The sequence below is a fragment of the Sinohyriopsis cumingii genome, chromosome 12 (genome assembly GCF_028554795.1).
Source record: "Sinohyriopsis cumingii isolate HCF-2022 chromosome 12, ASM2855479v2, whole genome shotgun sequence".
Lineage (NCBI taxonomy): Eukaryota > Metazoa > Mollusca > Bivalvia > Unionida > Unionidae > Sinohyriopsis > Sinohyriopsis cumingii.
Window position 1 is genome coordinate 112,475,209 of NC_142972.1, and position 70,718 is coordinate 112,545,926.

Below are 70,718 nucleotides of genomic sequence, written 5' to 3' on the forward strand. Positions count from 1 at the left end.
CAATGACTTGTCAGCAAACATACAATTTTGCATAGTAATAAATCGCATGGATATTATTCAAATGAAACTGACACACAGGTTTTCCTCTAGTTCTTGGTGTCACCACGAGACCAATTGCATATACGATTAATCGCGGCACCGATATGTCACGATATAAATTTAACTATGATGTTCATTTTTCTCATGATATAGCATGTTTCAAGTGTTTAGTTTTATTACTCTGTCTGACGATGGACACTAATTAATTGAGTCGTAAATATGACAAAGTATCAGCTTGCACCATCAAGGAGTGCTAATATAATATACAGTTTTAAACGATATATGTTTCATTTAGATAGAGTTATTGATATTATTGTAGTGATATTGAGAGCAAGCAACTGAGAACCGAACTTGTTGTTTGAGTCAGCTGACTCACAACAACTCACAGTGTTGCAGAGGAGACAGGACTGGTTAGTACGGAACAAGTGGTGATTACCTGTACTTGGCGTTTTAATCATTGTTCAGCGTATTAAAAACTGGAAAATATATATGAAATTGAGAAATTACAACGTTTTAATTTACATTTAGAGATAAATTAATGTTTCTAATTTGGTATGGTTATTCCATATTTGATAACAATATCCACTGGAACATATGCATGCATAAAATGAATAATCATTGTGAGGTTAACCGTTAAACGTTTCACCACGCATACTTTTGATCTATCAACAGCTTCATTTGTTCCAAATTGCCTCATATTTGCGTTTCTTAGAATACCTGCCATTTGCGTCACAATATAATTTAAACCTAATTAAAAGTAACATAAACTGTCCTTTCCAGCTTTTTAAAACTTGACAGAGGTTTCAATATCGATTAAATTTGAATAAGCGCTAGTATTTGTATTCTCGTTTTGTTTTCTTTACATTTGAAGTCATTCTGTAATGCAAATCTTAATCGGACTATTCAGATGAGATCAGCCAAATAAAGAACTGTCGCAATGAGGAATGATCTTTACAGCCATAAAATGCACCCAATAATGTTAGTTTGGGCTTAATGTTATTTTAGAAAGGAATGATGGTGAAAAAATAAATAAATGGAATCATGAATAAAGTCTTATGTTCAGCATACAATTATAATTGATTGGGTCTAATATAATGCTGTATATGCATGCTTTTAAGGGAATATTGCACTAGTTAGGAAAATCTGACTCCCCCATACCAGTGTGTGCGCGCCAGACAATGGGTCGAATAATTTCAACAACAAGACGCTCAGATTTATACAATCGATATATCAATGACTGATGTTATGACTATACAGCAGACAACAACATTGTTGCAAAAGCGCAAGTATTTTGAGCTTCTCAAGTTTAATTTTGATGATCAACACATGTTTAAATAATTGATACGCCGGATATAAAACACTTATTTTCCCCATGCATTTCATCGTTTCACTCCTTCAAAAGTCCAAAGAAAATGGGAAATATTTTAATTATGCAGACATATTGCCAGCAATACCAAAATCCAACAGTTATTGACGATATCAGATAACTTACTATGATTGAAATATATGAGCATGTCCTCTCTTTTCCTGATAGTTCTTTCAACCATCAAACATTGGCAAATCAAGACATTCTATTCTTGAATGTTATCACGCCAAATATATTGAATAGGGGTCTCTTACCGGAAGAGATGAGTTATAATTCCTGTCGATATCGGCGCGTCTTGTAAAGTGACAGTGGGGTATCTCGTTTTACTCCTGATATGAGTAAACTTAAATATCTAACTTTGATCCCAACAACTTCTCTGCATACAATTCTTCAAAGATGAAAACTTACGTTTCTGGACATAACTGATAACAGCGTTATTTTGTTTGTAGAACTTGGCCAAGTGGAATATATACTAGCAAATGTAAAATTGTTCAAAACGTGTGGTGTTTGTGCTTGACCAGTAGTTTATATCATTCACGACTAGCATTTATAAATGGTTTAGACTACACTATATGACATTATTTATATATAAATGCAACGAAAATGTAAACTTCAAAGGGAACCCGACATTTATAGAACAAACTTGATACTTAAACTTTTGAAGAATCCCATTTTTTATCACGGCGCCATGGCTGTTTTTCTACAATGAGATTTATGTACATATATCAGCATTGTCACCAAGCCAGCAAAGGAATGAATATATGGTAATGGTAAAGCATTGTTGAACAAGGACAATTTTGCAAATGTCGAAGAAAACAGTCAGCTTGCAAATATTATTGTTAATATTATACCTTCATGCGTTGCTATCACATTGCTCACGTTTACATTCGCTATCATAAATAACCTAAGGCGCAGAAGAGCCTGACAAATTAGGGACATTAAATGTATAAAAGAAAATTTTCATTATGACACAAATTTTATATTCGTATTTCAGCCAATAATATCATGTCATAGAGATAAAACCCTTATATACGTCAAAAGAATGTATCGTTTCGTTTTGATGTTATCAAAGGGACAATCTCCAAACAACGGTGCAACAAGTGTGAAGTATATGAAAGGTGAGATGTCACAGAACATAATATTAGAGATAAATCTCTATGAAAAGTGCTTACGTCTAAACAATTGACAGGTTCACGCTCTACTATTACGTAAGGGATGTTTTTATATAATACAAATCCCTACCATTGACCAGCAGGAAAGAATTATTAATTGGTCAGCAAGCCAGTAAATCTGAATGTAGGAGGTAAGCATACATTCATCTTATTTAATTTGACAAACAATTAATATCATTGAAAGTGTTTGGTATTCTGCATGTACTGACTCATCCAGGAAAGTAATATAAACCACGGTTTAACAAAACTAAGAATATCAACAAAAAAAAAAAAATTCGTCCAGTCTTTAACAACGTAACATAAAAGCTTGACAACCCAAAACTATTTAGTTCCCTAAAATATAAAATAAAGTATTAAAAGTAATTTACATTATGCTGAATGTATTTCTAACAGAAGTAAACGTTCTATCGTGCCGAAAAGTTACGAAAAATTTAAATGTTTTGCAGTGGCAATTCGAATAGTGATACTAATGTCATTATGTATTATTAGCACTGAATGGATCACAATCGCATTTTCCACATTGGCTATCATTTTAAACTGTCATTTCATGAATTTGCAGTTATTCCAATACAGGATAATTCCAAGTGTCTTAAAAAGAATTCACGTTAGTTCCAATGCATCTGTTATTAAGTAATCTGAGCATGATATAGGGTCATTGAATGCATGAATTAAACTAAAGAATCCACTCAATCAAATAGTGTCTAAGTTTGTTGTTAACGATAATAATGTATAATTCTCCGTAATTCATATGTTATATAGAAAGCTAGTACGGTACAAGGAAATCGTCACACATAAATTATCACCAAAATCAGCTGGATTAAACTAACAACTCATAAATTAAGTCATTTGGACCTTTCAGACCTCATGTCCTGAAGTTATATCACGTGATTTTAACTGTACCAATGGTGCAAAATCAGACATAGAAATCAGACTTATTACGGGCATGACTGACCTCTCTTTTAAAGTTTATATCTACCGCAATTATAGAAGATTATCATTTATAATTTTGTTAACTGGATAAACCTTCAAAGGTAGTGTTATGAACAACATTGACATCATATATATATATTTCTACCGCTCCGGTGGCCTAGTGGTAAGAGCGTCAGCCTCGGATGCGGGAGATCGTGGGTTCGATCCCCGGCCGAGTCATACAAAAGACTTACAAAAACGGTACTAACAGCTGCCTCGCTTGGCGCTCAGCATTAAGAGGTTAGTGTTAGGACTGGTCGGCCCGGTGTCAGGATAATGTGACTGGGTGGGACATCATGCTACATGTCTGCGGCATGATGCCTCAGTGCTAGACATCACTATAAACTGCCACATTGCAGACATCGTAGCGATATGACTGAAAAATTGTTAAAGCTACGTTAAAAATCCAAATCACATCACAACACACACACACACACACACACACACACACACACACACATATATATATATATATATATATATATATATATATATATATATATATATATATATATATATACAAAACGCATACACATTATAACTGAAACGATACATTTGAAACGTATTTCTTATCATGAGAGGAACGACTCTACACGAAATTTCTATATGCAATAGAAAATTCTAAACTCTAATTAAACGCTTGTGAAAGGTAATCAATATTCATTCTTAAAACAGGTTTCTAGTAAAACTTGAAACTGTATTGAATCAAGTTTTCATTGAAAACATAAGGCGACATTCAATAAATTAGGTACTATAAACATATATTGTTTGTACATATGCGAATATCCGACGCTTGGTGTTGGACAAAACGCTAGGCCGCCAGTTCATATCTGAAGACAGAAGAATATTATTTGCTTATGAATAAACACTGAAGATAGAATAGACAGTCTTAAATGACTTTGGTATAGTTCAAAATATGTGTAGATACCTAACCTTGGTATGCAATTACGTTTCACTTTATGAACCGTTTTTGGTATGTGATAATGGTTTTCTTCTACTGTGTGTACGTTTTTGTGTGTGTCTGTGGTAGTCACGTCTGGATCTCGAATATTCCTAGCTGCACATCATGGTTTTCGATCGTGAATTTAGGTACACGCGTTATATTGTTATCCAATTCGAACGTTTCTCAAACTGAATTTAAACACGGTCAGACTTGTATTAAAACAAGAACGATAACAGGAAATGGGATTTAGTATATTCCCTTCATCGACATTTGGTTTACATCACCACGACTTTATTACAACTATATATCACAATAACACTCCCATGATTTATGTCGTAAACCATCAAGTAGGAAAATGCTCGAAACAGTTTCATTTTTAGAACACAGAACCAGCTCATAAGTTTATTTATAGTTCAATATATAAACAAAGAATAGTACGTCAAAGATCGAAGGTAAGTGGAAACAATATAGATAGGCATTACCATATTTCAGTGGTGACAGAAAATATGACATTTAGCAATGATATTAAGGTTTCATAAGTCTTTCATGACAACATTATACGTATTACGTTAATGTTTAGTAAGTGTTCTGACATAGCCTTGAACAACCCTCAAATTTCAAGCTTTTACAATGTATTATTTAAGTTTAGCAATTTTTAGTGTTTATATACTGGGGAAATTATTGACCATACAATGAGCAAACAATAAAACAATGATATGTCTTAATAGCGATATTGATACAATTATCCGTCTTGCCATGTTAATGTCACATGAAAGTTTTAACATATGCTATCAGATAGATCATATGAAAGGAGGATGTTGAAATCCGTTCAGAGCAAAACTAATTCAGGGTCAGTTACTAACAGAATTATACCAAGAAATCCCAAATCACCACATTGCATGGAATTACTAAAGCGTATCTTCCAACGTGTCACTCACTGGGAGGGCTTAACATGATTATATTGGACGATAAATCAAGCATGCTGATTATATACATAATTCCTATCATAATTCAGTTAGGGTTTTCACTAAACGCGGGAAGTCTAAACTTGCAAACTGTGAACCTCTTCAACAACATAACAAGTATAATTTCATTCAGCCTGTTACCGCATATGTATACAATAAACTGACACTCATCTAGGTCTCCACCTCCAAGAACACGTAATATAGTAGCTATGTCATAAATGTCAAACTGGTCGATAGCGGCGTCAATGTGAATCGTACAAGGAACATGTAAATAGGAGGTACTTTTGAACTCATTTAACTTTCAGAATTGGTTTTGAAGGAAGACGATGCACCGCGTATCTTTGTTAAGATTGTTGATGTTGCCGACTTTTAAAATTATTATTATTAGTTTTATTATTATTATTATTATTATTATTATTATTATCATCATCATCATTTTTATCAACATCGTCATTCCTATGGATATTCTAGTTTGAATCACAATTTATAGTCAGTAATCTTTATCATTTTTGTACACTATTCAACGCAATCATAAAAAAATGCGAAAATATTGTTACCTTCCAATAAATAGGATACAGCCGTGATTAGTTTATATTGCATATTTTCATCCGTTATATAAATTAAGTGATCGCTGACACTTGATATATTCTTTGATCTTAGTTTCTAGTGCAGCAAGACCAAACACTACAGTAGCTTCAAGCTAAATAATTGATGTAAACGTTATCTCTAAAGGTGAGTTCGAAATCAAATACTGAAGGAATCTACAATGACCCATTTGCCTCAGGTCTACCCTAATGATTAAAACTGCCGAGCTTATTAAAATTTACTCATTGCTTAAATATGAAACCACAGGTAGCAGAAAATTGCTGTGAACTATTTTTTCCCTTGCATTCGTCCTATCCTAATATAAGCGTCTGCAATCTCGTATTCCATAAAAGAACGTAAATTCGCGATCACGGTCAAAGTCATCGACTGTAATAATCTTTCTGCTTTTACAAGCGTGCAAGTTAACACTATATGATTTGTTTAGGAAAGGCACTTTATGTACTTGCTTATGTGATTTGTGTGGTACTTTACAATCAGCACTGAACGAAGCATTGATGCAAATGCATTTGTTAATTGTGTTTTCTTCAGCAAGCAACATCGAGCATTGATTTTACTGCATTGCTTAGGAAACTATATTCATCTCAATACAACTAACCTTTCCTTTCATAGTTCAAATGCTCTTGCAATGGATCGTCAATGCATCGACCCACACTAATCGGTTTAAACAAAGTAGACAATTCATGACTGATGGAATTAACAGTAAGATCAGCATCTTAAGATTAAAACTTCGTTTACCTACTTTAGTGTAAAGATATTAGGCACTTAAATGGCATTCCATGGGAGACGGTAAGCATACATTAACATTGTGTCCGTACTATATATGCAGGGGGTGTTTCTATATAAATTACATTCTATGAAAATGAAAATGATGATCGATACGCAATGATATTTATTGGATGATTCAAGTATATACGCACATTTTCATTTTGGTGTATTTACATTGGCGAGGAACATCAGCCATTTCGAAAATGTCAACCAAGTTGTTTACTTACAAGCATGGAAAAGCTATGCAATTTATCGGTGAAAATTCTTTTGCAATAATTTTAAATCAATCACAGAAAAGGTTTAGTCTATTTTCCACAAAATCAAGATAATGCACGATCTTCAAGGAATGACAATTAATGCATGTATCTGCTATTTTGAGCTGTTAGGATCTCTCAATCAGATCGTTTTCTATAAATAGAATTAGCCTTATAAATGTAATGTGACACACTAAACGTGTTTATAAAATTACATTTGAATATATATATATATATATATATATATATATATATATATATATATATATATATATATATATATATACTTCTTTATTATTCAGGAAACGGTGAGTCGTCATCAGCAGTCAAAAATTATTTCAATAAAAGAAAATCAAACTTTTAAGCTTTTATCACCATGAGAAGTGTTGACTCTGCTTACGACCATAGTTCATGTCTCCAAATGTGAACATTAAAATTTGATCCCCAATGATATTTAAACGGTTTATATGATGGCTATGAAACGTAAACTCATGTCCTACTCAAGTGATTTTGTGTCAGTCATTATACCTATTTCTGAAGCAAGTGTAACATGTAATAGGAATGGAATTTATTATATCTGCAAAACTATTGGAAACAAGACAGATTTTCATCTTGCATTACCAACAGAAATAAGGAAAGGTACGATGGTTGGTACAAATGAACTTTACTATTCCTTCCCGGATGAACGTTTTAGCCATCAAACATGGGCTAATGTATCAGAACTTTATATTATTGAATTTAATAACGCAAATCATATCAAAGGACGGTTTCTAAATGGGTTAAAAGAGTTAAAATATCTGTCCGTATCGTCTTGTCCCACTCTCGGGATCACTGATGCCGATGCATTCCATTCTACACTTGATCTTGAAGCCCTTCATTTGGATTGGAATCCTACACTAACAATAGCTACCGTAGAAGCAGCATTGTAAAATACACTGAGTAAACTTAAATATCTTTCTCTAATTGGAATCCAGACAACCAGGCACCATGTTGTCCTCGGAGACAACTTTTCAAAGGCTCTTGATAGAAAGAATCTTACATATTTTAATATAAGTGGTGTCAATATTATATATGTAGATCACGTCATCGTACTAGATATATTAACAAATCTAAAATATTTAAACCTTTCCTATTCTACAATTGTTTCGCCTTCTGGATGACCGATCACGCCTTGTCAATCATAAACAACTTTGAAGTTTTAAATCTTACTGGCTGCCAGTATATGGTGCCGAAATATTTTGTCATAGATGGGGAAAGAAAGATATATTGGGATTTCCCGCCAACTGCAACGTATATGTTTGCCCAGAGCATGTTGTCTCCAGGTGCACAACTGACGATAAATGTAAGATACATTTTCGATAATTGTAACTTAAAATTTCTTCACATGTTGGATTTAAGCAAACGTAGCCTAGTACATTTAAATATAACATATTCTGAATCATGTCGTATAGAAGCACGAGAGGCATTGAACTTAGCGGGAAACAATATTGAATATATTTCGCCACAGATTTTAAGCAATTTTCCTTCACTGAAGATTATAGACCTGTACAGTAACGAGTTGCATAACATGCAGGATATGAAATAATTTCCTTATATGTTCTCCAAAACCAAAAACTTGATATACTTTTCCTACATAATAACCATCTTAGTGTCGTACCATCAAAATTATTCGCATCAAATAAACAGCTACACCTAATTGATCTGAGTCAGAATGAACTTACATACTTTAATATCGATCTCCGCAATACAGCTAATTTAAAGTCAATTAATTTAAGAAATAATAGGTTGAAAAGTTTGCCTGCAACCTTATTGGAACAATTCGAGCAACTATTTCGGAAACAAGACACTGTAAGCAATGAGAGCACCTCTATGACGAATGTTTTACTCAAAACCGTTCCAAGATAGAAATCTTATAGGAAAGATGTACCGATATTGATACAACGCAAGCGAAGATACACTATTCGAAGAACTGCATTAAATTATTCCAAAATATTTAATGATTAATATATTGGAGAATCAGTTCGTATGCGATTGTGACACGCTTGTGTCTATGGAATGGATTTTATTTACAAATATTGACATTGTCAATAGGACAGCTCTGACATGTAAATATAGAAATAACGAAAATTCGTTAAACAATGAACGTTTTGAAATGATCAAAGAAAACTGCCGGCTTGCAATTATTATCGGCACTGGAGTTGCATTATCAGTTGCACTAATAATATGTATGATTACTTTCGCTATTACGATTCATTGTAGGCGTAAATCGGCACGCCGAAACCAGGACCTAGAAAACCTGAAGAGAGAAATTCTGGAAGAGAACACAGATTTCAAATTTCTTGTATTTCTTTCATACTGCAGCCGAGACTCTCAAATCGTAGACAAAAACATCCTGCTTTCTTAAATAGGTATAGCCATGAAACGTTCAACACAAAGAAGGACCTTGTATGCACTGGAACTGACAGTTTTGTTCCTGGAATGCACATCATAGAAGAAATACATCGATGTATTAATGAAAGTCTCGTCGTGGTCCCTGTAATAACACCGGCATTTCTTCAGTCTCACTGGAGCCAGGAAGAATATGTTGCTGCGGTAGATAGACGCAGGCACGTTGTGATTCTAATGAAGCAGCATACAGACACATCTAGGGCAATTCCTACAATACAAAATCTGATAGGTAAGTACACCAGAGGAACCTGGTCAGATATTGAAGGTCACTTTGTCATTCGACCCTCCTGGAATACAGTTTGTGAAGGAATAATTCGTGTAGCAAGTGAGTCTTTTCGAAACAATAGGAAATAAAACTTTTTCTCCCCTACTGAAGAACATCCTTTGGACAAAAAAATGGTATAGTACACTTACCAATGTCTTCCCTGCATAAATCGTCATTCATTAAAATTACGAAAATATTAGTATATTGCTGAATTGAAATGTCCCTGTCGAAAACTGAATTTTAGCATTCCTAAATGACCTGTACCTTAAGGTTGACGTACAGCTCAAAGGAGTGGACTCAGTGGTACAAGTGTATTAGTTATCCATATTAGATAAATTAAGACTGATATTTGGAACCTGTTGAAATGTAATTTAAGACAATTGTCCTAAATGACACGGACCGCAAAGAAGTGTTCTATGACTTTGATGAATAACCTGTGAAATGGAAAACATAAAATATATTAAAATTCATATGTGGATATCAATGGACATTATCTCTCTCACTTTGAGCGTAACTGCGAGGCCCTTATGGCATCATCAAAATCAATTTCGCCTTGGAAGTAAATATGATCTGCTCCAGTTTATGTATGAGAATGAATACTGCATAACATGATGAATACAGTCAGATTAGATATTATCAATTTATTGGACTCCTTTCGGTAAAGCAGTTCCCATGTAATTTAGAATTTTAGTATCTATGCATATTCTTCTTTACTTCTGCTATTATAGTTCTTTCCTAAATGAAACTAATCCATTTGCTTATTTCTTTGAAGACAATTGCTAAATAATTATGATGTACTACGCATTTTTCTGACATTTTTTCATGTTACTAGTGAACTCAAAAGGCGACCAGTTGACTCTCCGATTAGCTACACATTTAACCGCAAGTCACAGAAACTTGAAAATAAGAGTATACCGAAAGACATAGAGTAATAATCATTCGAAAGTCTACGTCATTACTCTCTAGAAATTATCTACGGTCGAGAATTAGCCCCCTAAATATGTCTTAAAACTAGCAACATTCATGACAGAGAAAGATACAGATGGGAGTAATAAGCTACGTGTTCATGGGAGAAAACAGAGATATTAATATTCATTTAGCATGTTATATATCAATAATTCCCGGTAATGATTTTTTTATGCTAATTTGATTTTCTTATGTATATTTAATTTGCTTTGTTTGTTAGTTAGGTTTTTTTCTTCTTCATTGCATGGTAATATAAAGTAAATTGTATAATGGAGTTGACCTTCCCCAACATTGAGTTCATTTCTGATTGACTCACATTTACTTTTCTATTTAATTAAGTGTGAACAACTATATATAGCTAATTTATTGTCTTATATGTTTTCATTGAAATTATTGTATTATTATTAATAGAAGAAGTAAATATGTCCAATTGGTTCTAAGTTTATAAATTTCCTGAGTGTAATCCAGGTTATGCGTTTTATTTTTTAAACATCAAAACCATTGCAAAACGTTATTTTCTTGATATAGAAAATGCTAATTATGACCTGGTCAAGTAGATAACTATACATACACACAGGTGTCAAGTGGGGACCAATGAAAAATACTAGTCAAATGGGGTTCTTATTAAATCCTGTTCATACTGCAACATTCTCTTAAAGGGAACACTGCTAGAAGAAAAAAATATCATCATTATAAGTTAACACTATGACATTTCCTTTCGTCACATTGAGTTATTGTCACAATCAAAAGTTGGACTTCTTACTCAGATAAGCAATGCAGGACTTCGTATACAGCATGACCACTGGGGACATTTCTTACACAATACAACCCAGGACTTTCTTATTAACACATGTTCTAACAAAAATGAAGATGTCCTACACTAGTGCATCTTAGTTGTTATTGTTTTATAAGGTTTAACGCCATTTGTCAGCACGAGAAAGGTTTTACCTGGGTTTTACCTGGCGGCCAGAATAAATGTTGCAGAACTTAGAACCAAGGAATACCCCAGAAAGAACCATTGACACACGAGAATCTACTGGCTAATTTTCTTACATAGCCACATTGTCCGAGCCCAAGAGCGCTTTATACCACTTGGCCACTCAGGTCCCCAATACATCTTGGACCTAAGACACATAATATTCCAGAAATCAAAAAGGATCTCATACAATTAAAGTGTACAGCAGCCGTTCAAGACTTGCCTTGTGCCATTTATTAATTTGGAAAACATGTGAAAAACTCGTTGACAATACCACATCATACACTAAAACAACTCGGGACCTGTCTGGTGCACATTTAAATTAGGCAAGCAAGTGAAGACCCCATGCATAACATGGCATTCTACACAACAGCAACTCAGGACCTGCCTAGTTTAGTTTCTTCATTATCCAAAAAAGTGAAGACCCCATGCAAAACATGGCATCTTACAAAACAGCAACTCAGTACGTGCCGGGTGTAATTTCTTATTTATGCAAACAAGCGAAGACCCATTGCATAACATGGCATCTTACACAAAATCTTCATTATGCAAACAAGTGAAGATCCCATGCATAACATGGCATCGTACACAACAGCAACTCAGGATACATACATACATACATACATACATACATACATACATACATACATATATATATATATATATATATATATATATATATATATATATATATATATATATATATATATATATTTGTGTTTTGAAATTCGCTGAAAGATTTTGGTCCAAAAAGAAGTTTACATTCCTAATGTATTATCACCGTTGTTTTCGTGATTGATTAAATTTTGATTTTCTTTGTACGGGAGCTCGTGTTATTGTATTCTATATAACTGATCAGATCTCTATTTGTTCTATCTGTAAGTTTACTCGATCCGGGCAATAAAACCGAGGGCGATCATCACCTAGATAACGAGAACCAAATAAAGCGGACTCCTTGAAAGAAGGTCAAACCGGCCAATCAACACTCACCCTATACATATTCATTACTTCTTTATTTATATATTGATCTATTTATATTATCTTGTTACCTTCCAGATTAATAGCAATACCACAGGACAAACCTAAATGGCGAATATGTACATCTTTTGTGAATTTGACTATGTTAGATCAAGATTACCATTGTGCAGTGCTCAAGAATTATCAGTAGTCTATAAACATAACTTACATGTACACACGACGATGTAAGAGAATGTCTCTTTTACCTATTTTGTCCCTTGTGGGGCATTCCCATATATTCTCATTTCTACCTCATCTTAATGTTGGCTTCAAGCGAACTATGCCTGTTGATCACCTTTAATTTTGCAAGCGGGGGTGCTTGCACAATTATGACTCGACCGATCCAGTCATACAGGTTAAAGTCTTGTTCCGATGGACGTGCCCACAGGGTTTTCAATAAAAAATGAAACTTTGCATTTCATGCTACTCTTGGAATTGCATAAACAAATTCTCATAAGAAAAATGTTCTTAATTAGGCATGGCTACGGAAGCAATAAATAAAGGTACTGGCATCATGTGTGGTTTGGATCGATAACTAGTTTTCTGCATGATGTTTGGTTATCTTTACTCGACCTTTATTTTAAAATCTGCACTGTTTCCTATTTGTGCTCGCAAACTGTCTGATTTACCATTTTTGCTAGAAATGTTTCACATTCAGTCGTACTGATTATTTTATTCTCTATTGAGGCCGGATACAGTTCACTGTTCGTATTTAAAATGGTCTGACCCGCTGAAATCACTCCAGAATAGACATGTACTCGATATTGTGTTCGCGACGAAATGAATTTTCTCGCATCACCGAAAGTACCAGTTACTCTCGTAGTAGCTCCGATAACAATTCCGATTGGTCACCTGCAGCGGTTGATGTTGTGTTTACTTCAGTCACACAAAGACCGGCAATATCATCTAAGACCAAACGTGCGCGTTTGTAGAGTCAGAGTCGTTCTCCCGGTAATTGCATTTCACAACTGTTGTTCTGCTTCGATTATTTTTTTCATACCTGTAAAATACTGTTACAAAGGTCATGGAGTTATGAAGCATTTGTGCCACATAAATGCTTCAATCTTGACCAGTTGGGACTTGTGCTGATTAGGAAACCCATATAATGCAAAAACATACCGATTATATCAGCATCTTTTACACATAATGATCTTCTATTACCCAATAATTCGTCGCTGAATAGGTGCGAATTATTTTAATAACAGTCGATATCGTTTTTATCTCAGGTGATGGAATGCTTGTGTAGAATATTCTATCGTGAGCATAATTTGGATGGAAACAGCGGTGAATGACATTAAGCAATTGACGACAGCATAACGGTGATATTTAAAAAAATGTTGATTAAGTTAATTTTGAATATTTTTCTGGGCTAGCCTCTAGCTCAGTGTGGCACACAAGGGAGGTTCAAATGATTGAGTTCTTTTGGGTTCATAACAAGATGATACCTCAGTATATACGAATGTCTCGTAACACCGTTTTGACGTAGAAATTAATCAACAAGCGGACGTTATTGATCAATGATGTTTAAATATTTTGTTAGGTTATCTAAAACCAGATTTACAGCTTCAGCAACCTGATCAGTTTCCATTACTTAATTACAACTTTTAAAAATCTAATCTTAAACACAAACTTCACAGATGTTGAAGCATCTGTCAAGATTCACGTTGGTCCTTCATGTCTGGCGATCTACGATGATTTCTTTGTTGTTTTAACATTAGTATCAATGCCGGCACGTGTTACTAAGGACCTAAAATGCTGGTCATTATTTTTATATATTGACATTACACTCCAGTTGCCACTATACTAACCATATGAGATAAACATACAAGATTCAGACTCTTCGTCCTTTCAGATGGCGTTATAGGTGTATCAAAATCATCCCCATGATCAGTGAAAACAAGTATGCTATTTGATTTAAGGTCAGCCTTTCACTCTATTTTACTGATCAATACGCTTCTGAAGGTACTCCAAAAGGTGACTACGCTTGGTGATGCTGGAACGTTAGGGAGTTTTTACATCCAGGTATTGTTTTGATGTACAATTGATATCAACATAATCCTTGATATAAGTAATCGACACGCCACTGTCTCTGATTCCTTTGTTGATAGTGATCTTAACCAACATTTTACCACTAAGTTACATTTCAACTGGAGAATAATATCGTGAATGTTTACGTTGACCATTTTCAGTTTAACAGTTTGATGCTCAAACCCCACAAACTCGACACCAAAATTAACATTACTAACAAGCTGATTCTGATAATCTTTGGTGGAAAGTGGGCTCTGACTTACATTAACACCATGTCGCTGAGCTGAATAATGTAAATGTTAAATGACATTGATGTATAATATCAAACATATTTTAATGAAAAATCAATAGGTGCATGCGGTATTGGTGCACTCAACGCTATAATGCATATAGGACCATCCAACTGTGCTTGTACTGGCATTGAACCAACGGTTGTCTTCCATATTTGGATACAAAATAAATACCTTTAACTGACAGTGCATGCTCGTGCATGTCGATACACTAAACTATATAGAGGTGTTACCAAGTATTTGACCCAGTGACTGCAAGGGTACGCCTATGAATCCGGACGATGCCAGTTCATCTTGCTTATAACCATGTCGAAATGTATTCATCGATTTTGCCATTGCCATTAAATAAACATTGGTCAACTGATGGTTGATTGACGGTCGAGAAGCTTCGATTACGTCAACGGCGCGATATTTTGCCAGAAGGTAATCAAACACCTCTGCCCTTGGTTATTCTCCGGCTTGTTTCATGGCAATCGAGGGCAATTTTCTTTATATATTATTCCGATAGACCTTAATGCCTATGAATCCGGACGATGCTAGTTCATCTTGCCTATAACCATGTCGAAAATGATTCATCGATTTTGCCATTGCCATTGAATAAACATTGGTGAACTGATGGTTGATTGACGGTCGAGAAGCTTCGCTTACGTCAACGGCGCGATATTTTGCGAGTAGGTAATAGAACACCTCTGCCCTTGGTTATTCTCCGGCTTGTGCCTGGCAATCGGGAGCAATTTTCTTTATATACGGCCACCATCCGCCTTTTTCAAAAGCCATTCCCTGTGCTGTTCCGATAGACCTTAATGTTGCATCTTTTACAACTTCTGGAGCAACTGATGCCAGCAATGCTGGAATCTTTGCAAGGAATGAAAATATTAAACCAGTCTTTTGCATTTGTGCCACCTCTGACTTTGATAATTGTAATATAGCTGTTCAGGTACTATGTTTGATCGAATTAATCTGAGCGAGTTGTTATTGGGTCAATCATATGAGTATATTTTCAAATAATTTTGCCAGAGTATGTTTTAATGTGACCCTACAATTGATTTGATTGCGTGTTTTATTTTCACAAATTGATTTCCAGTAAGGCCAACCTCACGACGTGATAAGAAATTGTTCATAAACTATGTACCAGGTATAATTATGCATTTTAAATAGATGCATTGATCACTCTTATTATACCACCAGCACCATCCAACAACATAGTCATGTCAACAAGCATTCCAGCATATCATAGATAGAACACCACCTGCATTGGTACGACATTACATTGTTGACAACCGACTGTGTGAACAAATGGTGTTCCAGTGAAAAGTAATAAATTGGATACATTGTCATGCAGTAGTGATGGAAAATCTGCAAACCAGTGTCAATATGTTGATGCCTGCCAATATACGACCACATAATTATATATGCACGTGTATGATTTGCTGAACAGTAAAGCCGAATTGCATAAGAAGGTTCTTGATTACTGTTGAACAGTTAAGTCAGCATCAGCTGTCACATCTATGTCGTCAAATATCATTTTGATGTTAGTATCAACATCACCTCGATTTGTAGGTTGACACGACACAATACCGTATTTTGGCTCAGTAAGACTATGTTGGTTACATATCAAAGTTGTATCTGGCAAGTCCGATAATCGTCCTGGACCCATCGATGTTCTCAAAATCGATTCGATTTCATTTCCATCGATTGGAGTAAAACGCACTGTTAAATAGCACCTTAATGCCATTGTTAACGAATTCCAATGTGGTATTGGTATAATAATCGTTAATTTCATTTTGTACGAGTTTTTCCTCAATTTTTAAAAATGCTTCACATGAAAGAAACAAACCCATACGTGTCTTATACTTGGAACTCTATTTTACGCTTACTAGGATCCCTGGTTGGCTGTGATTAATGATACAATTATAGCTTGCTTCAATCCACAAGAACTAGCGGCCCAATATCAAATGATGGATGCAAATAACTCATCGATCTGCGCCATTGCACAAACGTTTATCTCAAGTGTGCGCGATTCTACAGCAATTACCTGTGCAGAAAAAGTCACACTGTATGAGATGGTGATCAACTAGGTAACACTCTGGAATTTAGCTACATCCTCCTGCTGCACTCAGACATAGATTTCACGTAAGACGAAAACCATCTCAGTTGTTTCATTACTCACTGTCGATGTTGTATTTATCATGAATATATTCAACAAGCTGATGCATCAGTGCGCGGCATCTAGTTTTGTCCATAATATCATAAGTAAGCAGCAGCTGACCAATCGAGGCACATTGCTTGATAACTTCGGGTGTATATTTGCCCGCAACGAACATTTCAGATGGATTCGAAAGGTCGCTAGGATCACACAGTCCTCCACAAAGACCGCTTCCGTCCATCCACCTCTGCATTTATTTATCTTCTATATTTTTACATTATCTCATGAACATATGCATTAAACTCTGTCTACACGACTAATGCCACTATTTAATTTTTGTTAGCAAGTGTGTTAATTCTGATTTATTCTTTGTGCAGTTGTATCCGCATAGTCCAGAAATATTTTGTGTCTATAACTGTATTCGTCATTTGCCTTAATTTTATATTTCATATTATTTAAGTGAATGTGTACTGTTTCCGTTAGGTGTACACTTCTCTCCAGTCTCTATGTTTTGTTCGAACGGATGTGGTTTACGTTCTAATTAATTGGTGAGATTCCTTGTGTAAGTATGACCTGATTGCAAGGACTAAACCGTTGTTTGCATAATCTTGTATACATTACTTTGTGCGTTTTTCCTTTCGTTTGATACAACCGTGCCTAAATGTCAACATGTGCATTCAATAATCATGTATAATTTATCAAACAGAACATATATTCATATTTTGTGGATCAGGCTGATGTTGTAAATTCAAATGCACCGTAAATATAAATAAATATGTTTGATTTTAGTAGATTTGTATTCACTCTGTATGTGTAAACGTTTATAATCACCTGGCTCTCAAATTGGTGTGTACAGTTTCCATTAACAATTTCAGTATTACCTATAAAAAGTGTAATCATAATGAGATCATTATTTAATTCTGGCATAATCTGATGCGTGGAACAACGCAAACATTGTTTTCAAAAGCTTCACCCACAGGAAGGGCGTAACAAATTTCAAGTGAAACATGGGTCAGGCAAACTATGCTCATACTTTTTATTAAATTCAAAATTCGGTTTGTTTCCTTGCTGACTGAATTCCGACAAAATCGCATAGTCCTGAAATACATGATTTAATCGAATCATGTATTTAAAAGATTTCCCCACTTCTTCGTCTTAATAATAGTATGATACCAAGCATAAAAGGAGAAAGAAGGGTAGCGAAATTGAGTTTAAACAAATTTCTGCTAGGTTCCCATTTGAAGCATCTTGCCTCGGTTGCATACTTGACACAAAAGAAGGTTTGGAGTTTATAATGGAGAGTTCCATCACTGGATGAGCTAAACATATTTGTATCAGCAGATAGTACAAATGATGATAAATAAATTGGATACTTCTCTATTTTGCCCTTTCAGCCAACCGTACTGTCTGTATTATGTTTGCATTCCTGAACTTTGTGTACGTATGTGTATATGTGTGTGTATATGGGTTCAGGAAAATGAAAGGCGTGCCTCTTTTAGTTTCTTTTTTCACCTTATTATTATTGTTATTATTATTATTATATAAAGGTGATGTCTTCTTCAATATCATATAATTTGCTGAAATCAATTTCGACGTTGCCGTTTCAAAATCATACATAATAGTTTTACTTGCTGGATGTAACCACACTAATCATTCATCCGTTAAATGAAGTATTTCATTCGGTTTCAATATTCCATTTTTGTCGAGAAGGAAGTTTGAATGAGGTGTCATATGATTTGGTCGATGTATTATATCCATGTTAATGAGTTGTGACTTCGAATTTAATGTGCGCACATGTTCAACTAGGGAACTATCCTCTACCACATCCGTGATAATATCACATGCTTGCGAAAGGTAAGCAGATATTTAATTCGGTAAATTACAAGTTGATAGCAACATTCACAACTGTGTAGGTTTGTGTTTATTAAATATTAATATTTATGGAAAATGCGATATATTATGGTGTCGTATGAGTGAGCAAGGCACGGTCGTCTGTAAGAGTTTATGTTCACATATGTTGCATGTATTGTTGATGTTTAAGCATTACATGTACAACCGGTTTAGTCTGAGCGAAACGAATATCGTAAAATTAGTAGTTGTGTTAGTAATAAGTATTATCAGTAGTATTATTACAATGCAAGAAATTCATTTGTCATTCAATAACAACGTATCGTCTACGACGGCCGCGTTACTAGTACATGTTTGTGATTGGCAAATACACATTCAATTCGGTAAAGTAGAAGTTGATATAACATAAAATCGCACCAAGTGTAACAATAACTTGCATTCGATACATGTCTACCACCCCAATACATTACATATATAGGTAACTGAATAAAGACAGTGCTTTAAATGGTTTATATCATGTTTGTCCTAATTTCCGGAGTCTACAATTAAGAAGTACATGCATGCAATATATATATATATATATATATATATATATATATATATATATATATATATATATATATATATATATATATATATCCACTTACATTATGAACTAAGATAGATGATGTTAATATGTTCAAGGTTTCATAAACTTAGTAAGTAAATAATATATGCTGAATTAATTGTAGCTTTGTTCCTGAAGATTATATAAAAAAGGATTTATGGCAGGTACAATTAAAATTTTGTAGCTTGTCACAGTAAAAATGAATAGATCTTAGGGTCTTCAACCTAAGTTTCAAAGCGAGTCTTACCAGACAGTAAGTTGATATTCGCGTATCCTCATAGACAGGACTAAAATTAATAATGTACAACTTAAATCGCAGAGTGAAATAATGATACCGCCGTCATATGTTGAAACTTAATTCAAATACTACAGTCGTTTTACAATTTCAAAACGACCATTGGAAAAAGAGGAAATTACACTATCCTTTCAAAAATACGTGCGAGACCGTTACAAAGATATCTCAAAACAGACTATTTAAGTATTTCTTCTGTGGAAGATTTACACTTGTCAGAAGAGAAAATATGATCTTGCACGGTACCTAGAAGAGAACGTTTTCCAGCAATACAAATTACTTAGGTTGGCAAAGAGCAAACCATTAATTTTTTAGATGCATGACGTTGACTCCGAAAACAAAGGTATATGGAGATTTGTCATTATTCAAGTTTACCAAGCAGCAATATCATTCAAAGAATGCGATACTTTGCATGTACTCTTTCACGAAACATATTATTGTAAGCCACTCATTTTTTGAAGTAAATGACTTTTTTCATAAACATTATGGCGCGCAAGTTGGTTTATTATAGAACAATACATCACTCTGAAGGCATGCACTCAAACATACATACATACATACACATACATACATACATACATACATACATACATGCATACATACACACATACATAGTCCTATCGTATTTATATCAACCTTGAAAGTAGAATCAATAATTCTCTTCTAAAATCGACAGATAGCTTTTCTCTTCTGTTTTGGTTTACATCTGTGATCCGCTTTCTCATTCATTGTCTCTTGCTCTCTGTCTCTATAAATGTCTATCTATGTCTGTATGTCTGGTGGTCAGTCTGTCTGTCTTTCTTGGTATACATATTTATGTCTGCTGGATGTTTGGATAACGTTCAGTATACGTGTATCTACGTGATTAATTAAAGGACGTGTGCCAAGCAAGACCTATTATTATTTCATATGAGTGTGCCACACACCATCATAAACATGAGATTTCTTTACATACTAGATGCAATTATTCCTTTGATATAATATTTTTGACGAAACAATGTAACATAGATACAGTCAAAAACATGTGTGTATAGTCAGTCAAGTAAAATGTATTCATGCTTATATTCCTCTTCTCCTTATTTTTCATTATTATTACGATTATTATTATTATTATTATTATTATTATTATTATTTTATATAACATTTTTGTCTCTCTAATAATGTAATAATTTTATAAGTAGCCGTTTCAAACATATACCAGCTTTATATCTAAACTCCAAGATGTAAACTTATCAGTTATAACTCCATAGAGAACTACTGAATTTGGAGTGGATACCAAATTATTTGCTAGAAGTAAGTTTAGAAATTGTTATCATATTCTTGCTCTATGAATGATTCTCGCGTTACTTGTCTTATGATTTCGAACGCTGTGTCCCACCATTTTGAAACACGGTCTGATCGTATAAGTCTGGACATATACTACTGAATGATTTAAAGGTACGTAAACATTAAATTAGGTAAATTACATAGTTGGTAGCAACACGTACACATTTATATAATCAAGTGTTCATCGTAAACGAAAGTGCAAACATTAATGCGTGATAAGTGAAGAAATGATACGGATAAATACCTATCGTTGAGTTGTAATACGACGCTTGATAAGATTACTTTGATATTGTTGGTATATTTCTCTTCATGTGCTCACAATTTGAATAATACACATAAATACAGTATTAATTATCTATTTAAAAGTTGCATTTAAATATTTATAATTAGCATGGTAAGTGTCTCAAATGGTCAGTTACCCTGTGCCTTATGTTCCCATTTATAATTCATCAACAGTCTTCTTCCATGACAGTAATAAATCTCGGCATATGACTTCTAACAAACATCCTGTGTGCAGATAAATAATGAAAGGAATGACAATGTATTGAGCTCCCACCAAACATATGATACTTGTGTAACTAATGAACTTTACTGAAGGCATTAAACACCGATGCCATGACTGGATTAACCCAAAACCATGCCATCACATTTTCAAGAGGAAATAATGGTTATATAATTCATTTCAAGCAGAATTATCGTTGGGTCCGATGCGACTATATCTATATTAAAAGAGTTCCATCCCCTTTCAAATCCTCACAATTGATTCACTTATTAGACGGGAATTACCTATATTTACTTGACAATCTTTCACGAAATGCAGGGTGATATGCGTAATTCCTATCAGAACCGAGGTTGCGAAGTCTTTAGCTTGCTGAATTCTCAGCTCGAAGGATGACGTTTCAAATCTAGCATCGGGTTAGCCTGGGTTCGCTGCAGTGGTGTCTCCTTGGGACAAACACTTTATTCCGACTGTCTAGTCCCTAACTTGAAGCCTACGCTTATTTATGTGCCATACAGCACCAAACAAACTAAACAAACTATTTTCTACGACAGAGGTGTGAGTACGTGTGTGTCTTTCTATGTCTTTACCAAAATAAATCAATTTTTATTAGAGTTAACATAATTATAATCAAATTTCAACTGTTTGATATTAATCAATTGTTTACGAATGATATTTCTTTTACAGACTATTGAATTAGATTTGAATGCTTTCATTTTAACAAGAAGGAAGTTTAGATTCAGCTGTAATTAATACTGCCCAATATATGTTCTCCAAGCTAACTACACACATATTTCGAGTCGAATTTCGTTTCTAATCACGGAAGTATCACAAGCAAAGGAGCAGATACTAGTAAAATCCTGCCAAAGTTTAAGTCATTGAAGTATGAACTTGTAATAACAAGTGGAACTGAACTTAATGCAGTTTTCAATAAAAGGTAGGGTCAGGCTAGTTTTCTTGTGAGGCAATTAAGCACTTACGTACATGATATAAGGTCTGTAACGAAATGCTTGAAAAGTCTGCTCATATGACGTTTCGTACAAAAGTTACTAGTTTGTGCTATCTTTGAATATCAGTTCAAACAAAGTAATAATTACGTAGTCAGTTGATATTGACCACTGTCAGCAAATAACTTATGTCATTTTGGTTTGCTGTAACGTCTGCATTTATCGAGGTTATACCTTAGATGGCTACGTATCACTGCACACATATACATGTTCTCAACATTCTCCTTTTGTATGTGCAACGCAAACTTATAATAAGATTAGATACGCAGATCGACAGCTCTTGATGTAGGACTTCAACACGAGCTGGCCTCATAGTGCAGCCGTATATCTCGATGAAGCTCACCGGCTTTCAAAAAGGTATCCACCTTTGTAAAAAAAAAACATGTTTGTGAAAAACAGATTTATTATATTCCATGGAAATCAAAGATCTATGAATCCATCTATTCGTCAAAGGCAGGAAGTCAACCACATTTTTCAGTTTCCATGCGTAATAGAGACATGTAAAATAAGTAGTTTTCTAAACAGATTCTGGTTTAGAGAGAACCCTGATAGTGATTTAAACGTATCGTTTGCAACCATGAACTTTGATTCTGATAATGGTATGTGTAATTTAAATTGGTATTTGTAGCACGCATGGAAATTCGCCGTTTGTCTTTTCCAATCATTTCTTTTTCCTTCCCAAACGATTTTCTTAATGGTTATAAAAATAAAAACAAAATTAAAAAAAATAAAATAAAAAACAAACAAACAAAAAAAAAACAACAAAAAAAAAAAACAACTACAGTATAATCAAATCTGTATGAATTGACAACGCTGTCTGCTTCATTGCGTTGATTACAGTTTGTTATATTATTAAATGACACAATATAATTTGCAAAAGTGAACGTATAATCTGAAAACTTATGTCAATGTCGTCTTGCTATGATGTTGAAGTTTCTGTTGTTATTTGTATCATTGCCATTGATACTGTCTTCTTATCCTAACTGTACTTAAATAGGTTTGCACAGTTCCCAATTTCCATGCAGGTAAATGTTACCAAAGGACTTCTTTGGTGTTCATATAGCTAGGAAATGAATAACATTATTATGAGCTCACAAAAATGATCTCAAGAACAAGAATAAGTGTGATCTGATATGATTTGGATTTTTAACGTAGCTTTAACAATTGTTCATTCATATCGCTACGATGTCTGTACTGTAGCAGTTTATAGTGATGTCTAGCACTGGGTCAACGTCTAGTACCATTTTTGTAAGTCTTTGGCATGATTCGGCCGGGAATCGAACCCACGACCTTCCGCATCCGAGGCGGACGCTCTGACCACTAGGCCACTGGAGCCGTCACAAAATTAATTGGAGGTACATAATGTAGACGTCAATTATTAGGGAAAATATTCTATTTTTTAAAGCAGATAAAGACAACATACATAATGCATACCTCAGCTTATAATTCTTCTGTATTATTATTATTATTATTATTATTATTATTATTATTATTATTATTATTATAATTAGTAGTAGTAGTATTAGTAGTAATAGTAGTAGTGGTAGTCGTCGTATTGTCGTTATTATTATCGCAATTCGTAGTAGTAGTTGATCAATGCGGCTGTAAATCCCGCTGCCTCTCCATTATCATTTGTCTTATGTAGCTTTAGTTTCCATAGAGATGTTAGTTTGTGTGCATATATGTGTACTGTTAAGCGTATGCTTTTATATACCTGTCAAATGTATGCAAAGTCGGATCTATTCTAATTTTAAAAAAGTGTAGAGCAACTAAAATATGCCATTCTATACGTGCGTTTCAGTCACATATTTTTTCTGAGGACCACATGAAAGACACGTTTAGCATGAACGACATGTATATCATCTAACCATTCTAAGCATTAGTAGCTGTATTCGTTTTGGTATCAGTAACTGAAGAAAAAACGTGTATTTTATTTCAAAACGTACATTTCGCTGTACATATAAAAATCACCTGTTGATAGTCATTTTGAAACATCTAGTTCATTACAAGTGAACTTTAACATGAGTTAAATATTAATTATCGATACCTTTGAGAAAGCATTGAACTGAATTTTGAGTACTCCAGTTAGATAAAAAATTGTTTTGGAGTCAGGTGTCAGCATATCCTGATCTATGTTCGATATCCAGATTCCTGCCTTTGGGTTACGAACGTCTCTTGTTAACTTTGATAATTGTGGTATAGAAAGTGTTCATTATTTCGTGGAATGATTGTGATCGGTTTAGGAAAATGTCTTGTTGTATCAATTGTGTCAATTTGTTGTCTGTATGAACCGTGGGTTTTACTGGAGTGAACACTTACCTTGTAGTGAATGGACCACGTGTCAAATTGTAACATATTTATATTCATAGATGCACATACACCCAGAGTTTGTAAATTCATGACGGTCTCCCTAACGTGTAGTTGGTCTACAATACAAGCTATCCAGGAATATTTTGAAGCCATACTGTGTTTACCGGCTTATATGTAACTATTTTGGTTAGACTAAAATCTATTAATAAACTCCCGATGAAACGCATAAAACTTACACTGCACAATGATGTAATAAACTCAAAAATTTATATATTATAGGTATCAGAGCATGACGTAAACCATTACTGTGTTTCTTTGCGCGTACATTTGCTCTTGTAAATTAAACATAGTTGTAAAAGGATCTTATATATGGTAATGCATCTAGCAGTACGATATAGTTTTCAACCATTTATATAACTCTCATTGTAAGACATATCTATTCTGATCTTTAATTAAAATGAGATTTCGAGGATAATTCAAGTTCAACACACGGTTCCATCGAACAAAGCTGTTATTGCGATTCTAATTTCGACGTTAGTTTATATTTACAGGTGTTTCACTAACGAGAACTAAGTCGTTTTTCCTACATTTCTCATATACTTTACGTGACCATAATTAATGTAGCTGGCAGCCGTAAGTTACAACGTTTTTCAAACGTTGTTGTGGAGAGTGAGAGACTAGAGAGATAAGGTCATTTTGAGGTTGTCCCTGATACACCAATATATACAGCATAGTGGGTCTATCTCTTCAAAATATATTTAAAATATGTTTATTAAATGTTTTGATAAAACAAAGCGATAAACATGTGATACATTTTACTTTGTACATTAGCCCGAACAGCATAAACAATCGAGACATTAAATGATCAATTTTATGACACATCTGTCCAAAATAAATGCAATTAATTACCATTGAATATAGAGTACGTTAGGGTCAAGGAGGTATTCCATCAAATGTGATAGAGGATATGTTGATATTAGTAAGAGATATAACACCAAGATTTGGATAAATCTAAACTATTAGACGTAGTTGCTTTTCATGGCATGTTTTCATTAAGTATACAAGTGACTTTTTCCGTGTTTAACTGTGTGAATGTTCACATTTCCACTGTGTCAATGTCCCCATTGCGAAACATTGCAGGTTGTGAAATTAATATATCTGGCACTAAGAAATGATCAAAACTAAGTGATTTTAAATTTCAGTAAAAATATCACTGTTCTGATTGTAACTAATATACATTGCATATAATTATGTAGAAGGAAGCCAATACAAATTTAATATCAGAGTTGAGTGAACATGCAAACCTACCGCCAAAAAACAAAGTTTTCAAAACAGTTTAAGCCTGTCTGTTCAAAAGCGAATGAAACAATTTTGAGAAAAATTTGCCTTCACAGTGGAAATAGTAGGAATTATGATGCAATAGGGAGGTAATTAACATATTGTATTGGGAAGAGGATTAAAAGAGTGCAGGGAGGTAAGCTCACATTTCTTTGAGAGAACAATTACATAAATGATGAAGGAACATTATAGTTTGTATAAAGATATGTAACCATTGTACTCGGTTATATATATATATATATATATATATATATATATATATATATATATATATATATATATATATATATATATATATATATATATGCGTTATTTGACAACACTTATTTTATGAACTCAGACATTACACGAATTAAAGAGCGGTTTTGATAGAAGCTTGTCATGGATAGGATTTACCACCTTAAGTAGAGAGTTGCTAGACATCCATTATATACGAATTACATAATAACCGATCTAGCTGCAAGATCGAAAGATTTCATTTAGGAAACCTGACATAGCTTATTTATTACACGTGTTGAAGTTACCTGTAAGAGAGTTTTGTTGTAACGCGTCATAATGGCTTAATTTATTAAAACTCAAAACTGAGTTAATAGAATTAATCTTTTTAATGAAAAATATTATTTTTAAAGGGATTCAAACATCTATTTTCTGCTTCACGCATGTAGCTCACACATGGCTAGTGATGTTAATATCATACAGTCTTTCTTGAAACCTATTATAGAACATTCAGGGTAGTTACATGAACACTTATATATATATATATATATATATATATATATATATATATATATATATATATATACACATTCATCTAAGTATGAATATATGAAGTTTTAATATACATGCATATGTGTGTATATAAACTCTAAGAGTAATGCAAACTACATATATATATATATATATATATATATATATATATATATATATATATATATATATATATATAACATGCATATAATGAATTTATTTCAGACTTAAGTCCAAGAGAATAACAGTTCCAATTGCACTCAAAATAGGCCGTAAAAATAAAAAGCAATATTTATACAGCAATTTCCTCCAGCATGGATCATTGATTTGTTTCGACAGCAGGCAATATTCTGTCAAGACATTATTTATCCTAGCTACTCTACTTATATACAGGTCCTTTCAATTCTTAACAAAACACAATGGCTGTGGGAATACGTGTTCACATACATACCCTACGCACTTTGGTGCTGTTCTTATTGTTCTTGTTGATGTAAGGATCAAAGTAATTTTTAGCCCATTACGTCGGTATTGTTATAGCAAGTAAGTTGAATGTGCGCAATTAACCACATGGTTGAGCCTCTACATTTAAAGTCGCTTATTTAAATATGTTATAATGAATACATGTGAAAGAAAGTGTGACAGGTATACACCGCTTTGCTATGATATAACTACATACATTGTACAAATACCCGTAGCAACCGGCACCGAATATTATCTTTCCCTCCTTGAGTGGTAAAAGAAAGGCTTTAGTAACATTTTCGGCATAGTTTCATGTAAATTTAAGTCTAGTTTTTCTGCTGATTAAAAGCACTTTAGCTTGGAGGAGCCCAGGGTACAAAGAGTCCAAAACACAGCTAAGTTAAAACATTACAGCATTTGCGTATTTAAATTAATGTATATATCAATGTAGGGGCATGCACAGCGCATGTATACTGAACTGTTTTATTGACTAAATTAAAATATGTATTTCAGCGTGAATAACTTCATGAAATACGTAATATATTAAACAAAGATGTTGCATCATTGTATGGTTTCATTCGTTCATTTGAGTAATTTATGTAACTATAGCAAATGCATGCATATTCTTTGTAATTGCATTAAATAGTGATTGTTTTGTAGACTTTCAGCTTATAATGATCTCTTAGAGGGGACAAATATTCCTCTTTACCAAAATCCATGGTGCGTGTTGCTTCGTGCCGCTCAGTTTGTAATGTGAAACGTAATTCTAATTTCAGTATCGTCATATACTTTAATCATACCACTAGAAGATACAACTGTAATGGACGAATAAGCAGCATGCCAGACGAGCGAGCAGAATAGTCCTAGTGAGAACCTTGTACAAAGAAGGCCGCATGAGTCAAAGTGGTGTGTATGATTCAGAGTGTACTCTGTTCACACTGCCTCTGTATGATATATCCTTGAAAGTGGGCATGTCTTATTATATACCAGAGAAAACAACTTAAAATACATTCATAATTGTTTATTCGTTGCAAGGTGAGATGGAGATTCATACTAATCAAAATCAGGATAAATCTATTTAAGAATATCAAGACATTAACCCTTGATTTTGGATGGATGGATAGATTAGATAGATAGATCAAATAGATAAATAGATAAAATAGATAAATAAAATAAAATAAAATAAAATAAAATAAAATAGATAGATAGATAGATAGATAGATAGATACCGATATAAGATACAGAAAGTCCTGTCAACAGAGCATATAACAATTCCAAAGAGTTTATTTTGGTGATCATCATAATTTGTTCGTTATTATTACCAAAATGTATTGAATCTGTTTTGATTGTTGCCCTATATCGATGCCGACTCTTAGTGACTCTGATCTTATGACTTATTATAGTATTGTCAATGTTGTTAAGAGCTGCCCAAGGTATTTTCATACATTCCAGGAAGAAATACGCGCTATATATGTCGTAGAAAATGGTTTCAAGGATATAAAAAATTAAAAAATTTAGTAATACCATTTGTTGTTGTAAAAGTTCTAACCTGATAGTTGCCTGGTGGTCTCAAACAATGTTAACTTATTTACGTTTTCAATTAATCTAGAGCTTCTTTAGTAACACAGTGGCAAATTCGCATACGAGTGTTTATTTATTTCAACAACATCTTTGTAGTAGTTTACCGTCCATAAGAATGGCAATACGTCTGTTTTGAGCTCATGTGGACAAGAGTTTTCTTTGTTCAATTTGTTTGAAATGTGAGAATTGTACGCAAATTTCACAGCTTTTGCTAAAACGGACTGTTCAAAAGACCATGAAAAGACAGGGATCAGTATATCGGTTCGTTTACATCTGGAGTCTATTAGGGATCCCTTGGCTGCATTCCGGATAGACATTATAACTGATTGAATGAAATGACTAAGTTTTGTGCCATTTGTATATCTTTGATGCTCTTCTTTTTCAAATTCGTCAGTGATGTAGGAAAACAAAAGGGTGTGCCAATACTGTATAATGTTTTATCTGAAAACAGCATATGCAGAAAAATAGCTTATATTCAATTTATTCAAGATTGTATTTTTCAACCTTTAATTATCCCTGCGACTAGGAATATTATTCATACGTTTATGTGGAATTTCGTGATCACCATACACAGTCACTATGTTGTTATACATTACATCATAAACGGTGGACAAGAAGATGTGGAATTGTAATAGCTGTTAGCTATTTGTTTGTATCATTAACTGCTAAATGTTGCAGGACACGTAACTGAAACATACGAGGCATCATTTTAACTTCTAGCCATTTTTTTCACAATAACAGTACCATCCTCTGTCTCCCGGTACTCACCTGTGCATTTCCTACACTATTTAACACCTAAGGGTATAGAATCTGCACTGCTTTTAACGAAGTTTCTACTGCCATTTTCCGACATGTAAGACACTTTAAGACTCTTGACACTTGAAAAGACGTACAAACGAGTCACATCTAGCTGAGAGCAACATTGCATGGCGCTATTTATAACTAACTTTCAGTTTCTTTTACGCTCGGATTATCTACACATCGCATGTAATGAATATACTTTTTTCAACTGAACATTGTATTTAGATGTTACGTAAAATCACTCTTTTTGTGACTCATGGCATTCAATCATTCAAAACAATCATTTTTCTTACTATTAATCCCTGTCATATCAGGATACCTGTATATCAATCGGTCATTGACCTTCGTAAAAATTGCTTGCGTATACCGGTATGGCATCATGAAACCAAGGTAAGACTAAGGCTCTGACGTTGTCTAGTGACAAGTTTTTCCCAAGGAACTTACTCATGATTGGGACAGAGCTGCGCTTAAGTCTTGTCGTTATTCCCTAACATTGGGTGATGCTGCCTTCCACTCATACATCAGAAATTTACGAAAAAGCGAATAACTTTAGGGAAAAAATCAAAAGCAATTCATTTTAAGCAGTATTATGCATTGGTCCGACACTAACTGATTTGTATTAAACAGTTCAAAATCTTGAAATACATGGAACAACACTGCATTATCTGCCAATGCTTCGCTCACTCCAAGTGCTTAATACGATTTTATTGGACTTTAGATCAGGCAAATTATGACGATATGCTTAGTACCTACCAAGATTCGTTTGTGTTCTTGCTAACCTAAGTCCTACAAATATCTCACATTTTGACAATCAAAATTAAGTACGAATGACATAAGGGGAATCTAGTTTCATAATTGGACATATATAAGAGTTAGATTAGTAATGAGAATTAGTAATGGGCGAGGCGGTTATTTTCAACCATGACATTATCGTATTAGACATCGTTGATGCTAATAAATATTTGTTAACGGTAAGCAAACATTCAATTAGTAAAATTACACCTTTATTGCAACTGGTGAAACTGTATATATCCTGGCTTTTGCGCATAACTTATTCCCAAAATGCAATGCATTTGGATTAAAGAAACTGTGTACGTCGATATATATCATAATATTTTGAAAATAGCACAAATATAGGCTACAGGTATGAGTTATCTTATAAGCCTCAATTGCTTGTGAACTTTCAATATAAATTTAAAGAAAGTATTCATTATTCTATGGAATGAAAATGGTCTTTTTGAGACAATGTCTTCTTTAATCAATTAGCCTCTTTGCAATGTTTGCATTTAGCGAGGTTTGTACATGAAATAAAGACACCAGTTGAATACGTTATATTTTCCCCATTCAGATCTGCAACACAGTTATATTTGTTGTATATAGCCAGATTTTATACGCTTAATGTTTGACTGAATCATAATCCGGTCCGTACACCTTTCAAGACAGAAAACGTTTATAGGCTTTGGAATAGACTGTCAGGTTAGAGTACACAGCAATAAACGATCCCATTGCATACAAAGGATCTACACATTTGCATATGTCAAAATATATGAAATAAATATCTTCCTTTTCGATTCTTGCGAACTTGGATGAAGTAAATTAAATAGGGTTCTTAACTTATTTCATTAGTAGACAGACCCCTGATGAGCTTCAAAAATGCATTATGGTTATATATGATCAATTGGGATTATACGTTATTACATGATTAATTTAAATTAATATTGTTGCACGCAAAACTATGGGTTTTACCAATGCCACCATTGTCTTCATAAAACGCTAATGGTTTGACGATTCTACTAATAAGATGAAGAAGGTTTAGAATCAAATTATATAACACTGCATATTGGACTTCACCCTTTTCAACCATTGCGTTCATTTCTGATTGACCTGTTTGACCTATTTTATTTCATTTTGTCTATAGAACTAATACATAACTAAATTATTATCTATGTTTATGGGCATAATGTCAGGACCATTATCAAAAGAAGAAGTAAATATGTTTATTTGTGTCAGGGTTTTGGCCTTTCGTAAATAAATGTTTAGGTTATGATTTTGATTTAGTAAACATCAAGACCATTCTATAAGGTTCTTTTCCATTAGAGATTATGTATTTTTTAGACCATGTTAATTGTGAACTAAGATCAATTAGAGAACTATATAAATTTGTGATTGTGAGGACGTGGTCATTCGTACTTTAACATTTAGCACTTTCAATTTGTATGCTATATGTTGTGACCTGTAGTTTTGGGCTCTAATCGTTTTAGATGAAATTTTTGAATTCAATTGATTATTTATTCTAGGAATAAGAAAGTCATTTGATAAAATTCTTGGATAGAGACATTCACTGGAATTTATTGTATATTCAAACCTGGAATTATATTTCCGTGACTAAACAAAAGACTTTTGGCATGTTACCTGTTTTATAGCTACCACAGACACGTGATCGACTTCAATTTGGGGATTTTTTCTGGACTTTTACTGCATTTTATTCAGGACTTTAAATTATTATGGTATGTGCCTGTAATGTTTGGAATATTATGGGATTTCATTCATACTTTGTATTCTGGGGGAAAAATATTTGTTAATTTTTATTAAGCATGTTGTCTTTCACTATGTATCGATATTTGTGTTAATCTAATGATTTCAGATAGGTTTCTACCCAAAAAGACTATGTACGGGGCAAGGAGTTTCAATGCTCCTCCGTTGTATTATACTTCCATAATATTGAATTAAACTCTGCACGACAATGGGATAATTCATCCTGGAATCCTTGAACTGTGTTTTATTAAGAACCTATCATCATTGTATCAATGAATTCTACCGTAAATATGAAACTACTCAAGTAGTTTTTCTATTATATGAATCCATATGAAAATTCAAATGAGTAACGACACACAGTGATAGTTATCGGGTGATAGAAAAAGATATACCATATTCATTTTGGGGCCATATAATTTCTAAATGTAACCTATTTAACATTATGTGTAAATCTGTTCCCGACATGCTTTTATCAGCTTTTTACAGCCAGAAGAAGAATAAGAACTTAATTGGCTAATTGACAAACTTTAGTTCAAAATGAAATTTTTTTTCCCCCAAAAGTGAATACATCTTATAAATGGAATCTGAAAAATACTATGTGCTTATAATAGTGTATTTCCATCTGAATATTTTTTTTTTTTTTTTCTTATTCAGGAAAAGCTGACTCGCTGACAAGCGCCTCTGAAATTCAGCCAAATATGAAAACTAATTCGAGAAAAAATCCGAACTTTCAAAATGAGAAGACAATATGGGTTATGCCGGTGACTGTACAATTGATCTCATCCTTTCCGTCATGCCTTTTATTTTAAAACGTGAACATTTAAGTTTGATCTCCATCGCGATTCGAACGCTTGATCTACTAGCTAAAGAACGGAGACTAATTATGTACATATGTATCTTAGTGTATGTTATACATTTTTCTGAAGCAAGTTCAACTTGTACTGAGGATGGAATTTATTATCTCTGCAACAATATCGCCAGCAATACAGAATTTCCTCTTATATTACCGACAAATGTACAGAAAGTTACGTTGATGGGAACATGCGAAATTTACAATTCCTTCCCCGATGGACTTTTCAACCATCAAACATGGGCTAATGTATCAGAGCTTTCCATTCTTGAATTTACTAAAGTTGAACGTATTGAAAGGGGGTTTCTTAATGGACTAGAAGAGTTAAAATTTCTCTCTATATCATCATGTAAAGAACTCAGTCTAATTGATCCCGATATATTTCATTCTACACCCAATCTTGAAGGACTTTGTTTGGACGGGAACACAAGACTAAAATTAGATACAGTAGAAGCAGCACTAACTGATAAAATGAACAATCTGAAATATCTGTCTTTAATTGGAATACAATTGTATAAGCGGCATGTTGTCCTGGGAGAGAACTTTTCGAAGGCTCTTCATAGAAAGAATCTTACGTATTTGGATATAAGTCGAGTCAACGTTATATATGTGGAACATGCAATCGTGCAAGATTTGTTCGCAAATATAAAATACTTAAATATTTCTTATTCTACAACGGTTACGCGTTTGGGGAAGAAAGATTTCCCTATATCGTTAATCAAAAACATTGAGCTTTTGGATTTCACTGGTTCCCAGTATATTATGGGGGATTATACGATAGCAGGGGAACAGCTGATAGAAGTGGCTGATATGCCAGCTACAGTGTATTTATTTATCCAGGGTATCGTAAATCCAGTTGCTCAAGTAAGGCTTAATGTAAAATTCAGTTTTGAGAATTGTGACATCAAATTTCCCAAAATGATAGACTTAAGCAAAAACAGCATAACATTTTTAAATATTACATTTCTTGGAGCCTGTCGTTTTCATGCATTAGAGACATTGAACCTAGCGAGTAACAATATGGAATATATATCGCCACATTTTTTAAACATTTTTCCTTCGCTGAAAATTCTAAATTTGTCCACTAACCTATTAATCAAGATGCAGGATATGGACGATTTTTCCTATTTGTTCTCCCAAAATAATGACCTTGAGATAGTTATACTACATAATAACCTTCTTACTTTCGTGCCATCAAATATATTCTTATCCAATTCAAAGCTACGCATACTTGATCTGAGTGAGAACGAACTCTCATATTTGAATATCGATCTCAGCAATGCAGTAGATATAAAGTTAATTAATTTAAGAAAAAATCGGCTGAAAAATTTACCTGCAACCTTCTGGGAACAATTCGAGGGACTAGTTTGGAAGCAAGACACTGTAAGCAATGAAAGAACCGCTATGACGAACATTTTGCTCAAACAGTTCCAAGATAGAAGTCTTATAGGAAAGAGGTACCGATATGGATACAACGCAAGCGAAGATACCCAATTGGAAGAATTGCATTCAGATATTCCACAATATTTAATGATTAATATATTTGAGAATCATTTCCTGTGCGATTGTGACACACTAGTATTTATGGAATGGATTTTGTTTACAGATATTGACATCGTCAATAGGACAGCATTGGCATGTAAATATGGCAATAAAGAAACGTTGTTAAGCAATGAGCTTTTCGAAATGATGAAAGGAAACTGCCGGCTTGCAATTATTTTCGGTATTGGAGTTGGGTCATCAGTTGCACTAATAATAAGCATATTTACTTTCGCCATCACAATCAAACGTAGGTGTAAATCGGCACATCTAAACAAGGACCTAGGAAACCTCAAGAAAGAAATTCTGCGGGAGAACGCAGATTTCAAATTTCTTGTATTTCTTTCATACTCCAGTCAAGACTCTCAAATCGTAGACGAAAACATCTTGCCTACATTAAATAGGTATATCAGTGAAACGTTCAACACAGAAAGGGACCTTGTATGCACTGGAGCGGATAATTTTGTTCCTGGAATGCGAATCATAGAAGAAATACATCGATGTATTAATGAAAGTCTCGTCGTAGTCACTGTAATAACACCGGCATTTCTCCAGTCTCACTGGAGCCAGGAAGAATGTGTTGCTGCGGTAGATAGACGCAGGCACGTTGTGATTCTAATGAAGCAGCATACAGACACATCTAGGGCAATTCCAACAATACAACATCTAATAGGGAAGTATACCAGAGGGACCTGGTCGGATAATGAAGGCCACTTTGTCATTCGACCCTCCTGGAATACAATTTGTGAGGGAATAATTTGTGGAGCAAGTGAATCTTTTCGACACTATTGGAGACAAAACGTTATCACCCCTACTGAAGAACATCTTATGGTAGAAGGAATGGCATAGTACACATACCATTGTCTTCCCTGCACAATCCGTAATTCATTACAATTATGAAAATGTTTGTGCATTGTTAAATTGAAATATCCCTGTCGGAAATTGAGTGTTAGCATGTGGAAATGACCATTATCTTCAGGCTGACTTCCAGCTCAAATATATGGAGTAAGTGGTACAAATGCATTAGTTATCCATATTAGAGAAATTGGGCTTCATATTTGGAAGTGTTGGCCTTTAGTATAAGGCAATCGATCATAAATTACACGGACCGTAAAGAAACTTTCTATGACTTTAATGAATAATTGGTGCAAAGAAATACATTTAAATATATAAGAATTCACTTTGTGTGTAACTGTGATACCCTTATGGAACGATTATATTAAATGTCGCCTTTGTAGTAGACATGATTTGCTCGATTTTATTTTATGTATGCAAACGAATATTGCATTCCATAGTTAACACAAATAGATAATATTTAGTCCATTTACTGGACTCGTTTCAATATGACAGCGCAAATAGAATTTAGAATGTTAGAATTAATGTAAATTCTTCTTTACTTCACTTTAGTATTAAGATGTTAAATTCTTCAATACTAATTGTTCATTCCTAAATGAAATCAGTCAATTCACTTGGAGTTTTGAAGAAAAGCGTTACATTATTATTGTTGTGTTAGGCACTTTTCATTCTTTTCGTCCTCTAACATGTGAATTCAAACAGCGACCAATTCCATTTGGATTACATAAACTTCGTATAACTGCATGTCAAAGAAGCTTGAAACCCTACCTCATTACTCCCTAGAAATTATCTCCCGTCGAGAATTAACCTCAAAAATATGTCTTAAAAATAGTCATGACAGAAAGATATGTACATGGGAATAACAAGCTACATGTGCATGGAAGAAAACAGATATTAATACAGATTTAGCAAGTTCTATATCAGTCCATCTCGGTAATGATTTTTCAACGTTAATGTGATTATCTTATGAACATATAATTTGCTTTGTTTGTTAGTTTTGGTTTTGTATTTCATTACATGGTATTATAAGGTAACATTGTTTGTAGGACCTGACCATGTCCAAAACCGAGTTCGTTTCTGTTTGACCCAAACTTATGCGCTTAAATTCAGTATTATTTTTAACAGATGAAGTAAATATATTTATTTCGTTCTAAGTTTTGAAATTGCCTGAGTGACATCCAGGATATAGTTTTAATTTTGTAAACATCAGGATCATTGCAAAACATTATTATACCTTAGTTGTGCTTTTGTGTGGAGAAAATGTTAACTGTGACACGAGGTCAAGTAGAGAACAATATATACGCTATCTGTTTAGGCTCGAATAAACAGTAACATAAGAAAGGGTGAAAACGACAAACTTTCAAAAAAAAATCATAATTTATTTCCCTTGAAAAATTCTGTAAAAATAAGAAACAAACTATGAACTTATGGTTTTATAGAATCAATTCCAAAAATATCCGCGAATCATCTAAGAAAAAAATCTTGGTAGTCCTAATGACAAAATGTTCTATTGATTTCACCTTGGAATTGCGATGTCGAATCCAAGATGGAAGACAATGACGGTGAAATCTAAAGTTCCTTGAAGAAATGACAATTATCACTCTGGTTTCTGATAGCTGAATAAATTTTATAGAAAACCGTTCTTGTTACAATTATTAAATAAGCAAACATATTTTGTAGACAAATAACTACATTAATCCTTTTGAATCCACGTACTGTGAAATAACGCCAAACAACTTATTTGAAATAACTCCAAACAGCACAACAGAACATTTTAACCTAACCTAAAGCCCTTAAATGACCTTGACAACAACCAATCATTTGAAAGCAAAGACAGAACAAGGTCGGAATCTAGGCCAACACTTCGTGTTTACAAAACTAACAATCAAGGTCAAACCATTTCCTGAAATAGTATCATCTCTAGTTAATACATTTACATTGTAATAGCAAAAATAAAACAAAAATTGAAAACTGAAAAAGAATTAAATTAAAATAAATATTAATTAAATCATATATATCTAACTCCTTCCCCCCATAAAATTGATTTATATGATAAAGCTTTCCTTTTGCCATAGATTACTTATACATGATATTAAGAAAAACATAAGAATTGCTTATATGAATTATAAACAGTGTGCATGGGATAATACATTGTTATAAACGGGAAAGTACATCTGCTATTCAATTATCGTTTTGATTGATGTGTCTAATATCAAGATTATATTCCTGTAACAACAAACCTTAGTAGTGCTTTTTTATTTTATTTTTCATCTAGCGGAGGAAAGCAAGGGGATTGTGATTACTAAATACAACATTCGAAATAGAAGCTGAACTAAGGTAAACTTCAAAATGGTGTAGTGCCAATATCAAAGTCAAACATTCCTTCTCGATTGTTGAATAATATTTGTGGTGCTTATTTAATTTCTTAGCAAAATAGAACACTGGATAATCATTACCATTTTTATCTTCTTGAATCAAAACTGCTTCAACCCCAACATCACTGGCATGTAAGAAGCTGTAAGAACTGGTGCGCGTTTAAATATGGCTCTCAACTTGACAAAAGCCTCCTGACATGTTTCAGTCCGTTGGAATATGTTTTTCTTTCTCAATAAATTTTTCAGGTGTTCAGGAATTATAGAAAAATTGGAACCAAACTTTCGGTAGTGTCCGGCCATACAACAAAATCGTGTCAGTCGCTTTTTAGCGGAATCTGCCAAAATAATTTCAGAAGGTAAAATTTGGTGAATACTTTCCCGATCTTATCAATACAGTCATCGATTCCTGGTAATGGGAATTGATCTGTTTTTGTCACACTATTCACCTTTCTATAAACAGTATACATATGGAAAGTTTTACCTGGCGTCGGAACAAGTATGCATGGTGACATCCAGTCACTTTTACTTGGCTCTATAAAATCATTATCCAGCGAATATTGAATTTCATTTTTCAAGTATTCCTGTTTCAGTGGGTTCATCGTGTACGGGTGTTGTTTAACATGTTTGGAATTTACAATTTCATCGCCATGAAATTTTTTTTGTCCTTGTGATAAGTGCTCATATTCAAATAATAACTGTTTACGTTCATTTCTTTCTTGCTCTTGCAAATGTGAAAGTTTCTGGTCCAGATCTTTCATAATTTCTGAATTCCGAAGATGTGTCACTCCAGTATATGGGGAATCTGATGATACTCCCTCACTTATATTTTCACTGAATGGGACATGTACTACTAAATTAATTATATGTTTAACCTGGCTATCTCTTTCGATATAATGGTAGTCCTATAATTTATTTAGTACCCAGGAACACTAATATTATAATTTAACTTATTCTTTGTCTCCTTAACTTTGTTACGGCCGTAATATCAAAACTGTAGAAAAATGTTGTGAATGAGCAGGAGAGACAGAATTCCAGTATTATAAGACTCAATTTTTCTCTCCGGTATAGTTCTGTCAAGCCATAAATTAAATTTTTACTTGAGTTGGTGAATGCCAAATTTAAGCAAATTTAAGCATAATAGGCTAGAGACTTCCAGGCCTAAAATTTGACAATTGACCCGATTGAACAGATTTGGATAGGCCAGATTGATTAAGAACTTTATCAAAGCTTTAACTATTGTTCTAAATTTTATATGCCTCGAGGGAATTTCCTTTGTAAACCTTGTTGACGCACACATAATGGTCAACTCGTATGGGTTACCTACTTGGTCTTATGTAAGGGACCAACACAATCTACGATAATTCTGCTGAATGGTTCGTTAAATACAGGAATAGGTTGTAAATGAGCCTTGGGAATTTTCTGATTTGGTTTATCTACCATCTTACATGTACGACAAGATCTTCAGTATTTACGATCATAACCTTTGATTTTCGGCCAATAGAAGTGATTTAGATCATGTGATAAGTTTTATTAATCCCTAAATGACCAGCTAATGGACTTTCATGGGCCAGGCTAAGTAGTTCGTGTTTCTAAGGTTTTGGAACAACAATTTGATAGTTCACGGACCATTCGTCATCAGCAGGTACAACGAGAGTTCTTACTTTTCGCATAGGAATACCATTTTTAATGAAATAACAGAAAGGAATTCAGTAGCTTCAGTTTCACTAATGGCCTTCTGAAACAAACAGAAGATCACAGGATCTATTTCCGTTTTCACCCTGATTAGAATAAAGAGAATGAGTCGTTAAATGAAGATCACTGTGATCAATGTCTTCTGATTGATTCAAACAAGAAGTGAAAGTGACCTCATCAAAGCCTGTCAATACATGTGTTAGTTAAAGGAATACGTTCCTTATCAACATCATTCTCAAGAGCTTTCTTTGCCATTGCTCTGTTAACTAAACAAGCTGTAAATAAATTAAGGAATTTGTTCTCAATTGGATCGACTTTCTGATCCAAGCAAGGCTTGTCAGTTACAACACGTGGATTAACCACTACATTGTGTCCAGCTAGGTCGTTGCCTAGTAATAAATGAATGCCTTCAACGGGTAAAACAGACCGTTCTGACTGTCACCGGTCCTGAAACTAAGTATGATGACAAATGTACACAATGGAGAGGAACATTAACAAAGCCACACTATACTCATTGAGTAAGAACACTTTCATTAGAAGAAGACTTTTCAGAAAAAGGCAATGTACCTGACAATAATAAAATCTGAGAAGCTAAAGTGACCCTTACAATTTCAATAGGGATATGTTTCCCCAAATCACCCAAAATTGGCATAGAACCCTTCGATATGAATGGTTCATAATTCTCCATGATCAAATCAGACTGAGGTTTATTAGACCCAACAAATTTATTACTTTCAATGCATGACCGTGACTATAAGCAAGACCATTTTGGAATAGGTCTGTCATGATTCTGATGCCTATATTTCAATTTGTAGGAATAAAAAAAAGTGTTTATTTTTCTTGTAATAGGCACACGTAGAAAGTGACAAGGATCTTGAATCGAGCTCTTCTGAAGTTTGATTTTGAGAAGTTGTGCCAGTTTGAGTTTTAAAAGGACCTGTATTAGGCTCAAATACTTTTGTGCCATAAGACTGATGAGTAGAAGTCTTATTTACAAAAATAATTTTATGAGTTCAAGAATACTCATCAGGAGCACGCGCATCATTGTCGAAGGCTTCAATCTGATGCTCGTCAAGAAAATACTTAATGTCACTATGTACACAGTGTTTGAAATCTTCAAATAATATAAGTTGTTTGGGACTTTTATAATCTCGTTCAACTTTCTTGGCTATCTATCAAACAACTGTTCTTTTTCTCTAGCAAATTCATCATGACTTTGTCCTGCTTCTTTTCTATAGCGTCTGAATTTGTGTCGCTAAGCTGCAGGGAATAACCCATAACCCCTTAGGATGCATTCTTTAACAACATCATAGTCACCATTTTGCTGAATTGTCAGTGAATTGTAAATATCACCAGCGTTACCAGTGAGCACACATTGTAATATCTGAGTCCAATGCTCCCTTGGCCATTTCACATTTTCAGACACGTTTTCAAAACGAGTAAAATATTTGTCTACTTCATTTTCTCTGAAAGGGGCACTAATATATACTCTTTGCAAGATCAAAACTTAAATATGGGATTTGAAGTACGAATGTGCGTTTCACTTGCCAGATCCATTTCTTTTATTCTAAAGTTTTATTCCCTCTCTTTCTCTCGTTCTTCTTTTTCTAATTGCATTTGTATTTGTTCCTTTTGTAACTATAGTTGTCTTTCTTTCTCTCTTTATTGTATCTCTTTCTCCTCTTTCTCATATTTTAACTGCATTTGTTTTTCTTGTAATTGCATTTGTCTTTGTTTCTCTAATTTGGTTTTGCTTGTAAATCCATTTGTGCCTCACTTTCTTCTTCGACAAGCTTTGAAAAATCAATAATTTATTTCAGTGGAAAACTGCAGTAAGAATAAGAACAAAATGAAAACTTACGGTTTTATAGAACCAAATACAAAATTAGCCCAGAATTATCTAAGAAACATTTTTTTAGTAATCCTAATAACGAAATGTCCTACTGATTTCACGTTTGAATCCTGACGAAGAATCAAGACTCGAAGACAATGTCGTATGGTGAAATCCATATTGTTGAAGTCTACAGTTATGAAGAAATATGAATTATCATCCTGGTTTATAATTACTGAATCTGTTAAAAATAGAAAACTGTTATTGTTCCACAATATTAAATGAGCACATATATTTTCCAGAAAAATAACAAAACTAATCATTTTGAATCCAAGTAATTTGAAATAACTCCTAACAGCACGACATAACACTTTATCAGGCCAACTTCTACTAAAAGTAATTCTCTAAAACAGAGGTTATATGGGCTTTCTAAAACATAAACACGGGTCACGTGATCATCTCTTGGGAGTTTCTAGAAGCCAAACAACTGTCAAAACGCACCTCCTCTCAGTGTTACCCTGACGAAAGCTAATCATTTTCTCTAAGAAATAAAGAAAGTTTGTTTACATTTTAAACCTAAAGCCCCAAAATGACCATGACAGCAGCCAATCATTTTAAAACAAAGACAGAGTTTGTTTATCAATTTTGAAATAAATTCAGCATCTCTAGTGAATAAATTTATAATATAATAGAATAAAAATTTTCGACTGACAAACAATTAAATTAAAATAAATATCAATTAAATCATATATGCGAAACTATCTCTCTCTCTCTCTCTCTCTCTCTCTCTCTCTCTCTCTCTCTCTCTCTCTCTCTCTCTCTCTCTATATATATATATATATATATATATATATATAGACTGAAAAGATTGTATTACTTGTGCCTTAAGTCTTAGTACAATCAAGCTATTTTCGTCAAATTATCAAATTCAAGTCATTATTATTTCTGGAAATACAAAAGTGTTCTGATGAAATTCTTAGCTATAGACATTCACTTGAATTTAAAGTGTTTTCAAACCTGGAATTTAATTTTCGTGATTCAATAAATGAATGTTGGTACATGAACAAACTATGCGTTATAGCAGACACAACATCGTCGTTAGTTTTCTGATTTACTATATGCTTGTACTTAGTTTCATCTAGCACTTTCAATTATTATTACTTGCGTCTTTAATTTAGGATCATTTTGGGATTTATTTCGCAATACCGTAGGTACTATTCTTTCGATTTTCACTTTGTATTCAAGGAAATAAATTATTTGTTAAATATTACAGAACTTGTCGTTCACTCTGTTATGTTATTTTTAAGAGCATAGATTAATTACAGGTTCCTATATTATAATAACCATTCCTCATGTTTGTTCGACAGAAATAATTTCCTTTCACTATTTGTTAACAAGAATTTTTTTAAAATGCACTTAGTATTGTCTATCAACTAAGGACTTGACTGTTTACCTGTTGCATTATCTTCTTACTTTCCGACCTTATGACTGACATTATACTGATATGGAATACTGTGTGAAGCAAATTTGAAATGTAAATATAGTTAGTGAGCATTACGTGATGCCATGTCGCTATCGTTTTTTTATATTAAATTTGTGTATGTAGCTTCCTTTTTCTTCTGTCATATTCCTTTTCACATATTATCTACGTTTATGATATCACACTTTAATTGACATTCTTGGGAACAAAGAAACATACATATATTCTATCCTTAATCATCAAGGATCAGACGATGTGCTTTATATTTTGAAACATTGCCGAAACGATTTTGTCTTTCTGAGGGCATCATTAATATGTTTATATAATCATTTTTCTACAAGGTTAGATAACAACGTTCGTCAGAAAAAAACAATTACCTGACTCCTGCGTAGAACAATTAGAAAACAGTGTTTTTGTACTTCTTATATGGATTGGACAATTAATTGTGTCCAATAGGACCTAATATTATTATACTTAAGCAACACAATTCTGCATTGATCGGTATCCAATTATGATTTCATTCACTGGAGTTTATATACATTGTTTTCGACCTTGAAATAAGAATGATGCTTCATTATAGTGAACATCGTACTATCATAGAGGAACACATAATCTGACAAAATAACAATGTCTCACACGAAGAATTCGTACTAAATTTGTACGGTTGGAACTTAGATTCAGGATCTGAAAAAGCAAATCTTAATGTGTACTGTAGTGTGTGCAATTATATCTAGAATATAAACCAATTAATCGTCATATCGATGGAATTGTTTTCTGGCTGTATCATATTCGGTGACGAAACATAGTTACATCGAACATCATTGCTGTAAAACATTTTTTGTTTTTATGTTTTAAGAACCTTTCATGCCAAGCAAACACACTGCTAGTTTGCCAATTATCTAAGGATAATAAATATTAGTAATCAACCTTGAATCAATACCGACATTTCATGAGAATACATGATGCATGTGAAGATATATGCACCATGTTCATTTATTATAACTGAAAACAACTGTAATAATTTGGCTTCGTTGTTGTGTTTCCTATTTCCGCATTGGAGGCATGAAATGCACAAAATACCGACATCTGTATCAGAACGTATCCAGAGTGAAACCTCTTTATTTCCTTTACCGTCTGGTGTTAAGGATATCCTTCAAATGCATAAAATGCCCCTAACTAGATATTTTTCTTTCTTGTAATAAACTGGAATGTAAGGCCCAAAGTAAATCTGGACAAACTGTAATTTGCTACTAATTTGCCATAAGGCACAGCATAGTAGAAAACTAACAATGAATAACCGATGTTGTAGTCACATTTCGAAACTCAAAGAGGAAGCTACATTCATTTTCAAATGTATAAAAACTTCGAGGTGCTATGGAAAACCAAATATTTTATTTTAAAATGAGATTCATTCATTGCAGATGCTTGAGACATGTATACTTGCGGCATTGTTAGGAGTTAGAAAGTGTGGAGAGAAAACCCACAAATACAACAATATAAAACAATTTTATATTGCACACAAAAAGCACATCAAACAACAGATCCACATCTTGCTAATGATACCAATGAAGATATGACTGCATACGGGTTGGTTCGCTTGATTCACAGCAAATATTTGTGGTCAAAGTAAATCCAGCGTTATTCAGTGACGAAAACGTACACTCACTCAACTTGTTTGACATTTTGCGTGTACACATTCATGAAGTGCATTTATGTAATATAAACCAAAATTAAAAAAGAAAAACTGGCGCATGTTACAAACAAAATATTTTTAGTTGATATTTTGCTGACAAAATAGAATGGCACATACCCGATTGGAACTTAAGTATCAAATTTATATCCAGGTACAAATGTGACAACGAATCTAGACTTTATTGTTATTGAGGAGATACATAACACCAAGATGTTTTTCCCATTATTCGTTTGATTTCCGTTTCTGTCCCATATAAATTAACCAAATATGGTCAGTATTATTGTAGCTGGATATATATTGCATATTGACGCTGAAACGATTGTTGCGATGCACATTCGTATTATATATACAAACGGAGACCTATCCCGTTTGGGATTGGGTCAAATGGATGCTTTACTTATAAGTGAAAGTGATACCACAAGAATGATGTTGAAGAACATAATGTTTAAAAGAAGTCTCTGTAAAAATGTGTACGTTTGTTAACAAACGACAGGCTATTAACTGTGAAAAATACATCAAAATTGTGCCTGTTTTCTCCTTCATTCCTTGGATGTTCGTTTCTCTCTCCTATAATATTGCTGTAGTTGCAGGTATATTAAAAAATAGAACGAGTGTAGCTATGCACATACTTATCATATATAAAAGAATGACTTATCCCATTTGGTAATTTTGTCAAATTAATAAGCTGCTACTAAATTGATAATAATATATGCAATGCTATATAAACTCATGCTAATATATATATATATATATATATATATATATATATATATATATATATATATATATATATATATATATACGAACGTATAATGGTTTTGTCATTAGAAAATTCAAACAGGGATAATTAAAACAAATGTGTTGTTGCCAATATGTGTAATATTAGCACGTGCCAGCAAACTGCCAAATAATAATCATTTGATTCGTTCAGAGAGTTTTATTTTACACAGTTTCAATACCATTCGTGTCTCTAATATATTATTTTCACTCTCTAGTCTTAAACCAAGCCATTGACAAGAGAGAACATTGACCAGTCTTGTTTAAGTTAACAGATACACTATTACACTAAAATACAAAGACAAAGGTTAAAACGAATTTTTAGCATTGTTAATTAAATCCTATATAGATCTCAACGTTTCGTCACAAGTGCAAATAAATTGAGTCTTAATTAAATTTCAATTCTTCTATAAAACAGCAACTATGATGAATCTGCTGACGTGCATGTTGCCCAAGGTGGACAAATATACCAATGTCATGACAATCTTTTTGATATTTCCAATTGATATGATCAACAAATGTCCTTTCCTGAATTCACAATAAGTCAAAATTAATGTTTTGCTCCAATAATAGTGTTGAGCATTATATAAATATGTTATTAGTTTAAAGAAATAAATCAACACAAACTTAAGACATGAACACGAAAATATGACCGATTCTACTTTGGACTAGAAGATGATTTAATGACTGAAGTGAACATTATTGATATAAAAAGCTATTACACAATTTTAGAGACATTAGACACGTGAGTTGGTTTCCGACTGATTTTTGGTTCTCCGCAAGTTTCAGAATTTTCAACTGCAAAGTCAAGCTCCTACACGTTCCCTAAAATAAACATGTTTAGCTCTATTGTTACTTATCTTAATTTTTTATATATAATCACAAAGCAACATTATTTACTTATTTTGCAACCTAAGTTGTTACCATTCAGGTACACCAAGAAGAGAATTAAGGACTAAGGTCAATTACAAAATGCATTTATGCATAACACAAAATGTACGGTAGCATATGTTATAATTTTAATCAACATATTTTTTTCACGTCAGAACGGTTTGTTTTTCGAATAGGAGTTTATTTTGCGGGCTGAAATTAAATACGCCGAACATGTGAAGTATTGTTGGTTTTGAGATAACATTGTATAGATAAAGTGTGATTAACTCGTTATATCACTTGAGAGATAATAGCATTCAGTCTAGGGCGTGTATCTGTGCCAGCGGCACGACAATATTTTCTCTTTCCCACTCGAATGTCAAATTGTCACATCTCAGAACCGTTCATTTTGTAAAACGATACACGCGTATCACAGGTACACATAATTTATAGGAAAGGAGACTCGTAGTCATATCGAATAGTTTAACATTTCGCATATTAACAAATCTTGTATTATCCTGCTCAAAATGAACATGTCATAAGAGGTTTCAGTCTAGTTTATGTTTTCCACCACTAGCTCTAGGGTATAGTCGAATCGTCACTGCATCGGTATGTTCAATTCTAAATATAAATATGATGTATGTGTTTGCATGATATAGCAGATTTCAAGTATATAGTTTTATTACTATTCTCTTACTGCCAATACAAACAGTCGTAAAGATTATAAAGTCTGAACTTGTGCCATTAAGTAGTTTCGTTTAGCCTGGAACAGATTAAATATAAATATAACATAAAATTTTACATTTTTATAAGATATAACATATTCCATATAAAAAAAGCTTTTGATATTGTTGTAGTTATAGTGGTAGCAAACAAGGAAGAGAACAGGAAAGGTTGTTTGAGTCAATTTACTTTTAACTTAGCAAACAGAAGTTCTATAATGCATTGATTGAACGTGTATTTGAAGACTACGTCACGTTGTCGCAAAGAAGACGGATTGCAGTGTAAGGAGCCAATGTGAATCACTTGATATATCAATCATTGTTCAGTGTGTTAAAAAGATAACAAAAACAAATGCTCGAAATTGGCAAATAACAAGGTTTGATAAGGTCAAAATGTGCTATAAGTTGCTTATTCTTTTAAGAACATTTATTATTGTTATACCATATTATATACATATGGAGAAAGACAACAATGTTTTATAATTTGAGTAAAATACATCATTCATTTCGTCGTATGAAATCATTGTGAACCAGTCTTTTTTGTACTTGTATTGTGTAAGGTCGTTTATTTATATTTTCATTTGTTGCATTATTAGGTTCGTGCGAATTATATTAATTGGTCAAATATGTGGATCTTATTTACACACGTATTACTCATAATTCTTTTCTCATTCAAGTCATTTATCATTAAAAACTGTATTTGTATCATCAGTTAAAAGTGTTCTGCTTTACATCCGAAAACAAACCCGATAATCTGGAACACAGAATGAACTTCATCGATATATTAATGTAAAGGGGCATACAATGCATGTTTAATATAATCTTCATGTGTCTCCAATTAAATATTGATTGCAGTGTGAATGATACTAGCAAATACAAATTACATTGAGCATATATTTTGCGAAGATCTTGAATTAACTTGTGACTGTATTTATGCCTTTAATTGTCCTTCTAAAACCTATATATGAGAGAGTATATTAATCACTACTCTGCGCCAATAAACATGGATATATGGATAGGATGTATTTCTGTGTACGCAAAATAGACATACGGACATATGTCTTTGAAAAATAATGGATATTCTAAATCATAAATATCTGTCCCGCGGACAGAATATGTAGGCAAAATAAAAAAGTATCCAGTAAGCCCCAACGGATTCCAAATTCTGTCAACCGTGGGCGAACTGACAATTGTGGTGCCCGCATTTCTGTAATAATTGTCCTTCTCTCGCCTCGTCCATGTTAGAGTCATCATGAGTAGTGCCTAAAACTGTCAAAAACCTATGGATATATATATATATATATATATATATATATATATATATATATATATATATATAAAGATAGATAGGTAGATAGATATATATAGATACATAGATAAATAGATAGATAAAAATAGATTACCTCTACGTACGATTTATCGCTAATGCAATAAATAAATTACATTTGCTTTGCATTTCAGTAGGCGAATTAAATAGTTTTATCGTATCATAACTGTACTAATGCAATATACTGTCCTTGATATTCGATTTCATTATTATCGTAACGCTTTTCCTTTAACATAACAAATATGACAGACTAAAATCCTCAAGTTCCTCTTTATATATGATACCAATATGATGCGTTATTACTTTGCAACTTGTATCATTGTCACCAAAAAGGAGTATTTGATCTACCTAGGTGTTGAAACATCCTAATATTCCTATTCCCAAAACAATTTCCTTATTTTGGATAGGGCCATGAACATGGAGAGTGTTCCTGCTTTATGGTGTTTTTAGAGCTTCTTTAGTATAAGGGAAATTGATTCCGTATATCATGTACCTTATTATCTGTTATATAAAGTTATAAAGAAAGCCCGCGAATAGGAATGCGTATTGCTTTAAACCTAGAGGTTATAATGTAACGTCACATAATGGACGCGGACTGGTTGCAAGATGAATTTATTGATACATTAAACAATAAACCTGGGAACTTTGAAGAATAAACCCGTTCATTTTTATTAGCAGAGTATTTTTTTTTATTTTAAATCGTACAGATTGCCAAAGATCCAAACCGCGGCACACAATCCATTGTGAAAGGGTCTGAGCATAATGTATATATGAACGTAAATATATATTCAGCGTACTATTTCATTTTAAAGTATATTTTCTCCTCGTCTGCAATTTAATTGCAGCGCGGAATATTTAAATACACTGCGCTAGCGTTTTACATTAAATCGTCACGCATTTTATATTCATTAATACGTATTTTTATGTACCAGGTACGTACAAAATTATGGTTCTTGGTAAATGAGTCAGGTCACACATTTTAAGACATAATGTAAATATTCAACTTTGCTATCACATATTTTCTTGATACCATTGAGCTAAGCTATTACATGAAAAAGAGTTATGTCAGTATGGTTCCCTCTAGATACAAAATATAAACACATTATAGAGAAGTGGTTAGATCTCAAAGTTCCAGCCAGTAGCAAAAAATATGTGTAACACAACCCTTGTTTCCACAAGACCATAGTTCATCTATTATGCAAGACTACCAGTTAATAGTTTCTCCCCTTGTTGAAACGAAATAGCATGAAAAGTACAAACTATACTACTAACCGGGTGCTATATATACTACAGATGCACATTAAAAATCATGTCACCAATGAAGGTCATAAGTCAACAAAAGCAATAGGATTCATACAGTTACTTTAATATCTGACGCTTTTATTTCAAAATAATACATATTCTGATACCAAGGGAATTAAAAGAGAGGAATTGAAGAAACAAAACAAAACAAAATATGAAACACATTGATCGATACTATTTTAAGATCATGCTAGTTAAAAAGACGTTTGGAGCTAAGGCTAAATCAAAATCTTTAAGAAGATCAGCATGCCGGAGACTCCGAAGGAAGGAGAGTTGTTATAGAAAATCATACAAGAAAGGATAAGGATGGCATTAGTAATATAACTGGCAACTGCAAAGCCTCGATAACATAATGTCCATAACTATAGTCGTTTATATTTGTGATTGGTTTACATTACTCTTGAAGTGATTCATTATACTGTAATATCCCAATACCTCACTCAACGACACTGAACAGAATGCATAAATATACATACATGTCATAGATACATGCACTACCCCAGCCCCTTTCACTGATCGGTTCAGTTAGCGCATTCTTCTCCCACTGAAGCTAATGTTAATACTATTAAAATTAATTTCTTCATTTGTTTGGCATTCCATCCATATATGCTTCCATAAAATAAGCTTAGATATGTCATAAGCCTTGATAGAGTGTTCGAGCGTGTGTGACTCATGTTGCTAAAAAAGGGAACTCCTTGATCTACACCTAATACTGTAACCACTGGTCGTGATTCTATTTTGTCTGTAGGACATTGAATGCATGATATAAAAAAAGAATTGTGTTGTCAGCTACAGTATACAGATTGAAGTATATTTAACATAAAGTGGAAAGCTTAAATCCATTTACATGCGAATGGCACATCTCCACGACTTGAGTACTATACATTTTATCCCCCACCATTATACAAGTTGTAAGCGACGCATGGGTCGCCATTCATTCGTTTTGGTAGACTGACGCATGAGTCTCCATCATTTTAATGCGTATAACTGACGCATGAGTCTTCATTCATTTATTGTGTAGGACAGACGCATGAGTCAACTTCCATTTATCGTGTAATACAAATGCACGTGTCAGTATTGATTCAAGGTCTATAAAAAATGCATGGGTCACCATTCATTCAGTGTTTATTTCAGCTCATGGGTCGTGATCCATTACTTGTGTAGGACAGACTCACGATTCGTCATTAATTCTTTGTGTAGACTCATGGTCGTCATTTATTTATTGTGCAGAACAGATGCATGGGGCGTTATTTATTAACTCATTTCTATTTCATCATTTCGTAGATTGAAATCAGCATACATAAAATATGTACATATGAGATCGAGGACTTGACGAAAATACATACATACATACATACATACATACATTCGTTTAATTTAATTGATTCATCCTGACTCTTTGCAGCTCAAATATTAAAATGTACTGTATGACCACTAGCAATTGTCGCGTCAAGATTCCACAATGGGGGCCTAGAGTGGCCGAGTGGTCTAAAGCGCTCTCCGTCACGGATCACTGCCATCTCACATCTTTATGCGCGACTTCGAGTCTAGGATTAGGCCAATGTGGGCATGTGAGCGAGCTTGCCAGTAGCTTCTCGTGGGTCGGTGGTTCTTCCCCGGGTTTTCCCAGGTTCTTCCTCCACGATTAATACTGGCCGCCATGCATAACCTATCGTGTGCTGAAAATTGGCGTCAAACCCACAACAATAACAACAGATTCCATAGATCTCTCATATGACATACGACAACAATTATAGCATCCAATATATCAAACAATACGAATTTAAAATGATTTACATTTGAAATGGTACACTTGAATTGTAATTCCTTAACAAACAAATCGATGCAAAAACATTTTCGTGCGGGAATGAAGGTTCAATTGAGGTACGAAGGTCACAGAGGGGGTATGTATTTTATGTAAGGATGATTTATTGTGCGATTGAATTACGATTGTCACTTAGTATGTTATGTTAGGTTATAAAGGATTTAAATATTTGCATGCCACATTAAAACTAGCAAATCACAACCCAGCCCCATCCACTTCCTTTTAAACCTATCCCTGTGCCGATGTGAAGGTGTATGAGTCATACATTTCAGGTATAAGTTAATATTTTCCAGTGACTCATTTACACATTCAATGCTGTATGAGTGCATTCTAAAGGATTTTGTAATGGAAGTTTTAATCTTATAGAGACCAGGAAAACATCCTTCTCTGAACAAAGTAATATCATGTTTTATTGGTGACTTGCATTAATAGTGATAGGCAACAATACATTTCTAACCGTTAGCATTGTGTCTCGGAGTGAAAGACCATATTTAAAAATGTAACCTTTACAAAAAGGGATTGGATAACAAATGTACAAATAAGTGTACTGACTAGATTGGAATATCTGAAGTATCAGGCTAAAAGGGCATTTTTTAATATATTTTGCTGGTGTGCTCTAACCTGACCTATGGACATGCTGATCAACTGTATCTCTGTCATTTGACAACCGCTGATTATGACGATAATGAAATATATATATCCATCTGTTCATATATCTATATAGCTATCTATCTATATATCTATCTACATATCAATATATATATATATATATATATATATATATATATATATATATATAAGTCCCTCTGTCTGTCTGTCACTGTGTCTATCTGTCTCTCTGCCTGCCTGATTGTCCCCGTGCCTACCCAACGATATGTCAATCTATCTATCTATCTATCTATCTATCTATCTATCTATCTATCTATCTATCTATCTATCTATCTATCCATCCATCCATCCATCCATCCATCCATCGATCCATCCATCCAACTATCTATCTATCCATCCATCCATCCATCTATCTATCTATCTATCTATCTATCTATCTATCTATATTCCCCATTCCCTTGGCCCATGTATGTTGGCGCCGATGGTCATGTTGTTTATGAAATTTAACATCGTGTCACATGTTTGACTAAGCATCACCATGAAGCAATGTTACAAAGCCGAATATCCAAATCACTTTATCCCGTTTCTACAACAACATCAAAACTGCTGGAACATCATTAATACCCCAGTGCCATAATATAACCATAATTACCACTCACTTGTAAGGTAACTCCTCCGTGTCATAAGACGACCATTGCTACTAATCACGTGTATAATAGCAAGTCAGTGGTATAAGACAACCATTGATACCACTAACGGTTATTGTAATACCCCAGTGCGATAGGACAATGGTACCACATACGTGTATGGCAATATATAAAGTACCATAACATAGCTAATGTTACCATTCACGTGTATACCCCAGTGACATATTGCAGTCGCTGGTACCACTCACATATACAGTTGTACTTTAGTACCATGCGAAAGACAATGGTACCATTCACATGTGTGGTAGCATTTCATTGCCATAAGTGATAACACATACAATGATACGAATCATATAACCACTATAACACATGCAACTGGCAAGACTCGTATTTATGGTAGTTCTTCAGTGCCATACCATATATATTGGTTCGACTAGTATGGTGACCAAAGTACTGCTGCAGACACAAGTCGCATGCTTGGTAGTACTTCAGTGCCGTAACACAGCCAACGGCAGGACTAACATGTCACATGTATAATAATACCTCAGTGTCATGTGTTAGATATTGAGGCTATTAGCATGTATGTCATTACCTTAGTGACATAACACAGCCACTTGTAGAACTTACATGTATGGTAGTACTTCAGTCTTAATACAGCGAAGATAGTGCAACTCACATGTATGGTAGTTTATGAGTGCCATGACAAAGACGCAAGCATGACTCATATGTATGTTAGTCCTGCAGTGTCATGACACAACCAATGACAACCATCATATATATATATATATATATATATATATATATATATATATATATATATATATATATATATATATATATATATATATCGTTGTATTTCAGTAGGATGCACATACAAGGTACAACTCACAAGTATATTATATTACTTTAATGCCACTGGAATTTCATTATTTCGGACTACTAGGGGACCATCTTAACTACCCGGGTTGTGGGACTGGAATTTTGTTGAAAATGAAAAATCACCTCTTAAATAACTAAAAGTATTTTTTTTTTAAAGTATCGTTGATACCAACAAAACAGTTTATACATTATATTAGTGTATTAAATTATTATCTAGAGATGAAAGAAAAAATATTGAAAGTAAACTCCAGGTCACCCCAACCCCTACTTGCGACAAATACCAAATTATCGATCCCCAAACAATCCACTGTGTATTGAAACGTTACAGTCAGTAGAACGTTATTACTGCAAGTCAACAGAGAGAGAGAGAGAGAGAGAGAGAAATATCAATTAAAAGCATTCTATCAAACTAACTGTTACCATGTACATAACCTGCCAATAAATGACAAAGAAACAGTGAAGTTTTTAATTAATTAAATTATTTATGTCACTTATATCACAGTTTAACAGTAATTTCCTACTGACCATTATAAGAATTCCCATGATACATTATAATAGCCCTTCCATGGCGCTTTATAACAATGCCCATAATGCATTATAATAGCATTACGATGGACTTTTAACACATTTATAATAATTATAATAACGCTTTCTTATAGCACTTTCATGGACCTTCCATTTTGTGTCCTAATAGCATTTCCATGCAGGGGTGTCAACATATATAGTTCGTCGGTCTGGGTGTGGGGGTTCGTGGCAAGCACGTAGTGGTCAGTTATTGCGTTTTCAGATGAAGGCTAAAACGTGTTCAGAAGTGAAATCCAAATGAAGAGAGGAGGAATGTGACCCCCTATTCCGCTAGGTGAGTGCGCACATGCTTCCATTGACCTTTATAACAATTCCCGTGATGCATTTGAATAGCACTTTCATAGGGATTTATATCCATGTGGAGAAATTTACTTATTTTGAGTTTCCATTAGTGAACCTGACACGAATCAATGTATGTGTCATACATAGTACTTTTGAAAATGCTTGATAAGGCGGATAAATCCAGTTTATAAGTAATATGCTATTGTTTCAAACGTTTTAACTTGTAGATTTGCTGACTTAGATAATGCAAAGAGGGTGGTATTAATGCATTATTGATTTATCAAACTCAAAGTTACTCCTCGAAGGTTTCTGTTTCGACTTCCTTAGTCGCTTAATAGATCAGCAAATAAACATATTACGTACACAAGCTGATCTTCAGATCTTCTGGATGTATTTCCGATCTGCTCCCCCCCCCCACTTCATTTTATTTAAAAAGTATAGCCATTAAATGCTTCAAAAAATGTCCCTGATGTGATAAAAACAGAGTAACAGAAAACAGAAGCAAATGATCGATCATTATCTCAAATAATTAAAGCTACAATGGTATTGTTACGATTGAAGTGAACAAGTATTTCATACAAATACAACTGCAATATCATTGTTAAGACTGAATTTGATTTTTTTGAAAAATCTCATTTCATATTAACAGTAACGTGTTGTTAATTTCAGCGCTCCCGCGTTCACGTGATATTGTCAGTTAGGGACAGATAATACCTGTCGACATAAAGATGCATCCCTGGAATCTTTTTCAGTACAAGCATTAAGCGGTGTACTGTTAAACGTACGTTATCTGGACTCCTATCCTATGGATTATTAGGAACAGAGCCAGTAACGGTCGTTTCTGCTCCTCTCTCTTTTATTTTATCAGTCACATACATATTCCACTTCTTTATCAGTCCGTCTTCTTTCCTTCCCGTAACGTTATGTCAATCATATACTGATAACATGGATACAGAACGTAATGATAAACATTATTTATATATGGGGATAATGTGCCTGTACTTTGGCGAAGTTCGCAATATTCCGGACAAGGAACCATAATTAAGGAGTATTTGGGTGACAGACCAAGCGTAGTCCTATCAGTCATCTATCATTCCTAACAGGTATGAAATTATTCGGATCTTGGCAAATTACAAATTTTGATACTTTCTCTTTGCAGATCTGAAGTTCTTTGATCATATGAAATGTCAACATAATAATGGTAACTGCTTGAAAACAACATATCAATCATTTCAAGTTCAATCATTTCAAGTTTATATTTGGTATACATTTATATTTAGTAATTAGCAATTAGGACAATGCAGTAATGTTTGAAATTGACTCGTGCAATTTGTACAGTATTGTGTGTGTATTGCTTATTGATTAAACGCGTGATAACCTTTTGAGTATGATTAAGAAACAAACGTTTCCTTTCACATTTCAAATATATCTTGACAACATTTTGGTTAACTAATTATTTGATTATTTAAAAAATTCTCAGATATATATTGGCTTAGTTTTGATTCTTTATTTAGTGACTTTTTTTTACAGAATTCCTGCTACATCTCAAGTATATCTGGAGACTACGGTTTGGTTAACTGATCACACTAACTTACAGCCAAAATGCTCCCGAAATAAATGCAGTCAAACGTTTCTATTTCTGGGTCGCCAAAAACGAAAATAATGCTTACACATTTTGATAGGCTCCAATTTTTTTATATGATACCGGATCCGTATATGGGAAAGTGAGTTATGACATTTTAGGGATCCGAAGTTAAACCCGAAATGTCTATATTACATCTTTGACTGGATTTATACATAAATCTATGACTAGGTTTGGACAGTACTTGCTTATAAGACCAAAAAATGAATAACGCAATCTGAAGCTGACATTGCGTAATGCATTATATGAACTGCATCATGTTATTCATAACTAAGCTTACATCACTCTGCGGAATACATTGCCTTATATCAGATATATAAATCATGCAGTGTCGTGAACAATTCAGATAAAGTATACTATGTTTGTGGTGAAGTGACTTTTCGTTTCATCCACTATTGTTAAGAAAGCCTAGCACCTTTATTTCTGCTGCAAAAGTTTAGATCAGGACAGATATTGTTCCCACAAATATACCGCAACACGTGTGCAACACATCCTCGTCAGTGGAAAAGGAGATACATTCATTGTAGAGTGCCGATGATTTTCACAGAACCAACATATCATATCGGCAATTGTTCATTTAGTTTGGTACCTCCAGTTGGGAAAGGTGTGTCAAGAAAGAAATGTGGACTGGTGCAATATCCAAATAATCTATCAGCTATACGTTCAGTACCCCATGGAGAAGGACTGCCAGTTCCTGATGTACCATCATCATTCTCACTTGAGTTAGATGAGTCAGAGGAAACGGATGAAACGTCTAGTCCTGAGCCATCAATGTCACGTGACCAATATTTCCCCAACAGTCCCCCTATGAACGCCATCTCATAACAGATGGGGAACTGAATGATTTTGACAGGGATTTGGAATTATCCAAGATTGAGGCAAATATGTTTGGCTCCAGACTACAGCAGTAAAATATTTTGGCATGTGATGTTATGGTCTCACTGTTCTGTGACCATCAAAAGGTTCCTGTCATATTCTTCTTCACGGAATGTGATCTTGTAGCCTGCAACAACATCGATGGTGAGATGGCAGCCCTCAACATCTTTCATGATCTATATGATTGGACAATGTTCATCGATTCATCGACAACGAGTCTTAAATCAAATTTGCATCAGTATGGCAATGCTTTGCCATCAATTCCAGTTTGTCGTACAGTCCATGTGAAGGAAACCTATTCAAACATGAAATAACGTTTGAGGTGCATAAACTATAACCAACATCAATGGCAGCTTTGACGCGATTTGAAGGGTTTTGCTCTCTTGCTTTGTCGGCAGACTGGATACACTAAGTCCTGTTGTTTTGTCTGCGAATGAGGGATTTCCACTACATCAAGAGAGATTGGCCACTCTGACTGTCTTTGAAGCCTGAGAGGAAAAGTATTTAGAATTCACTACTTGTTGAATCAAGGAAGATTGTGTTACTACATTGCACATCTGAGTCCGATGAAGACCTTTGTTAAGTCCATGGACAAAACACAAGCAGCTTTCAAGAACCTCCGTAGACCTTTTCAATGTAAATTGAAGGTAAGATAAAGGAATGTAATTGTGTTGGTCCTTAGATGATGCATTTGATCTTGCACTGTGTGGCAAAGAAAAGACGGTATAGAAAGCCTGCCAGTCAGTGGCAACACCATTGCTCGGAAACAAGGTAGACACATACAGAGAGTTGGTGGAAAAGCTCCTAAAGGCACACAAACTCATTGGATGCAACATGTCACTAAATATACATTTTGGGAATCTCATTTAGATTTTTTCCACCGAATTGCGGAACAATAAGCGACGAGCAAGGAGTGCAATTTCACCAACAATGTAGAAATCCTATCAGGGCAAATTGGGTGCGGAATATTGTTGAAGTGCACACTAATGCTTGCAGACCATTGGTACAGTGACATGAGGTACTCCTTGTAATGAATGCAAGAAGAGTAGACACTGAATAAGGACTACACTATGTACTTACATATACATTATAGTTTTAGACTTTTGTTTCATGATAAATGTTATTTATATAATCATTTAGCTGTTTTTAACGTGTTACAGGTGAAATATTATCATATAACTTTACCATAAGTACGTGAAAAGACCTAGGTTTACAAGTTATGATTAAAACTACTATTTATACAATATACATAGGCGTACAATCTAAAACATTTAATATCTTGGAAACAGTAACCTGTCTGTTGTTCTAATTGTTATATTTGAATTCAGCACATCAAAATCCACAATAAATAGCACCAATAAGAAAAGTGATTGTATATATTTTTTTATTTGTTTTAACGTGGCGCTCTACAGTTTCATATTTCGCATTGGGTCAGAATTTTTAAAAGAAAGAATTTGTCTGGATTTCTTCAATGGTTATGCTGTGTATTTAACAAAGAACTTGTTTATATTATATATTGTTCAAAGAACCTTGACTTGTCTTTATGTTGGTACGTGAATAATAGGTGTAACTTGGATTATATAGTATACAGCTTGGCCTTAATCCAGATGTGCACCTTTCAAAACGTGCTAGCTCCACTTGATCATTTTCACTTGAAGCCATGCAATGGAGTTAAGAATGTTTTAAGAGTAAAGCCGTGACCGTTATTTCAGATTCGCTTGGGTAGGATTTAAGCTAATGTTTTTGTGTCTAGGTCAATGACTATGTCTTTATACTCAGATTAGTGGGTAGCACTTAACATTTGTGTAAGTCTCGCCATTGGGCAAATGCCTACTTCATATAGGTTTTCCACAGTACAGTCATACATGATAATATCAGCTACCAATGGGGAAAAGTAAAACGGGTCATTGAATATAGGCGATTGCTTATTTCAAACCTAAGGTATTATAATAAATACTAAAAAGACTCAAAAGCAACAAGCTTTGTACAATTCACTAAATCATTTATTTTCCTCGACTAAAAAGTGACTATATAAAAATAACTTACTGTGAATATTCTAGAATGTATAACACAAGTCCTAACGATTACAGTCTAAATAAGCTTTAGCGGTATACTACAAATCTGACACTGAACGTGTTGATGCGCTTGTGACGGTTTGTGTTGTGACAATGTGTGAATGTTCTTTTATGGAATCACAAAAAGTATAATCTAAAAATATATCCTTATTTGAACTGCATTATAAATCTACACCTACTAAGCCCAGGAATATTGATTTAGATCACTTTTTATTTCCAATAAAGAATAATTTGAATAAAATAAATTTGCCTAAATCATCATTATGCACAACAATGTTACCACAACATGATTCTGCTCAGGTGTTAATGCAACAAAGCGTAATCATCCAATGAACAAGACTTACATAAAAATCTAAGACTTAAAAACCCCAGATGATGGTCAGTTTATAGTTGTAAGCGTTGACGGTATAACAAATGAAAGGTTGATTGTATAATGTCTATATTTTTATATAGTTACGTTATATATGTTAATATATATCTACATACCAATTATTTATGAGCAGCAGTGTAATAGAATAAAGGATATTAAGGGAGTATTGAAACAAATGGATGACAACACGAACTTTACGTACCGGTTGGTACATAAATCAGGTCACACTAATCAAATGTCATGAGTGTAGTTAGAAACGGTTCTAATATACAACGGGCATAACGAAAAAACAAACGTAAGAATCAACAAATAAACACAAGACACCTTATCACGTAAACGTTGATTGTGTGAGGTTGAAACACAAAACAATAATCAAGACAATACCTTAAGGGCTTGAGAATTCCAGGTAAAAATGAAGAACTATCAATATGTCGTACCTACCTTTCAACAGAAATGTAAGCAGCAAATGTTTGGAGCACCAGCAAGCTTCTACTTACTACTAGACGTTTTCCCCCGTCCTGTATTATGGCATTGCTTTCCCACTGTGTACTCAGTGTTGCTTTGTGGGAGGCATGCTAGTTGTACATAGTCATTGAACACAATGCCTCGCCCATCCTTGGGTTTAATCTTAAGAAGTGCCAGGTCATAATCATGATTTAAATCTACAATTAATGAAAATTAGTATCAATACATTCTGGACTGAAACACAGCATGAAACCCGTTGTACATTTCTTATCAATTGAAAATGCTTCATATCTTTTGTACTGAGCATCTTAAATAGGATGTGGAAGTGTTTTACAACTAAACTTTACTGCAAATATAGCGACAATGTGCAGCACCGCAGACAGCTGTTTCATACACTAATAATACACTACGGATACATCACATTAAAATCAGTCCTGTTCCAATATATCGTTTGCTTATAATGTATCTCTTCAGAGAGTCAAAAGGAAAAGAAGAAATAAAAATCCAAACAAATAAATTTAGAATGTGACATTAACATTAGTAAATATATGGCACTTTGTCACATCTGATCTTCAGTGCTTCCAGCTTCAAAGATTGTATTTTTGCAATTAAAAGACTTAATCATTAGACTTACAGTGTTATGTGCTTAAGCATGTACAAGGAAATATTTTTAAAATTCAATCAGAATAATAGCAGGGTAAAATAATAAAAGTCAGAAAGATCATTAAAAGGTAATACTATAAAAGACATAACAACTGCTATAATTTCCAAAAATGTATAAACAATTAACCAATTTTGCCCGTTGTAATCACTGAAATGAAACATGAATGCTTTTCAAAAATAAAATATATTAATTGCTTAACTTGCTATGTTTCTATCATAATAATTATACTGTTCCAATGGATGTACTTCATGCTAACACATACACTAATAATGACAGCTCCTTCTTTTTCTAGTTACGGCTGTTGTTGTTGTTGATGATGGTTTTAACGCCATTTTATAGCACATAATTGGCTATCTATGGCGGCCAGTATTAATGATGAAGGAAGAACCCGGGAAAACCCCAGGAAGAACAACCGATCCACGAGAAGCTACTGGCAAGCTTTCTCACATACCCACACTGGCCGAACCGTAGACTCGACCATACGCAGACACAGGTGAGATGGCAATGATCTGTAACTGAGAGCGCTTTAGACCTCTCGGCCACACTGGGCAATCAAGTTATCTAGTTCTGCACACACATTCACGAATTAATCATGCAAACATATGCATGTTCTAATCGTACGCACCCATGTATGCACTTATCATGCATACACATGCAAATCATGGAAACTCATGCTTGTTCTAGTTATGCACAAACATACATGCAATAAGCATGCACACACATGCATTTATTATTCATGCATATACATGCATGCAATAATCATGCACACACATGGATGCACTAATTATGTAGAAACATACATGCACTAAACATGGAAACGCATATTTAGTCTAGTTATGCACACATATGCATGCACTAATAGTTCACATATATGCATGTACTACCGTACGCATCCATGAATGCACTAATGATGCACGCACATACATGCACTAATCAGGCACACCTATGGATGTACTAATCACGGAAATGTGCTTAATCATGTGCACACAAGAAAACACTAATCATCACACCCATGCTCACACCAATCATGCACACACATGTATGCAGGAATTAGGTACATACATTAATGCACTACTCATGCACACACATGTATGTACTAATCGTTTACACACATGCATTCACTAATCATGCACACGCATGCACGAATTAGGCACATACATTAATGCACTACTTATACACGCAAATGTATGTACTAATCGTTCACTCACGTGCATTCACTAATCATGCACACTCATTCATGAACACATACAAGTCTGGGGGATGTGGCTCTCCTTCCTTGCCCCAGGAGTAATTAAATAGTACGCTGTGCGTGCATTAAACAGTGATACATGCTCCATTGCAGCGAAAATCACTTCAATCCAACAAAGTAAGTATATAAAATACTCGCTTTATATTTCTCTCGTGCATTGAAAAACGTTCTCCTTATTTCCCAACAGACTATACCTTACTGGAGCAATGATTCGTACATATTAACTACAGATATATTTGGCCAGTTGATACCAACATTATATGATGGCGTTCAAAAAGGTACAATTCATGGTTTCTTATATAATGTTTTCTTGTGTTGCTTTCAAATTCGAACAACAGTTTACAGTGGCACATGTAAAGATATTGGCAGAAGAATGCATTTTCTTTCTGTATAACGGAATAATGTTATTTTAATAAATACGGAATAGATAAAATTTAAAAAAGCGCTCCATTCCGAAATGCCCCGATATATAACTTGTTGGTCATAATACATACAGGATTTTGCAAGTTTAAAATACAAAAACCCTTTCTCACCCACAACACGCTATCAGCAACCTCCTTATGGCATATTCAAAGTACTTTCGTAAACTGAAAACGATGCCAGTCCGATCCATCAAATCGTCGCAATGGAAATATCGGTCTGAAACAAAAATGTGAAAATTATGTCGCCAAGAAGTCCCTATAATTCACAGTTATATCATACAATTTCAATTAATATTGACTGGCACTTAGCAACATAACATTACCAAACTTGTCGGATCTTGCAAACACTGAAAGACATTCTTTATTCACCAATATAATTTTCATGTGTTTAATACGTGTTCCAATATGGGTTTAATGTTTTGACTTGGATCTGCCAAGCATAACTGCTGTGGACAATCGGAGGATGAGTCAGTTGTTTACACAAACAAGACTGCATGACTCTTGCAAACGAAAGTCTTCCTTTGTAGTTTTCGATGATGTTCAAAGAGATGCCTTAAAAAGGTTGTTCCTTTCTTTGAATTCGTCGATGTCTTCTGGAGTCTGACTCGAAGATGGAGATCTGCTAGTTTCTTGCTTTAATTTAAGAAATTATTGATGTAGCATCATTAACTAAAGTTCGTTACAGAAGTCATCCTGTTTGTATTGTTTTCTTTGGAAGGTAAGTGCCAAAGTTCATACCTTTAAAAATCGGTATCATGGAACGAGTGCATGAAACAATTATACATCAGTAGTAGATCACAACGGTAAAAGGGCATTGGCTCAAACTGCGTCGCTGCGTTTGCTACTGTAATCAAATGAGACCTTCATGGAATAACGAAGACCTAACCATGTTTGTATGAATATAGTGAAAAAGACCCCCCATAAAACAAATGATAGCAACAGTTGTAATTGTAATATTGTATTGATTACTGATGCTATTCATAGGAACTGTCATAGTCCCTGTTTTATTTCAGATCATCTGAATACCTTTACTAATATACCATCTGCACTCCTGGAGAAATCACCACAACATTCAAGTTCATTTGTGACAGACATGGCCAATTTTAAAGAGTATTGCTGTGTAAGCAATATCCAATATAACCCACGACAACGTCAATCTGGAAATGAACATAGAGATAAACAGTAACGACTAAATCATCCTCATTAAGGTTGTTAGGAGAAATGGCCATCATACAATTTCTATTATTAGTTTTTGTTCTATACATTAACATGGTTACAAAACAATTTTTTTGTAAGACAAATACAAATAGTTGTATAACAGTGACTATTTTTAGTCTCTATTTGACATCCATACCTGTGTATTTCATCCTGTGTGTGGAAATGTTGCTAATGCAGTACAGAATACGGAATGTGCCTTGTTACCTAGTCCGTGTGTCTTTTAAGTCAATAAAGCACCGTTTCTGAAATACTTCATATGATGCTTCTGGTTTTTGTTTTTGTATTTTGTGTGGAATTCGAAACACTATATATGGGCTATATTTTGTGTATCCTTGAAACTTTTCCTATTTAAAATCGGTAATAGCTTACCAACAAATTGGAGGAAATGCGGATACTGATGGTTCGGATCCGTTAAATTTTAGTACATTGGGCTATAGTAATTGTCTCATTATCATTCCTACCATAGGGACTAAAATGTTATCAAGACAAATAGTTCCGTGTAACATTCTTAATCAAAATGGTTTGATTTGAATGTTTAGATTAAATCGTTTTCCGCATCAAAGAATCACGTCTGTTACAATTATAATTAAAAATATGTTTTTCAAGATTAAGTATAAATGAATGAATGAATAAATAAATAAATAAATAAATAAATAAATAAATAAAGACAAATAATTAAATAATCAAATATAAAATTGTAATATTTTATTAAATAATTATTCTCAATCATTTATTTCACGTAAAATATTTAAATAAAAGTATGCAAGAAAAAAGAAGAATCAGATTAGATAAACATGTAGGCATACAAATCTTGGAAACAAAAATGAAAATTGTTCTTAGCTGAGATTAGCATTATGAGTGTATTTGTAAAGATTATTTATATCTTATAGTTGATGTACTTTCAAAGCAAACACACACACGCACTCAGACACACCGAATAAAATCTCCAAGAAACCTTCTGATAAGTCGAACAATATGGAATTTATATTTGTTGCTTGCAATTTATTGATATTCCAAGCTGAAGCCGACGACTATGGTGGCTGGGATTGTTTCGTACATTGGCTCCTGTCAAATGTAGTGATTTAAGGCTATGGTGTGACGTTTACAGCTATTATTGTTTACTAATTAAAGAGATGACTATAGTAGGAAACATGGTGTCTCGGGTTTGTGCTGTTCTTGAAATTGATGTGAGGCGTGAACACATCCCATAGTTTCTGTACAGCATGCAGACAGTGCAATACCAATTGTCGGCAAGAAAGAAGATCTAGAAGTAAACACGCGTGTTCAAGGAAAGTAAAGTATTTATAAAAACGGCTTGCAACTATTTTGAATCGCATCAGCCTGTTTAGTACACACTGTTTTGCAGAATTATCACATAGGAAAAGGGCTCGTGTTAGCACCGTGCTCATCACTGGTGACAACAATGACATTCAGACCTGATATCCAAAAATATGGACCTTTCTGACCGCACTTATATATGTTATTTATGATTGTTTTTAACGATAAGTAGGAGAATGCGGCATAACAATCTGTGCTCAGAACTTGTACCGTGTGCAATTTCTCGTGAAAGTGGAGCAATTTGGAATTCCAAGTTATGGCACATCATTTCACGAGAAATGGCCTTTTCAAAGCTGGAGCCCAAGATCATTTTTCTTTGCAATCGGAACACAATGTAGGTTTCCACTTTTTCAGAGAAGGCAAATTCATTTATCGTCACAAAGGAATCAGGTCACAAGTAATACTTTCAGTTCAGTACGGACGAATATAGTTCTAGTCTAGTTTTAGAACACTGATTTAAAGGTAATTATGTATTCTTGAGAATATGAGCTCAGGGTGTAGTGTTTCGTGTGTATTTTGTCGACAGTGCACAGTGAGTAATTAGGCCTAGGCCATGGTCCTTAAGTGAAATATGTGTTCTGATTACATGCTGCTCTTTTGACAGTCCAGCCTCTAAAAACAAAGCAGGTCAACATTTGACACGAATTTCACCGTGACGTCCTCTTTGATGGTATTTTAAATTAACATATGATTTGTATTGATTGTCACACAGTGGAAAGGTCAGTATTGAGAAACAAATGCACATAACATATAGTAAAATTAATTGCGTTCTATGTCCAAATACATGATATCTAAGAATTAACCCTGTGTTCTTCTAAGCCTATTAAATACACATTCCAAATGGAAAATACCAAAGGAAAAAACTTAAAACATCGTCAGACGTATTGAATAACAATGTAAAGAGAACATACACTACTTGTAAGTTGTGTAAAAGGAGAGTTCCTGATTATAATAAATATGCAAAGGTATGAACACATTAGCGAGTCATACAAATGTGATGTGACGTATGTATATGTGTGCCTGTGTATGTGCGATTAGTTTTGCTAACGTAGCCTTAACAATATTTCAGTCATATTCCTATGATATCTGCCGTGTGGCAGTTTATAATGAATTCAAGCAACTGGGCATCATGCCGCATGTATGTGGCGTGAAGTCCCACCCAGTGACATTATTCTTACAACAGTCAGACCAGTCCTAACACTAACCTTTTGATGCTGAGCGCCAAGCGAGGCAGCTGTTAGTACCACTTTTTGCAAGTTTGTAGTTTGTTGCAAAGGCTTTGTCAGTTTAAAATATTTAAGCAACCACAGTAAAACAGACTAGCCGAAAAAGTTTAATGCGAAATTGTTTCTAAAAGACTTGCACCAGGATCTTATAAAAGCCATATTAAAAATTATAATGGAGTGTAGGAGTACACGTGTGATATGTGTGGCCACTCATTCTTTAATAATTCTCAAATGAAGAGACACATACTAGGTAAACATAGGGATGATAAACGATGTAAATGTGGAACATATGGAAAGGTATTCACTGATCTGTATTACCTGCAACGTCATATAGATCGTAAACATCGAGAAATCGTACAAATGCGATCAGTGTGACGCAATGTGCAAGTGAATCAATCTATTGTTGTCATATCATATTGCATGAAATTCAATACCAATGTGACATCTGTGGGATACATTTTACTACCACGCAACAACTGATATTGCAAATGCAAATTATCCATGGACAACACAACATTCTTTCAGGTGGGAAGTTTGTAACAAAGTGTTTGCTTATAGTTTGTTATTAAAGAGTCATTTGACCATACATACGGGTTTTAAGCACTTTACTTGCTATGAGTGTGGAAACAAATTGAAGAGGATTTGTGATTTAAAGAGTTAGTTTGTGGAAGGCTTTCAGTCGGAGGGATAACCTTATTCATAAACGCCTGAAAATACACACAGGAGATAAACGATTTGTTTGTTCAGTTTGTTTCAAATGTATTAACCGACGCGAGTTAGCCCATTATTTAAAATGAACAACATATGTGTAATTGTAAAATTGATAATATTTTGGAAAGTAAATTTATATAATAGGTTTAATATTTAACAAAGTAAAGGTGTTATGTTTTGTTGCATCCTGTATCCACCCTTGGGATATATTTCTCACGAACATGTTTTACCATTGGTTCTGACCACTTAAGACTAAATATCAGAGCATAATAGGTCAACTGCAAGCGATCAGTCATCTATAAAAAGTTAGGAACTGATTTGGATTTTAGGAGTAAAACTCAAAGGACACAATTATGTGGTGAAACATGTAAAACGTTATGTAAAAGATGTGTGTTCCTGAATCTGAACAGAAGTCTTTGTGTTCTTTGAATGTCGAATTTCATATTTCGTTATAATGATATAGTCAGCTTGAATTCCATTGCTTAAAGAGTATTTGCAGTATGTTATTTTGAAGTTTATTTTTAAGTAACATGAACTATACCGATTGCAATTTTGGAACTAAAGACGTTGATTTTATTACATTACTTTATTTTTCAGACGTCCCGAATATTGTGTGTGTGTGTGATTTGGATTTTTAACGTTGTTTTAACAATTTTTCAGTCATATAACTATGATTCATGCAGTGTAGCACTTTATAGTGGTGTCTAGCACAGAAGTACAATAATGCAGTCATGTAATATCATGTCCCACCCAGTAATATTATCCTGATACCAGGATTACCAGTTCTAAAACTAAGCTCTGAATTCTGAGCACCAAGTGAGACAGCTTTCATTACCATTTGTATAAGTCTTTTGCATGACTGACATGAGCTTGACCCTCTGGAATCAAAGACAGCCACAAAGTCATGAATAAATATATTTGTATATAGGTAGTTACAATAATGGCATGAGACTAATAATTGAATACTGGATAATTTCATATCAAGTGGGTCAGAGTTTGTAAAGTTGGGAATTAGAACCCCTCAAAAATATCTGTAACAGATATTGTATGTTGCAGTACATGTTGAAAGATGAAGATTTCCGAGATATTTTAGTTTAAATATTGACTGAGATAAGAGCTTTTTGAAAATTGAGTGTCACCAATAACTCCAGAAAGCAAGTAGCTGGGGCCGATATTCACATAACGTTGTTCTCGGTCGAGATTTTAAATTGTATCTGTTCAATTAAACATTTGCGGTTGAAAGGTATATTTCCTATGTCGAGTGTTTAGATTGTGTCGTTTACATTACATGGCGGTGGTAGAAATTTTAATGTCATACTTTGAGAATTTCTAATATACGTATTGGTTCAAAGAGATTATTTTGAAAGTTCCATATGACATGTTGAGTATTTATATCTCATCTGTTGAATTATACAGCTCTGGGGGAAAATTCGACGTCCAATGTCGAAATTTAAGATTGTATCTTCTGTATTATACGGCGGTTGTAAAATTCGATGTCCTATGTCTCGAGTTTAAATTTAACATGTTGAATCACATTTATTCTGCTAAAAGGTCAAGTTCGTATGTTGAGTTTTTATATTGTACCTTTTGAAATCATCGTGAAGCTATCTTGCATGGTTGCCACATAATATGACCACAAAACCACTATCCCAAGCAATCTACTAATTTTGTTTCAGGATTTGGCAGTAATCCAGCTTCCGCATGCAAATAGATAGCGATGCAATACTCAGCATGTACTGAGGTCATGGACGATGTTCCATTATTAATTTGTCAAAAGACCTGTATCTTTTTTAAATTTTGGATGTTTTGCCTTAAAGATGGTTCCAGAGCAAAACTTTGTAGATTTCTTTTCTTCAGGAGATCATGGAACCCCGGAGGTGACCTCCCGAATATCTGAAACGGACGGGATCTTGACTTCAGTTCAATTCGTCTAACATGTAAAAATTGTTCTTAGTTATCGACATGATGATGTTTTTACGTTTTCAAAGTTAATGGTGCATCCGTAAAATGGGTTTGGTCAGTTGTTTGGTAAGTCAATCAGGGTAACTTGGAGACCCATGTGAAATCTGGATTCTGTGACCACCACAACTATATAAACGATATATTACAACCCTGTATGGGATAATTCAATATTCCTGAAACTCAAAATCCCAAAGAGCATTCAAATGTTTTTCTCACTACTTCCGAACAGAATGTACCGTATGGGAGCAATGATCATTTGTACATATTAACTACACACAAACCAACATTATATGATGTCGTTAAAAGGTACAGTCATTTGTTTAATATATAACATTTGCTTGGATTACTTTCAAAATCAGACAACGTTTCAATTGGATACGTAAAAATGTAGGAAGATGACTGAAATATCTTTCTGTAAAAAGGAATTATGTTTATTGAATGAATTTTAAATAGTTAAAATTTATAAAATATAAGCGATGTACCATTCTGACATGTCTTGATAGATAGGATTTTTGTCTTGATACATACAGGATATTACAGTTGGAGCAGGCCATTTCCTTGAAAGTATTATTTTCCAAAAAAAATCGACTAAGTTCTGTTAATATATTATATTTGAAATAACCTCTCCTTCAGGATCAGTTGATTTTATGGCAGTTGTGTCAATATAATTTCGAAAGACGAAATATTATAATTTAAGTTCGAATATTCAAGAGAGTAAATTCTTAAATTATCACGACGGATGAACAATATGATTTCGAATCTATTTCAGTGTTATTTCTGCAGTTATTTATCAAGGTCAGTACAGGTTTGTTTGAAAATATTGCGTTGCATTGCAAGTAAATCATTCCCCAAATTAGTTATAATTTATTTAACATGTACAACTAATATATTTTAACACTAATGCGATTTCTTTATCTCATCGTTGAGTCACAAACTAATGCTGAAGACATTTTTCAAAAATAAGAAATATGATCGTCGTCGAATAGAAATCATACTTACATTATGAGCTTTATGCATGTTAGTACAAACAAACAAAATATTTGTAATGTGAAAATATGACTGTAATCTTTCGGATGAAAATACTACTTAATTATAATTGTTTAATATTATTTATAGTTGCATCCAAACGAGAATTTCTAAATGCCACAAGGATTAATCAGGAACATACAGACTAATAATTTTGCCTAGATAAAAGTAAATGTCGGCAGCTAGAAATTCGCAACTAAATGATTCGTTTTGATGGACGAAGGGAATTGATTCAATTGGTGTATTTAAGTTATGTCTCCTATAATTCCAAAACATTTCAGAAGCTATATGAATAATTGCCTCACAAATTGCATTCCAAGAAGGACGAATAAGAAATTCGTTATCCGATCAGCTACATCTGGTATAGTTCGCTATCAGTTGATTGTGCCGACCGTGTCATCTGTGTTTGTATACTGCTTCATTAGAACCACAACGTGTCTCCGTTTCTCAAGGGCATCAGCATAAAAATGATGGCGTTATTTCAGGTATTACAACCAGTCTTTCATTGTTGATGAGCATGCCACGATCAAAACTCTCAGGTCAAGTGCACACAAGATCCTTTTTGTTGTTAATAATTTCCTAGAAAATTCTGTTTAAGGAAGACAGAATATTTTCGTCTAAAACGCTGAGATTGCAATATGACAGAAATACTACGAAATTCAAATTTATGTTATACTGAAGAATTTCTCTCATATTTTCCAAATCCTGATTTTGTCGCGCCCTTCTGCGGCGAAGGTGAATTATAGAGGTAAATGTAAATAAACCTATT

At 33.8% G+C, this 70,718-nt stretch overlaps 1 protein-coding gene and 1 long non-coding RNA gene across 4 annotated transcripts; one reads left to right on the top strand and one right to left on the bottom strand.

Annotated features, from left to right (window-relative positions):
- The first annotated feature begins 18,934 nt into the window (after positions 1 to 18,934).
- LOC149787263 (toll-like receptor 6) lies at positions 18,935 to 42,974 on the top strand. 3 transcript variants are annotated; one of them, XR_016425138.1, is made up of 4 exons: positions 18,935 to 19,069; positions 28,425 to 28,554; positions 33,220 to 35,959; positions 38,085 to 42,974. XR_016425138.1 is itself a non-coding variant. In XM_089977765.1 (3 exons), exon 3 carries the CDS (start codon positions 33,314 to 33,316, stop codon positions 35,801 to 35,803), a length of 2,490 nt encoding a protein of 829 aa, XP_089833891.1. In that variant the 5' UTR covers positions 18,935 to 19,069; positions 28,425 to 28,554; positions 33,220 to 33,313; the 3' UTR covers positions 35,804 to 42,974. The 3 variants fall into 3 exon arrangements, 2 of the variants coding, with proteins under 2 accessions (XP_089833891.1, XP_089833892.1); XM_089977765.1 differs by having other exon boundaries at positions 33,220 to 42,974; XM_089977766.1 differs by lacking the exon at positions 28,425 to 28,554 and having other exon boundaries at positions 18,985 to 19,069; positions 33,220 to 42,974.
- LOC149787264 (uncharacterized) lies at positions 21,230 to 25,291 on the bottom strand. Its single transcript, XR_016425275.1, has 2 exons — positions 25,114 to 25,291; positions 21,230 to 23,159 (listed from the first exon to the last, which is right to left on the bottom strand). It is a non-coding gene; the product is annotated as an uncharacterized LOC149787264 (long non-coding RNA).
- Positions 42,975 to 70,718: the final 27,744 nt, after the last annotated feature.

Bases quoted from the DNA above. Each gene is read 5' to 3' on its own strand.
- LOC149787263 (XM_089977765.1), top strand. From the start codon at position 33,314: ATGGGTTATGCCGGTGACTGTACAATTGATCTCATCCTTTCCGTCATG.